This window comes from Platalea leucorodia, assembly GCF_965183815.1.
Source record: "Platalea leucorodia genome assembly, chromosome: 2".
NCBI classification, from domain to species: domain Eukaryota; kingdom Metazoa; phylum Chordata; class Aves; order Pelecaniformes; family Threskiornithidae; genus Platalea; species Platalea leucorodia.
The window spans coordinates 96903283-96964230 of NC_138824.1; the positions used below are offsets into that span (position 1 = coordinate 96903283).

The window sequence follows — 60948 nt, forward strand, 5'->3', positions numbered from 1 at the left end:
AAGTGCTTCCTACTGGCAGGTCCATGGGCAGCCTGGACTGCGCAGGGTTGTTCTAGATAGATGCAAGATGTGTCATTCAGCTACCCCAAAGCATCCGACTGGCCCCAGCATCCAATTTTTAGGTATGCCAAGGCCTAAGGTGGGTAGCTAAAGTGGGTGGTGGGAAGAAAGCCCCTGGTGCCTATGCAGGGGCTGAACACTCAAATATTAAGCAAGCGCGCCTGGCCCTGGGTCATGTCAGTTTGATCACCAAGGAGAAGTTCTGGTTTAAGACGATGGCAGGTGGCCCAGTTTCACCAGTAGTTGATATATGACCCTTGCACGTCTTTTGTGCCTTACCGTGAAGAAATCACAGAGAGTGATGTGTGGAAAAATCTCATGGGCTCTGTTTTTCCCGCACTGGCGCTTGCTCTCCTTCCAAAACTCTTGCAGGTAGTTATGCAAACGGCCGGTGGGACACAAGTAAAGAGCATACTCCTGAGGGATTGGGTCATCCAAAGAGGGATCATTGCAGTGGGAGTGCAACCTGAAATCAAGACATATCACAGAGAGTAAGTGCGTGCACCGCTTACTCTTGTTTCCTGCGGTTGAAGGCATCCATAGTAGAGACGAGATAAAGGAAATACAAGGTTGTTATTTGCTTACCAATGAAAAGCTAAAATAAAAGCTCCTTACAAATTTTTAGTACTAACTAATAGAGAATAGGGTTTTTCCTGCTTATTTTTTTGTGTACTTTACATTTTATTATGTGCCTTCGCTTCTTTCAATGTCTGAAAATGAAAGACAAAAAGATTTTTTAGGGTTTTTTGGGTTATTTTTCCCCTTTTTTCATGACTGGAAACAGAGGACTGGAGGATAAAAAAGAAGCAATGGGTACAAAATGTTGAAGAATGACAAAATGAAAACTAACTGAAGATTAAAAAAAATACTCAAAAAGAGTTAACCTTTTTATTCAGCCCTAATAAAAGCAAACAAGACAAATCAGAAAATGCACAGGCAAAGATCAGAAACTCGCATCCCATGTGATGACATCCTTCACCTTGTTCTTCACATGCCGTATGTTTGGCTTTGCAGCTGTTGGATTGGGAGTGATTGATTGTTGGAAAGAGTGATAGCATCCCTGACAAAAAATTATTTGGGAAGAACATGCCGTTCTCAAATGTCTCCTCTGGCTTTTCACAGAAAAAAAAAGAAAAAGGCAATCAAACCAAGCAAAAAAAAAAAAAAAAAGCCACAACAAAAACCAGAATAAAGTGCAAGAAAAGACTGGATTTAATTTGAAGGTGGATTAAAGCAAAAAAATCAATTATCAGCATATGAATTACATATGAATACTCTGTGAGAGTCTTGGTACAGAGGAAAAAGCTTTGTAGGGATCAAGGCTAACAAGTGATTTTGACTGTAATGATGATAACGACCTCCCTCTGACCATCAGCCTTTCAGCTTATTTTATAATGAGCTTTTCTCAAGGGAAGAAGGGGCTGTTTGCCTTCAGCCATGGCCATTTAACTCCATGCTGTTCCTGCATGCATTTGTAACTCCAGCCATGGGTTTACAGATATTTTCCCCTATTTCCTTCTTCCTTTCCTTCGGGATGGAGAGTCCAGGTTCCCGCCTCGGGCCCCGTGCCTGTTTCCCATGGGTGCACGCCACGAGGTGTGAGCGCTGTGCCGAGGCAGGAAGGACATTGACCCCGCGGGTGCCTCCGAGCGCCTTCCCAGACATGCACCAGTGCATGACCACAATCCTGGCTCGGAGCCCGGGAACGCCTTGCAGAGGCAGTGAGCAGACCTCGGCAGCCATGGCCATAAATAAGCAGGAGGCTTAAAACTGAGGAGAGAAGTGTCTGCCCAGAGCAGCCAGTCCCATGAATTCACTAACACCACTGTGGTAAAAGTAGCTGCTTCTGCCCAAGACTGCCCTTCCCTCCCCAGCTTTTTTGATTTACCTTGGACCTTCTGCAAATAACCTTGCTTCCCAGAATAAGTAGAAATACAATTATTTCTTTCTCTATGTGAACAAAAATTAAAAAAAAAAAGAACTTAGATGCAGGGGTTTTTATGACAGCTAACTTCAAATTCAGTGACAGAATCAGCACACGAACAAGGATTTTTAGCCAGGTTTAATGTGAAAGCACTCCTTAGAAATCACAGGTACTTACCATTTTGCAGCATCTTCTATTGTCTTTTGTCCAGTAGCAGCCAAGGCTTTTAGCCTAGAAAAAATACAAAATGGATTCATCAGAATAACAGAAACAAAACTCCTAGAAAGTAAAGAATGGACATGCTATGGTCACCAAGTTTGTTTTCCAGCACACACAGGACCTTTAACAACTAGGTTATTCCTGGCAAATATTAACATTCTTGAAGCCCTCCAGATAGTTTTTTCCATTGCAGGTCTTTAATTCCTTGAAGACTGGTAACCTGTCCTCCCCACAGGGTGTCGTCCTTTGTGTTCTGGAGGTGGTTCCTTAGCAGCCCTACTGACTATATGGATTTCCTTAGGGTTGGGTAAACCATCCATCCATGCACTGTAAGAGCAAGGTTTGCTCAGTTCATAGGATAATGTTCTGGTTCAAGATGCCAGGCCCAAGCCCATACATATAAACAAAGCAAAACACACTTATATAGGGGTTTGAAAATAGGGACTGAGGATCTTCCATAGGCCAGTGGAGAGCCAGATCTAAGCCACCCGTTCAGTCCAAGATGAGGGACAATATCTCACGTTTCTCTCTGTTAATGCAACTGACATTCTCTGGGATCGGATTTGGTTCACATTTCCTTTTCTCACTAGAGTTTTCAAAATGCCAACTATGTGCTTCACATGAACAAGTCTTTGTGATTAAACACTAGGTGACAGGTGTTCCAGTGTTTAAGCAGCACCTGCAGCCATGAATCCCATTTCCAACCCTGTAACCCACCTACAAACTTCTTGGAAGAGACATGAAGGGGAAATGGAGACAGAGGACATGGAGGAAAACCTGCTAAATAACTTGGCACCTGCTCGTCTCTTTCCTTCTCTCTTGAGGCCATCCTTTCTGGCCACTGGGTCCTGAGGGCATTGATTCATTTAGTCTCGTCACATTTTTATCCTCCATCCATCCCGGTGACACCTGAGCACGCATCAGCAGTGCAATGAGTGCATTAAGCAGCAGGACTCAGGTTTGTCCTTGGTGCTTCCTCCTAGCCTTCTGTCTTCTCTCTAGTGCAAAAACTACACATGGGCTTGTTAAAAACATTTAAATGTACTTATGTGTATGTGCGACCATGCCTGGCTCTTTAGGGAGGACTTAACATGGATGAGGGCTAACCTGAGTCTTTCCACTCAAGCTTTACCTTTTACCTTTCTTCTCCATAAAGTAAATCAACTACCAGGGCAAAATCAATGCAAAGCAATGAGCTACCTAGTCTAAAACTAGCCTGTGTCCTCTGTGACTGAATAGTGCACATTTTCTTTCCACACCTTTGCTGGCTTCCCCTTCTGCATCACATCAAACACGAACAACCTGTGTTTTTGTCGTTCTCCCCATGCAGCCCTTCCTGCCATATCGAGTTGAAATGTCAGTGCCTGCCACTGCTTGGCGAATGATGCCAGACTTTGTCAACCACTTGTTACCGCTCAGAGTGTTTTACCGCTTCATGCCATGCTGCTCCTCCCTCTTGGAGACAAGCCCTGTGCAAACAGCCCTGAAGCCAAATGGAGCTTGACTTCAGCTTTTCTTTACCATAGGGCCTGCGAAATCGTAAATGTAGCAAGACAAGCGAGACCTGAGACCATGGACTCTCATGCTGCTCAGGGCTATCTCCTTGCTCCCTTGTGCTCCTCTCTGTGCCTGTTCCCACCTTTTGTCTCATCATATATGTTGGTTGTAGGATGCTTTCCAGCAGGGTCTGTAGAGCCCTTAGCATCAGGAGAGCATTAGGCTGTTGCTAGACATCCTATGCTTCAAAGATGAGCAGTGAAGATTGAAAGATAATGCATAGAATAAATTCTGTATATACCAGTTTCTCACAGATAGAGAGCAGGAATAAACCATTGAAAATCTGTTTTAAAAATAGTGTCTTTACAGTGAGAATAAACAGCTCTTCCCTAAAGCAGAAACTGCTGACACAGTTCGGTTCTGTGTAAGCACCAGAGGAGGCCCATTTTGTTGATCTGATGCTAGGCTTGGTCCCCACATATTTGGTTTTTGTTCTTTAAGGAAATGTTGCTGTGGCATGCTGGTTCTATGTTATGAATGATTTTGTAATATTTCCATCCAGCCTCGTTTTTCTCTGGCCAGGACATTTCAAAAACACAACTTTTCAGTACTTTCATTTATGGTTCAATCCAGGAACTACAGAGACAGCTAAAAGGTTTTATAAAAATGCAATCAAAATTTTGAAGGTCTTAAAGTTAATTAAAGCAAATAAATTAAAAAATAAAGTGCTTTTGGACATTTTGTCATTTTATGTCAATTTGCACAGTTCCTCTGCCACTGCTTCTTCGTTTTGACCTGGGAAGCACAAAGCCATCTCAGTAACAGCAGAAAGTGTTTCGAAGAGAATTTGAAGAACTTCACATACAGGACAAAAAATTCCAAAACTAGCCATTACTTTGGGGTGACCAAACTTATAGTATTACTAGAGAAATGATGAGCCAGGTTTTCAGCTGCACAGCTAAAATTCCACTGCGCATAACTGGGAACATGGGACCCACAGTTTCCTTGTAAGCAGTGCCCATAATGTCTAAAGTTGATCTGCTAAACACAACTCTTCCTAAAAAAGCAACACAGCACTTACAAATGGAGCCTTTTCAACTTGTTTAATTTTCAGTCAAAAGGGAGAGATATTGCTCTCCTTTCTAAAATATTTTTATGAGTTCTTTGACATTTAAATAAAAAGATTTATTTTTTGAACATTTGAACCGAAGTGTCCATATTTGCCCTTCAGAAGTTGGAAAATCCTCCCCAAAACTTCCCTGTCCAACCAGAGTGATGTTTGGGGGAGGAGTGACCACCACGTTTCTTTTTTATTAGCTTGGTTAGATGCCACCAGTTAATCTCTTATCCATTGGGGTTGCCAAGAATAGTGCCTCATTCTTTACTATTACATTTTCCAGGTAGGACATGCTTTTGGAACATGATCTTGATTCAAGACAGGAAGAAAAATTGACAGACTTATGTGGCATCTTGTTAAGGAAAGCTTACTCTTTTAAAACTGTTTCCAGTCACAAAATCCAGCAGATCTTTGCCAGGCCTGAAACAACTTTGGGTAGACGTTACATCCACGTTTAACTTCCTTATAGTAAAAGTGATAAGCAGAAAAAATGAAAGAGGATATATCCCAAGGGCAAACTATGGACATCAACTTCTTAACTCATTGTGAAGCCTCTCAACCTGAAGATGTGGAAGGGCGCATGTCTTCAGATATACACAGTATTTATAAAAATGGATACAGAGAAGGTTGTTTTTGCAATATGAGCAATACGCACTGCTCTACAAGAAATTCAAAGCAAGATGGGTCTGGCCCCTGTATAGGGACATCACCCCCAGGCAGCAGCATGCTCGCTTGATCCTGCCTGCTGTCAGGTTCTTATGAGAAATACCTCTTATATCTTAAATACCTCTTATTGTGCAAAGGCAGCTGAACACATTACTCACGCGATATGAGCCGTGAATCCTTTGGCGAGGAGAGACTCAAGGAGTACAGAGGTGCTTTTGCTCCTGTGCTTGTTGGACACCTTTGCGTACAGCTGTGTCTCAGCCACCGCCATCTCCTCTAATCTTCCCCTGGCCATGTGCTGAGTGCTGACAGAAACTGGGAGGTGGGAGGAGGGTGCATGGGAGGGAGGGAGTAAGAAAATGAGAGAGAGAAAGAGGCAGCTAAAATAAAAAAAACCTCAAACCTCTTGTGATCTTTTCTGACAAAAGCTGACATCCTGTTTTCGTAGCATCTGCATCTCTGAATTTTTGTTTTAGGGTGGCTAAAAAAGCAAAAGCTATCTGCAGGCTTTTCCCATCCACCCCAGCAGAACAAGACTAGTAGTCCAAAGGTGAACACCACAGTCAGGGTGGACTTGCTGAAGGGTCTGGGATGGGATCTTTTAGCCTTTCATTTTAAATTGTCTTCTGAAAGCCAAGAAATCCACCTGAGCTGCTGCTGCAGCGTGGGGGAGGCAAGCGGGGATGTCTTGCAGCATGTAAGAAGTTAGTCTGTAGACCAAATTCTTTCCTTTTGGGCTTGATTTTCATGTCCTCCCATCCCTATCGTACATGGCTCCTGCTTTGGTCTTCTCAGCCAAAGGCGATGAGCTGGCCAATTGTGCAAGGTCAAACCCAATGTCCCACCTAGACATCATGCCCCGACGCTGGGATTGGAGCAGCTCAGGGTGGCAGCAGGGACAAGCCTGTCCTTTCTGGTGGTGCTAGTCCCACCATGGGCACCTTTGTAGAGCTGCACTGGCTGATCCCCAGGGTTTTCAGCATGATGAAATGGTTGGAGACAATTTTCTCTGGCCTGGGCTGTTCTCATTGAAGGTACCACCGCTCCCTGGAGAGGACAGGACATCTCACCCTGTGGACTGAAAGGGTCACCTGAACTGCTGGTCTCCTGAAATGAGCCCTCACTTTCTCCCCCTTGGCTGAAGTTCCCCTTGGGGCAGCTGGCCAGCTTGGGCTGCTTCTCCAACCGTTTGTCTCTGAAGCCCAGTGGCGAGAGCATCAGAGCACTGTGAGCAACTCAAGAAGTGCAGCTTGCTTTATACATCCTTGTCTGTTTTCTTTTTTCTTTTTTCTTTTTTCTTTGTCTTCCCCTGTATTTCCCATTTACAGGGAAGGCTGCTGAAAGAGTGGCATAAGAGATGATGAAGAACTCTTGATGTCATGGCCTAGATGTGAACAGTTAACAGGATCGTGACATGGTGTCCTCTCCTTTGGATGTGCCTGTTTCCATCGTGCACGGCAAAGGGACTGAACAGCTTCCCTCATTGCAGCCGTGTTCCAGGGACATGGGTTTTGTAATGGAAAACATTCATTTCTTCCCTGGCCTCTCAGAAGCCTTGTTTCACTTACACTACTGTGGCTTTTTGCTTCATCTCTCCTCCTCCTTCTTCCCTCCACCCTCCCTTCTGTCATCAGTCTCTCTTCTTAGTTAAAAAAAAAAAAACAAGCTGAATTATTACTGCTCTTGAGCATTTTATGAAGCTGAGCATACATTTTCATTTTCTAAATCCCAGAGTACAGATGAGTTGATACTTCAGAAACATGAGATGTTTGCAAAGTACTTGAAAAGTACTTTGCAAAGATGCTTGTAAAGTACTTCCAAAATATTGTGCAATATGTAATTATAAAAGTTAGCCATAACTAAAGCATGGGTTTTTTTCAAAAACCCTCTTTAAGTGTGCTCTTTGCTGCAAGCACACAGCAAAGGCTAAACCAAGTGAAGGAAGAGCAAGGTGAGCCTATAGGCCTTGTGTGCTGAAGAGACGAAGCACCTGGGGCTTCTGCCGTCTGCCGCCCACAGCTATCAGCAGGCTCCTCTTCTCAGCTGCATGAGTTTTGATAGAAGATGAGCAAGTGTGAGCCTGTGCAGTTCGTGGTGCTCCTTTGCTGAGGGGTTACAGAAAGGTTTGCAAATACTGCAATATTACCTGACGCTCTTTGGCTAATTAAAAAGCATGCTGAATTTTTATCTTCCTTTTTCCGTAGCCATGCCATCGGGGGCTACCCGATACCCCTCAGCAGGTTGAATTACACAGGCTGCTGCCATAATGCCGTATGCAACAGATGACTGAATGGGCAGCTCAGTGAAAACCTTTCCAGAGCAGACTGGCTTAGCAACCTCAGAATTTCCTTTTGGTTTCTTTTGATAATGAAGAAAGAAAACAATTTTGCTTTTAACTATGACTTCTCAGGAAGAGGTGAGTGAAGCTTTGGGAGCATGTGCTATCCTGTAAACAAACGGCACATCCGTGTTGAGCTTTCGTGTCGTGTACTTCACAATGCTGTTTTGTTTCCTGATGGACAACTTATGCACCGGTTAGAAGGCTTTTTTTTTAATATTTAAAAATCATGCACAGTAAGCTGTTCTATTCTCTGCCTTAAAGCTAGGAGATTCTATGCAAAAATAATTTATGTTTGTTGAAATGTACATGAAATTTTATCAAATGAAAGAGTGGAAACCTTATTGCAGTTGTTTGCTGAAAGGTTAAAAGATATTCCAGGTGACTTAAAGATACAGTGTCACAGAAAAAACACGTATTCTTTGCCTAAAATGTGTCATTGTGAACATTTTCTGGGACTGACTGCAAACATTTATGCTGCTTTTACAGCTTACCAGCTCCACTGTCTTTAACAAACCTGGACCTATTTCACACTACTGTGAGTTCAAAAACATGATTCCTGACAATGTGCAGAACTGGAGTCAGAAATTAGCATTTCAAATCTATTTACCCTGAATTCTAGTGTAGCCTCTTTTAATTGTTTTTCACTGTGTAGAAAGTGATCAAAGGTTTTATGGAATAAAATTCAGTGGGCCCCTGCATGAGGATCCTGTCAGGTGCTGTGCAGGTGTCATACGCTTTTTAGTGTTTCTCTTGTTTCCTATTGCAATTAAAGAGCAGGGGAGTGATTCACACCCCCAGTGTGAGTTAATGAAAAGTAGCTACAGTGCTTAAACAAATTTGAACAAGAATTAACTTCAGTAGTTTGCTGGTAAATTAATTACAAGAGCTCCTCTCATGAACATTAAGAATATAACTTAATGTACTGTGTCGGAAAGACAGGGACCTGTTGGAGCAGGTCCAGAGGAGGGCCATGAAGATGATCAGAGGGATGGAGCACCTCTCTTATGAGGAAAGGCTGACAGAGCTGGGGTTGTTCAGCCTGGAGAAGAGAAGGCTGTGGGGAGACCTTATAGCAGCCTTCCAGTACTTAAAGGGGGCTTATATAAAAGAGAGGGAGAGACTTTTTAGCAGGGCCTGTTGCGATAGGACAAGGGGTAATGGTTTTAAACTAAAAGAGGGTAGATTCAGACTGGATATAACGAAGAAATTTTTTACGATGAGGGTGGTGAAACACTGGATCAGGTTGCCCAGAGAGGTGGCAGATGCCCCATCCCTGGAAACATTCAAGGTCAGGCTGGATGGGGCTCTGAGCAACCTGATCTAGTTGAGAATGTCCCTGCTTATTGCAGGGGGGTTGGACTAGATGACCTTTAAAGATCCCTTCCATCCTAAAATATTCTATGATTCGATGATGATATTTTACAAGGTGGCTATCTTCTTTTTTCGTTCTTTTTGTCTCCTGTTGAGTCAGGTACAAGAGACAAATCCCACTACTGGAAGTCTTGAAATCATCTCTGTTACAGAAGATGAACCACCAGTACCAGAAATTCAGTTTTCCTTCAAGAGATTTTTCTTCATACCACAAGCAAAAGTGGACCCCAGTGCAGATGGATCTGGTAGGGATACTGCACAGCTTTTTGACCTTTGTAATCTAAATAGCTAATGTAGGTCTTTAACCCCGCAAAACTATGCTTGCCCACTCAGTCAGAGAAAGAAATTTGTTAGAGGAAGAAGAAACACAACCTCACTCCCCCAGCCCTGAGGTTTGCCAGCATATTAACAGGTGATGACACCCTGCATTGGCTTGCATATGCAAGCATTTTGCACAGCCAGATTATTCACACTCTTCAGCCGCATAGCAAATATTTGCCCACACTTTTCAGACACATTTTTGAGTGGCTTATTTGAAATTTTACCAACCTGGAAATTGGTCCATTAAAAAACTGAATACACGATACAGCAGCCTCGGAGGAATAGCATGCATGTTTGCTGCTTCCCATAGATTTCATGGCAAAAATAACCATTAACTTCAACAGAGGCAGGCTGAGCATCAAGGATGAAGATAGAGCAATTTAATTTTCTAGTCCATTAGCTACTGCAGCTGCCTAAGATTTTTGACATACCAGACACCAACTTGATTGCCAAAACCAGTTACTCAGCTGCTGCTGAGAGAGACTGTGTAGGCTGGGATTTACTTGTGAGTCTGTAGGCACTGGGAGACACTCCTCATCCTTGACTGATTGTAAGTGTCTGCCAGTCTCAAAGTCAAAGCTTGAAGAATGAGGAGGTGAAGAGCTGCATGAATTAGAATTGAAGACAAGGTTCTGCCAATTCCTCTGTGTACCCATGATCGAGCTGTGTATGCTATTTTCCCGTAGTTTGCCCTTTGTATATCAGAATACATTTGAAACAAGTGAACCATTCATTATTTTCAGTGGAATCTGTTTTCATCTTCCAGATTGACAATACCACTAAGTTGAGGTTAGCTATGGAGGTGGTTGGTGAGCAGGACTGGTCTAGCTCATGAAATGCATTAAACAATTACTACTGATGTATATTCTAACTTTAGATGCATCTTTTTTCCTTGAAAACTCAAAACTCAGCCTTGAGCCATTGCTCAGTTCTCTCCTTGTCTTTATAGCAAAACTTTGAACAGACCACCTTTTCCTACATTTTTCAAGACTAGTTTGGGGGCCCTGCTTTTTTGCAAATTTAGGTTTCTATCATTTTCAGTTAACCTTGCTTCCAAGTCCAAAAGGACCAGTGACTTTCCTCCTTCTTGCCTTGAACACCTATTTACTAGCTAGTCCTGTCTTTTCCTAATATCCCAGCTCCTGTTCAAATCTTTAGGCTCCTCTTACTTGCTTCCGTGCCTCTGTTACCCCAGCTCTGGAGGAATGCATCGCACATGGGAGTTAGCTCCCCGGTGCACAAGGCGGAGCTATGTGGCCCCCAGCCTCATCCCAGGATTTCCATTGTCCCAGACACAGTGCTCAGAGCAGCGTCCAGCTGGGGCTACGGCTGGAGGGACCGCGGGCTTGGTACCAACAAGAGTCAGGAGGCATCACAGACAGGAATGGTTGTAAGGAGCAGACTCAAGCTAGTTTGTTCTTTGCTACTGCCACTGAAAAAATTTATTAGTCCACTTGAGCTTTCTGAAGTCTTCAGAGAGTATACCTGTATCCTGCACACAGGTTTGATTACACAAATAAAATAGGTCTGAATTTCATTTTTATTCTGGGACTCACATTTTCAGGAGAGGTGCTTGTATACTTCTAAAGCTCACAGTGTGATGTAGCCCATGAAAATAAAAATTTAGTGCTCACATTCTCGATTGCATTGAAGACACGCCAGGTGCGCTGTAAGGGCACGATTCAGACCCCTTGTGAGGCAAATGCTGAAGGGGTGTCTGAGAGCACTTGGAGCCTTCTCAGCCCCTGAGCCGGGGGATCTGAACCCCTCCAGGGCAGGTCAGCTCACAAAGTGTATGCAGGGGTTACTACTGCCATCTAGTACAATGTTAGATAAATCTTTTTCATTGCCAACCAAAGCTGGTTTAACTTCACAGAAGCTGTTCTCTCTGTTTGGTTTCTAGGAGATATCGAACCACCTTCAATGTGCCATGTTTTTATCTCCCTAAAATACTTCCCATATATCTGTGGTTTATTCTTTACAGTAATCCTAGCAGTTGCCATTGGCCTGGGTGGTGAGTACGATTAGTTATTCATTAAGTTCTCGCTTAACCATTCAAATGCTTAATTTTTCATGAGCCTTTTACTTAGAATGGAATTAAACTGTTACTGCGGCTTGTTTGCTGAAGTAAAAAATCTTGTTGATGTGATGGCTTTAAATTTTATTTACATGTAGGGACAAAATAGATCTGGCACTCATGAGAGGATTGGTGTAATATTTACATCACTGGGGAACCCACAGCTCCAGGAAACCTTTCTCTAGTAAAACTTCACCAGTTCCTCTCAGGTGGTGAGCTAAGAGTTTAGAAACTGGGGAAGGCTTCAGGTAGCACACACCATATTTTTGTCCTGTAATTCAATTCTCTAAGTTTGTTTTCAAAGAATTAAAGAACTTTCCCCTATCACAAACAACTTCTACAAAGGAAAAGAGAATGCAGAATGAGTTCAGTTGTGACTGGAAAGTGTGACCTGCCAAGGTCTAGGTGCCAAATATGTTGATGGTAGAGCAGTGCCTTCACACCTGCAACAGGGATAAGCCTGCGGGAGGTTGAGGCATCCCATCAGGAAGGGAGTGCACTGGCCATATTTTGCAAGGGTCTCCTTGCTTTGCTGCTGAGGGGCTGAGGCACCAGGCAGAAACTCACCCTGGAGTGAAACATAAACTGGGTAGAGGGAGTTGGGAAGGAGTCGGCACAGACAGCAAGGCCGACTCATCCTACGAGTCATTACTAATGGATGAGTTTAGCAGCACCATGTAGCAACATCCAGGTTGTATTTCAAAAGTTCCTAGAGTACGGGAGTGGTCTTTTCCTCAGCAAGACAGGAATCTGGCCAGATAATGGAAGTCAGAAGTGTTAAATTTATATCTAAGTGTGTTTTCATCACCCTGTTTTCTTTCATTCTTGTTAGTCCAATACAACTGCATTGGGAAGTTTCGCTGCCGATCATCCTTTAAATGTATCCAGAAAACAGCCAGGTGCAATGGTGTCTTCAACTGTAAAGAAGGGGAGGATGAGTACGGATGTGGTAATTTAAACTTGATTATAAATCCCTCCTACCTCCTCCTGTAGCATCTGGCATGTTATCAAGAAATGCATGTTGTAAAGAGTTTGGGTGAGACAAGAAAGATAGAGACCGATGGATTATCTAAATCACCACTTCAGAGGAACAATCTCTCTGAGGTATTGATTTACAGTTTATGAGAAGTCAAACTGCTCCTAAGATAAATGTGATGATTACTGAGTATTGCCACTGCCATACTGGGCATGTTTTTCCATTAGAAGTCTAGATGCTTTTTGACTGCTAGCATTTCCTCTGCCTGCAAGGTATACCATCACTGCATTATGGTGTGTATACACAACGCTTTCTGTATTCACTGGCACACAGTTGCACTGTGTCAGTTTTGAAGATTGCAAAAGCCTATTATTATCTTAAGGGACATGGGAATGGGAGAGATCAGCACTGCCTTTTGTGCATTGAGTACTGTGGAGTTTGCTTCTTCGTGTGTGAAATGTATGCCACCATGTCTGAGTTTCTCTCTGTAATGGTTTTGGACATCACAGGGCCATTTTAAACAGTCCCTCCCTGTCTTGTGCTATTGAAGATAACTGTAGTGTTTGCAGCCACTGGAGGGAGAGGACTTTAATATTAGTAAACAGAATAACTGATTTTTAGATCAGTGGACTTGTAATTCTGACTCCTGCACCTACAGGTAATGAGGCAGCACAGCTTTCCATCTGTGCAATACGAGGAATGAAAAGAACCATGAGCTTTTGGCCCCAGCTAACTCCACACAATGCTTTCATCCTTTGGCGTGTTTTCCCCAGGGAGGCTTCAGACCTCTGTGGTGCCTGTGGGCAATACGTCTGCTTTTCTTGTCTGCCTTTGCAATGCTGGCCCATGGGCACCCGCAGGAAACCCCTGTCCAGCAGTGACCATGTGCATGGCCTCCCTTCTCCCTGGGAAGACCATGTAGACATGCCCTTTCCCAGGTCCAGGTGCCTCCTGCTCAGCCAGGGCTCTGCGCCCCAGCAGCAGCTGTGGTGCAGGGTGCAGGGGTGCGGAGGACATGGCAACATGCAGGACGAAGGGACCGTGGGTGGTGGCTCTGTACCTGGGCCTCCTGCAGTATTTCCCTGTCGGTCTCTTGGCCGGAGGCAGCACAGCTTGCAGCAGTGCTAGCTCCATGGGGTGGCTCAGCCCTGCGGAGCCAGTGAAGAGCCACCCATGGGGTAGGGCTGTGCTGAACAGAGCCGGGCTGGCGTGGGGAGGAAGTCCTTGGGAGCCAAGCTCCCAACTTGCACATCACTCCCCTCCACAGCCTCTGTGCGCTAATCAGCCCAGAGACACCAGTCCCATTTCAGTAGAGGGAAGCAGGTAGGAAGCTCCACGGGACCCCAGGGGTGGCTGGGTGCAAGTCCATCCACCTCTCTGACTGTGCTGTGCAGAGCAGGAGGTGCCAACCACCTTTTATCACTTATCTTGATCATAGGTTTCCTCGGTGCCAAGCATCTGCAGCTCCAACTCACTGCAATCAGCAAGACTTGCTTAGGCTCACTGGAGGGCAAGGCAGCCTTCTCCATCTGCGTTAGAGCTAGCATCCCTTATCTGTTCCCATGAGCATAGACTTTTTTCTCCTGGCTGCTCAAGCTCAGCATACCTTGGTTCTCTTCCTTAAGGGGGGAAAAAAAAATAGCACAGAAAAATTCTGTCAAAGGATCCAAGTGATGAAAAAGACAAGTAGTAAAAACTCAGTGAGTCAAGAAATGTGGATGCCACAGTGGTGCATTGACACTGTTGTGTACCTGTTGTGTACCTGGTGTTTCTTCTTCACAACTCACAGAGGATTTTCTTCTCTCGAATCTCAAAGTCAGGTTGAGTGGCAAGAAAGCAGTGCTGCAAGTGTTCACTTCTGGATCGTGGCGAACAGTCTGCTCTGATGACTGGAAAGCAGAATATGGAAATACTACCTGCAAACACCTGGGTTTCTCAAGGTATGAACACAAAATGGAAGAAACGTTGGCATTTTGAACAAACTCTGAGGTTTTCAATCTTTCTAATGAAACCTTGTATTCGTCTGTGCTTTAAAAGAAAAAAGGACTTAACAATCCACCTTTGTGAATTATATGGTTGAGGAGATTTGGGATGATGTGGGAAATAGTCCTGAATACTTGTGCACTGCAAATACCATTTATTCCTTCTATAAATCCTGGATGATGGCTAAATATAATGGTTTGGTTAAATCTTCCCTATGGGGTACAGGTGCCTGAATCCTACTTGTCTCTCTAGTAGCTTACAGCCTGTCAGAGAGGCACTAAAAAACATATGAGCAATCCATTTCTTTTACTTCCTCTGTAGAAAAATTGTATATACAATACATGTCATGACATCTGTTAGGAATTAAGGTCCACCTCACAGTTAGAGAAGAACCTGGCGAGGCGGTTCTTACTGGATTGATCCCATTCCTGAAAAAGCACCATTTCTTTCACAAACTTACACACCATTGAGAAAGTGTTTGAAGTTGTGACTTGCAATGATGCTCTGTTGTTTCTTATGATGGCGTCATTCTGATTTCTGCACATTATACTCAGCGGTATAAAGCTTCTTTAAATAAATTCTTGTTGCTTTTAGGATAAAATACATCTCAATTGTTCAACAAAAAAGATGAGAAAAAATTACAAATTATTCGTCCTCCCCGCTGCAAAACATAACTCTAGAAATAGGAGCCAATGAGCTTGTTAGTGCTTCAGGAAATGTGCCAGCCAGTTACAATAAAAGCTTTATTGCAATATTAGAATTAAAAATTACTTTCTCTGCCAGTTAAATGCCTCTCAGCATGTGTGACTTCCACACATGATTATGGCAAAAATACGTGCATGTTATAAGAAGCGTTTCTTGGAGAGGATAGGATTACTCTATCAAGTGTCAGAATCCGATTATTGTGGTTGCTACACTGCGTTTTCATTAGCAGAGCCGCTGAATTATTTAAATAGATTGCTGAAATGCTGTCTGAGGAAGCTGTGTTTATGGTTTATTTCAGTTACGTGAGTTCAGGTTACCTGCCCGTGGCTGCAGTCGAAGAACAGTTTCAAAGACATTTCGTATCCCTCAGCCACTGGTTATCAGCTGATCAAGTGACATCCCTGCACAATGCGACAAACCTCAGGTATGCCTCAGCTTGTTCATCCTGACAGAAAGAGAGCAATTAATAGAAGGAGAATTACTAATAGTTTGAGATTGTTGCCTATTTTTTCAGGCATGTAGTACTTCATAAGTGGTTGGTGGTGTTATGCATCATAGACCAAGGTTCAGTAGCAGTCTTGCTGGAATACCAGTTAAGAGCCTGATCCAAGGCCCATTAAAATCAACAAAGGCTTTAAAATAAGCTATTTGAAAAGCTTATTTGTCCCATGATCCCCTTTTTGCAAATGGATAGACACGAGGCACTTATATTTTCACCATCGTGAAGCAGTTTGTTTCAGTTTACAGATCCCTAGATATTTCCCAGTGGGCTCATGAACCCTTTATGGTCCATTTCTTCCTCCAGACAATAGCTTGTTTTTCTTAGTTACTTCTCTTTCACCGAGAAGCAAGCTATGGATCCAAGGAGACTACAGATCACATGTTGAAAATTGCTGATGAGCCTCCCCTGGGGGAAGAGTGAACCACTCTTCAGCAGGGCAGCATATGGTCTGCAGGCTCCCGATGGTGTCTAAGCTCCTAAATTAAGTATTTCAGCTAAATGCCTTAAGTAGATTGGATGAGTACATGACTTTGTACCTCTTTCAATATATGAGTTACTTATGTGCACATAGCTGTACAGGAAGATGACACAATATTGAAAAAAACCCCAATATTTGTGAATTGGAACTAATACTGCACTGTCTTTTCATCTTAGAGAGGAATGCACTTCTGGCAATGTGATCATCTTAAAATGTTTGGGTAAGAATGAGGAAAAGTGAAAATAAAATCAGAAACTGTCTTTTTTCATCCACTGCAGGGCGAGTTAGGAGGAATTGTGTACTCAAGGCATACTATACCATCAGTTTATCACACCAAAGAAAAATTATATTTCTTATGTAAAATTTAAAAGTGAGAATAGGCTGGGAGGGCAGATGGGGAGCATCTGGTAGCTGGAGCATTTCGGTGAGAATTGTGGTAGGAAGCAGACGTTTAAGGCTTGTGAGTTGAGTCCATGGACTGATACTGTAATTCCAACTCTTTGCCATCTTGGCAGGGAAAGGGAAATTCCATTTTAACTTTTGAACTTTCATCCCACACCTCTCCGTGTCAGCTAGTTTTTAGATCGGGATATGAAAAGTCAAAAAACAACAGCAAAATAATCGCCAGGGGAGAAGAGATGCTTCAGCCTGCCTATGCGGGCCCCTCGGACCCTGTGCATTTAAGGAGGGCAGAACAGAGTGTTTTACAGCTCAGCTGAGTACTGCCACTGCAGGGGTGAAGATTTGAGCCCCACAGCCCACATACTGGCTGCCAGGCACGATGCTGCAGGGATGGGAGGGAGGAGGAGAAACCTTTGGGGGCAGCCACAGCCAGACATGTGGGCCATGGGGATGGGGATGGCCCTGCTGCAGAGACCTCCCAGCCTCAGCAAGGCTGGGAGTAGAGGGGCTGAAGGTGACCAAAAACATGCCTGCGTTTCCTTTGTGGACCATAACCTTTGCTTTCTGGCAGCGTGTGGGACGCGGGCCAGCTACGGGCCACGGATCGTGGGGGGCAACGCATCCTCCCCCCGGCAGTGGCCCTGGCAGGTCAGCCTGCAGTTCCACGGGCACCACCTCTGCGGAGGGTCCGTCATCACCCCACGCTGGATCATCACGGCTGCCCACTGTGTCTATGAGTAAGTCCCTAAATTGTCTTGCTTGGGGTGCCCCACTGACCCCGCTTGCAGCAGGTCTGTGTGTGGGACCACTGCAGAGGAGGGCTAATGCACCGTGCTTTCTCCTAAAAATAAACTGCAGGAGAGATTGGGTTATCCTTATTTCATGGGCTTGCTCCGTAACATTTAAACCTTCCCTCTTCTTGCACTAGTGCAAGTCTGTTGGAAAAAAAAGTCTCCCCAAGAAGTGGTTCAAATCAGGGGCCCAGGTTTTCAGATATTCTGGGCACTCCCTGCTTCCTGGGAAATCAGCTTAAAGCAACATTTAAGTGCTAGATTTTAGGTATTCCGATCTGCAATTTCTGGACATTGCATGTGAGTTGGTCAGGAGGAATTTGTACTTGGCTGCTCTGGTACTCTGGATCTCCAAAATAAATTACACGATCCTTTTTAAGTTGACAGGGTCAATCAGTGGTAGTTAGTGAGTTGTACTGTGCTTAGTGCCTTTTACCACATACTAACTGCTCCTTTTTATGCTGTTTGAAGTAGTCTTTGAGTTGTAAATAGATGCTAAACAGTTATTTAGACTCCTCTTCTTTGTGTAATTATAAACATAGTCCTTTCTCTTGTTTATAATGAGTTGTCTGGCTTTGCAGCCTTGTTTGTTGCTAATACCGCAGGAGAGCTCTTCTTGCTCTTACAAACTCCAGACCGCTTGCACGGAAGACATTTAGACAGCTTAAATGGGATTTGTCTGACTACTTTTAGGCACCCACAACATGGATGCCTGCTTCTGAGCAAGTCCTGTAGGATGCTTTTATACCTAGTAAAGAGAAGAGATGGGACAGACAAATCCCACTCCTAGATCCTATTTAGAGCTCTGTGTTGCCATAAAAATAATTAGTTAGGAACTAAGCAATTTAGGACTTTTGTCCTTAGCTCTGTCTCCCAAAACCCAGCTGGCTGTGGTGTGTTCAAAGGCTGATGGGGATGGGAGCTGGCAACACAACCCACGTCCCCGGAGACTTTTCCTAGCACTGCCGCTAACCCACTGCTATCCCAGTGAGGTGAAGCCAAGAGAAGAGTACTTGTGCACGTGCGGGAGGTTGAAAGATGTGGCTGCTCATGAACTGGGGGCAGAAGCACCTTCCAGAAGGAAAGCTTTTCCCTTGAAAACACCTTGCCACAAGTGCTGCTGAGCTAGCCGGGTGGCTGAGCCTAGGTGTGCCAGGCAGCAGCATTGACTGCTGTGGGGTCACATAGGAGGACAGACAGGTAGGCCAAAGCAAAACTCCCATATTTATGTAGAAAGCTGCACAGATAATATACCAGTGACCCAGTGTGTTACTAAGATTAGTCACCTTTTCTATATTTTTTGAAATTAGATGCAAAACATAGCCAATATTAATAGATAGGTAAGCAAGCACAACAGACAGTAGCTATTTGCCTGTAGAGTTTTATGTGGTTTGTAAGCTCAGGAGACAATTAGAAAACCTGAGGGGTTTCTTGAAGGTTTTTCACTCTCGCACCTCTTTGTTCCAGCCTGTACTTGCCGAGCTCATGGAGTGTGCAGGTTGGTTTTGTGACTCAGCAAGACACCCAGGTTCACCCATATTCAGTGGAAAAAATTATATACCATCGAAATTATAAACCCAAGACAATGGGAAATGATATAGCACTGATGAAACTGGCAGCACCGCTTGCTCTCAATGGTAATTCTTTCTGTTAGCTTTCACTTGACTTTCTCACCTTTCTAGCTAAAAGCGAGAAGGGTCTTTCCTAGTACAGAGAGGGAAATTTCTGTTGGCACCCTATGCCTGTGACCCAGGACAGTTGAGTAAGCCCCCACTGCCTCTAAAAGCAATGAAATGTGTAGCGTGGATGTAGCCAGCCTGCTGCTGTGCTGGCAAGGCAGCGATCCCTGTTCAGACTACACCAGCAGAACCCCCCCTGGCCTCAGTATCAGGAACTCCTCTGTACTTGATATCCAGGCACCGAGAGCAACAATGTGGTCACTGGGCTCTGCAAAATGTTCCCAGTCCATCCTGGTATTGGCTCACTGAAGGCATTTAATAATAGGCAAACATTAACTTTATTCTTTCCAAATATTTTTGCTATCTAAAATAAACGCCCCACCTCATTTTACTTTGAGGTCACAGAGATTTTTATCATGTCCTTTCCGTGAGTATAGGGAGATCCAGCAGTGTCCAAAGCTGAAAATCAAGCTTAAATTTCAAAGAGAAGAAAAGGCAATTCAAACATAATGATGCTTTTAAATTAAAACTACTTTTATTTTCTCAGCAGGATGCTACCTACAGCTGACGCAGTGAGTGAATTGAAATAATGTATAGTAATATTGTATGAATTTAAATGATCACCTGCCAGTACCTCCTAATCACTGTGAGCTCTCTGCAAAGGGGAGCTGGCTGTCTCTGAGGTGTCTAGATTGTCAGTTCCTAAATCAATTCTCTTGAAATACTTTAAACTTCCACTTTGAATGAAAATTAAGCTTGATTTTGTTCTGGTTTGTTCAGCTAGTGCTGTTTTCTTTTGCTCAGGAATAAGTTTGCGAGGCTGTCAAGAACAGTAATGGCTTTGCACCTGAGCGAGATCCCCGCTGTGCCCTGCAGGGTGGGGGCAGCCCGGGGGCTTGGAGGCTCCATGCTGGGGGCTTGATGCTTTCAGCTGGGATCATTGCACTGTGGAGAACTGAACCACCAGGAACCGCCCAGTAATACCTTGTATCTTCCCTCCCTCTGCTCAGTGCCAGCTCATCCTGACACATCACAGTTTGTCCCTGCATGCACCAAACACTGATTATATTGCATGGCATTCAGTGCCCCAGAGCGCAGAGGCACTGAAACTCTATGAGCCGATGGGTGGGAAGCGAAGAGCAGCCCAGACGTCTTGTTGCCATTTCAGGAGAGCGCAGAGATGTGCACACAAGGCTCTTTGTACACGCTGCTGCAGAAAACCTGTTAGGAGGTGCCACGCAGCCATGCCATGGTTAGCCAAGGCCATTTCTCTGCCTGAGCAGGGTGCTGTGGGGTCTCTGATCTGCCTGCCAGCTGCGTATGTGATGCATTTCTTGTTTGCTCATTCTTCAGTTTATTGACCTGCCAACACCTCCTTCTGTTGCTTCATACTTGAAACGAATTAGGCCTGGTGTAGGTATTGTTTCAAACTTATGGTATTGGCCATTAGACAAAAGACCTGCAGAACTGCCAGGCTATTTATGAGGGGAGTGGGTGGTGTTCATAACAAGTTTCCCACAAGCTAAATCCTCAAGTTTTACTGAGGCATACAATTTTTTGTAAATTTTAAAAACAATTCTCTCTTCTCTCTCTCTCTTTCTCTCCCTCTTTTTTTTTTTTTTTTTTAAATAGGTCACATAGAGCCAATTTGTCTGCCTAATTTTGGTGAACAGTTCCCAGAAGGGAAAATGTGTTGGGTATCAGGATGGGGAGCAACTGTGGAAGGAGGTATTTTCAAATGGTCTGCTGTTGATTACCCTACATGAAAACATCTCACATACAGTAAATACAAGATTTGGTTGGAGCATTGTTCAACATTAAATTTTCTGGAATATCTGTTGGGGGAAAAGAATACATCTTCTTAAATGTTATGCTCACCCTGAACTGCAAAAGTGCTGTACAAACCCTTATCACATGGAATGGATAGGTACACTCTGTGAAAAGGTTGAAAATGTAGATAGCAACACTGTCCACAATGTTGTACTCAGTCTCAGTCAAACAGACTGTGTCCTTTGTAATTTCAAGCATAGAAAGCACAGCATGAATGCAATAATCGACCATCCATTTTTTCAGAGAAAGCATGTATGCATTTTCAGGCAGGTTGGATGATGTAGAAATTGGATCTGTGAATAATGTCACAAAGAAAATGGAATTTTTTTTTTCCCATGACTCACAGGTCATGTTAATCAACAATATATATATGGAATCACTTTCATGTGAAAATGCTTGAATTCTCACTTCATTGTTTTTTATCATCCTTCATTCATCTCATTTGATGTGTTGCCATTGTTCAGAGAACAAGAACAGTACATTACCTGACCTACAGATAATAGCGATAGGTGGGAAAAAAATGAAAGCAAGGTTTAGCACATAAAACCTCAGCTATAAATTGACAATAGGCAGCGTGCAAATACTCCCATTTATAGAAATGATCCATTCGTACTCTGAATAAAATAAAATAAATATTTATAAAATAAATTGGATGTTTGCAGATGATTTGTTGACTAACAGAACAGGTGATAAATTCAAAACAAATTCTGGCACTAGTCTTGAAGACAGCATCCAACTAGCTTTTAAGTTCATTACTGTCATTGATTGTCTAGTTTGAAGTAGAAACATAAAATGTACAGCTTTATATTATATACTGTGATAATCCACAGCTCTACAGAATCGCTAGTTACTGGGTTCTGTAAGTGATGAGACACTTACTTAGTTGCCTTACTTGTATGTTGTAATTTTAACTGTATTATTTCTTTCACCCTTGCTTGCCAGTTCTTCATATATTGAAACATTTTCTGTTTATAATTTGAGATTAGTTTCAAGGATAGAGAGTTTTTTTCTTTGGCTTTTTTTTTGTTTGTTTTTTAACAGGTGATACATCTGACACCATGAATTATGCAGGTGTTCCTCTGATTTCTAATGCAATTTGCAATCACAGGGATGTCTATGGTGGGATCATAACTCCTTCAATGCTTTGTGCCGGTTTCCTAAAGGGAGGGGTAGACACCTGCCAGGTATGAAAGTTTCCAAACTGCAACTGTGCTCATTAACAGCAGCAATGGAAAAACATGAGTGATAAGTTATCAGAAGGCACTCCCAGGCTTTTCTTGGGCAAACATTTGATTTTGTGCCATTTACTCTGTTTACTATGAATATCGATCAGTGATTGTGCATACATTCCTATGCTAAAATTCCCTTCTTATATTTCTTCTGTGGACCATATCTGCCACTTCTGAAGCCAAATTTACTTAAGATATTTTTTAATTTCTTGCAATGTGCTACAGCATGGTGCCATCCTTTCTTGGCCCTGCCTGTGGCCTCTGTACTGCACTGAATTGCGCTGCGCTGCACTGTGAGCAGCTCTGGAGACCTGCAAGGTGTAGAAACCCCGTGGTGAAAAGCAGCCAAAGCATATATCATTAGAGAAGCAGAAGTGTTTGATTTTGGAAAGAGCAGATTGAGGCAGGGGAAGGAAGAAGGGGATAGGTATTTGAGTAACTCGGAGGACTGGTAATGACTCTGGGGGAGAGGTGTTCATAGCAGCGATGGATCAGAGGATCCTTCACAACACAGGGTGGTGATGAGTCAAAAATCACTGTCAGAGTCATAACGGTGCCCACCTTGTGCCAGGTCTCATCCCGATACATGCTAATGTGGACTCACCTAACTAGTCATGGATGAAGAGCAAGGGCTGGGGAGGAACTTCATGTTTCCAGATTTGTTCAGTCCCAATTACGCACGGGACAAGACAAAGCAAAAGCATTAGGTGCATAGATCTTCATTTAAGCGCCTGTTTGCACAAACCCCCCAGCAAGGTACCTGGCACCAGCACGTCACTAAGCCAGGGAGAGCTGCTCAAAGGGACAAAATGAGCCCTGCTCACCAAAGGGAGAGGCTTGTTCCAAATTCCCTTTTTTTCTGTTGTTGTGCTGGCTCTGATGCTCATAGGGCAGGAAACTGCCCAGCAAAATAAATTGGGAGTTTTCAGTACTTAGATGTGAGTCCATTGAACTGAATCTGCTTAGCAAAGTGCCTGGGAAGGGCCAGAAAACAGTGTGCGAGACAGCAGGAGCAGGCAGGGAAGGAGGTGGGGAGCAAGCTTGTTGCAGCTCTGGGCTCAGCTCAGCTCAATAGCTAGGAGCTTTTTGAGAGAAGCAGCGGTGAGAGACCAAGATCATGGCATGGAAACTGCAGATTAGTGATGCCCTGCCTGCAGGACAGGCACGCTCCCCAGCACCTAAGTGTTGTTTAAAAGCAGGCTTCAACGTTGCTTCTGTTGTACTGTACCGTTAACTGGGGAAAGAAAAGTATGATCTAATACATGTCTCTAAGAGGTCTCCACCTTCTGTTCTAAAATATGCTTTTCCTAGGACCCAGAACAGAGCAAAACCAGGAAACTTTGAATTACTGGACCATGCCTCTCCCCCTACCCCCCCAAAGAGGTGTTTCTCTCCTTTTCTGGGGCACTGACATTTGTTTTAATTCTTTGTCCTCCAGGGAGATAGTGGGGGCCCTTTAGCATGTGAAGATACGAGTATCTGGAAATTGGTGGGGACCACCAGCTTTGGAGTGGGCTGTGCAGAAAAGAACAAGCCGGGCGTCTACAGCCGAACCACCTCCTTCCTGGACTGGATACACGAACAGATGGAGGTCTGGTTTTGCCCTGTCTCTCCATCTCCGGTTTTTGCTTTGCTCCACCAGTGCCACACAGGGTTTAGCTCATATTTGTCGCAGCTGAGTTGTGTCGTAGGGACACATGCAACTCGAGGGTGCGTTTGGGGATCGGGGCAGGTCCACGCGTAGAGTGGGCAGAGCAGGGTGCGGGGGTCTTAGCAATATGTGGGGAGCACTGGGGCAGGCATAGAGAGGGGAGAGGAGCATGGGAGTGACTGGGGAGGGGGCCTGGAGGTGCAGAGCAGGGAGCAGGAAGGTGTGAAAGGGCTGAGTAAGGAATTGGGGGCAAGGGAAGAAATGCTAGGGGACTTTACCTGAAGCCATGAGGCCGTTGCAAAAAAGCCTGGGGAGTGGAAGCTGAGTTGGTCAAAGAGACTGGGGAGCGGGACAGATGGTGTTGGCTGGAAGGAGAGAAGAGCAGAGGCAAGGAAGCAGGGGGACGCTGCAGCCACCTTCACCTGACCTCAGGGTGGCCCACTCTCTGGAGACTAGGTCCTCTGCTGTCAGCACCCCTCCAGCGCTGCCAGAGAGATGCTGGGTTCAGTCAGCTGAACAGGAAGAGTCGTTGTGCTTCACATAGACTCCCAGACAGGGATCTGTTGCCTAAGCAGAGGCATCTAGAGCCATTTTAGAGACCCCAGGCTGTCCTGCCTGGCTCACAGGTGTCCCTGTAGAAGGGCAGGATCTGCAGCTAGCCCTGGATTGTATCCATAATCCCTGTGGGGATGTCTCAGATACCCTGCAACAGCTCAGGTAGATATGATAGAGGATCTATGGGAGATCTGAGATCTTCCAGACCAGTTGCTGGAGGTCAAGCAAAGTGCACTAAGACACCTCAAGCGGCACTAGACAGTGCATGTGCAAGGCAAGAGAACTGTCCTCCACTGCCCTGGTAGGAGCCTAGACACATAGCTCACAAGCAGACACCTATGCACGGGCTCTTAATTGTCATTTTCTTAGCTTCATGGCAAAGCCATCCTAAGCACCTGAGTGTATATCCCATCCTGCTCTAGCCTGGTCCTCACAGACGGTGGTGCCAGTGCTGCTATTCCAGCACCCAGTTCACTGGAATGAATGAATGGATGAATGAATGAATGAATAAATAGCAATGATGCTGTTCCAGCACCAGCAATGCAGCCCCCAGCCCTGACAGCTGCCTGTGCCGCCGTGATGGCACGTGATGAAACCACTCCTGCCCCCTTTGCGTTTGTGAAATATGTGAGACTTCTTCCTCAAACCTAGAGTGCCAATAACAAGCATTCACAGGCAAGGAAATGCCCAAAATAAGGTTATGTGTGCATTTTCAGTTCAGCCCCCATCTGTATACTGTATGACACACGCTGTTTTCACAACCTATATTACACATGAAGATTTATGCTGTCACATGCCTATCTGTCACTCAACAAAGCTAAAGAAGGCAGGATAACATTTCTAAATCTTTAAGACTTCTAATATTACTTTTCTTTCTTCCTCCCAAATATATACATCATTGTGATTCATTTGCAGATACAGAAGCCCAGACATTTCAGATGAACAGTTCGTATCAAATGAAAGCACAGATCTTCATTATAAAGAAGTGATCAAGGGGAAAAAAGTACAGCTAAATCTTTGTTTAGCTAAATGCTAGCATGTTATAATTTTTCACAGGGACATCCTTCTGATGTAAACGTTAGTTCATCAATTTATCCTCTTAGAAAGGATTTTCAACTGCAGCACAGAAACATGGACACTTTTTAATAGACTCTGAAACATAGCAAAAGAAAGTAGAACTAGTGTGCCTTTGAAAATGGGACCAAGGGAATGGCTTGCACCTGGCAGATTTGTATTGTGGCATAATGGTCCTGATCTGCTCTTACCTGCTATTGCCCACTGCGGACTGGGGTTCATTTGGTCTCTCCAGAAGTTTCTGTGCTTTCTTCAAACAAAATTAGCTCTCCTAGCTAAGGCTTAGCAAAGGAGTTAGGAAAGAGATCCATTCTAAGAGATGCAAAACTGCAAGATAAGGACTTTGGCCATCAGCATGCCCTTAAAAGCTTTCTTTCTGGAAATTAGCTTTATAACAGCTCACCCATCAGGGCCAATCACCTAATACAAGGCATGATCAAAGAGGAGGCATCTGTGTTTTCTGATCTTCCATTTCCAGTTTTGAAACCTGAATAAAGCACTTCTGCCTCTCAGACTTTCAGGAGGATACAAATGTTTTGCTAAAGGCTCTCTCTTGTGAGTGCAAAGAAAAGTTTTTTATTGCTTTCCACTAAGTGGTGAAAATTAGTTGATGTCATTTAGCAAGATGTTTCTCCAACATTGTGAACAGAATTTCTGCCACCTCCATTTTGAACAGCTCTCCCACTAGGGAGGAAGCAAAAAGTTTATAGCACTAAGGGGAGTGCCAGTGACCTATATACATTACTGTCTGAGAAATATTATGCTTCAACTATTAAACCTGAATAGACACGAAAGGTTCTCACCCCAGCAAAAAAAAAAAAAAAAGAAACCATCAATGGAACAACTAAGAGGAAACAAAATAAACCCCTTTAAAGCCTACTTAGCTCCCTCTATGCATGTGTCCCATGCATACGCTATCTACCACTACTACTACTATATTCCTCCATCCCCCCCTTAACGATATTTCTTTATGAGCCTTATGTTTCTTGCTCATGCAAGGCTGAGAACCAGTGAGCTAAAGCGGTTAGAGAAGCTGATGGCATTTTCTCAGGTTCACAGTGCATGCCGAGGGAATTGGACCACACATATTTGTCAAGGTGGTGTGTTTTTCTGAAGAACTTCAGCTGGCAGAAGTGGCTCCAGCAGCCCCACGGTTCCTTTGGTGACCCTAGTATGGGGTGGGGGGGGGGAAAAGTCATTCCCTTTCAGAGTTCAACAGGCAGCAACATGAGCATTTGAATAGATGCATAACTGGTTTTACTTCCCAGAGAGAAGAACTGCAGACCTGAGGAGAGTGGCGGTGTGCTGGGCTTCTGAAAACCCACATCACACTCCAGCCCCACAGAAGGACCCACCACACTCTTCTGGACACCTGCTCTGAGCTTTGTACCTTCACAGACTACTTTTTACCATCTCTTTTTGGTACCAGTAACTACTTAATGAAAACTGTTGCACATTCAGCCTCTTTTGGACGGAAGAGGCATTTGGATGCTCGATGATGGGCATGCGTATTTACTGTCAGCTACGAATTTCACATGTAGAAAAAGTGCTAAGACTGAAAACCCAGGATGCTATCACAATAAAGTTTTGCAGGCACCGTGAGTAAAAGACTAGAGCAACTTCAGATCAGTTTGTTAGCTCTTATTTTAGTACTTACCTTCCAAGAACCAGATTACAAAAAGACCTTTTTCCTGAAAGTATCCATATGTAAGGTCCATGGTCTGTTGCACAGGCAGCAGCAGCTTTCTTTGAAGCCATAAAGCAAGCAGAAAGCAAGCAGTTGACAATTTTGGCAAGCATTTGGCAAGTTTGTTCAACTCCTGTTAGAAAAAATCTCCGGATTCAAATCTTTTATCATGTGGTTGTGAACAAAGTCCCTAAACATTGAATTCTTAGGTGTTTTCTTGTGGTAAACAGCTCTGAAAGGAGCAACACACAGGTTGTAACTTCACTGAAAAATTTTGAGATTACTGAAGAGTCTTAAAGGGGAGAGGAGCTTCTTTACTGCCTTTCAATAGGCTAGAGAGCCAAAATCATTGCTCTGTCCATGATGCACCATGAGGTGCAATAGCCATTGAATACTCCCAAGCTCACATCATGTAGTAGAGTTCACCAAGGCACTCACGCTCAGTTGCCTTCCCTGTTTTCCCTCCCTTTCTCTGCAGACAGGACAATATAGATTCCACACTCTTTGAACCTGTTAGTGACGTGAGTGGTGCGGATGAACTGATGTCAGCCAGGCAAGGGCCAACTATCCGAAGTGCTGCCGTGGTTTCCTGTTTTACAAGCCATTTTAATATAACAGCCTCGTGTCGTTAGGTTGGAAAACGCCTGATCACTTTGCACTTGCCGTTTGTAAAAATCCAGGGATGAAAGCTGTCAATTTTAGAATTGATTGCTAGGGACTAGGTAGGGTGAACAACGGATAATATTTTCAGAGCTTTTCAATATCAGCTAAAATTGATCTTATCATCTGATCAAGTGCTGCTGATCTGCTTGAAATGTGGTTTTGGTTGCAGTCTCTACGCTTCTAAATCAGTGTCTGCATCCCACTGTCATCCACCACTGCTGGAAGAAAGCGCTGGCAGAATTGGAACTGCATTGTCACTGCAACGCATCGGGTCAGAATCGAGAGAGAACAGCAAACCCGCATGAACTGTCAACCTCCACGTTGTCCTGTGGATGCAAACTTTGATCTCAGAGGACACTGCATCAATACCTTTCACCCTGGCTAAAGAAACTGCAGTGCAATGGAAACAGTACTTCCAGAAATGACATGGTGTTAAATAGAAGAGGGAATCGTTACTGCAAAGCTGACACAAAAATTGGAATGAAATGGGAAATTTCAACTTGACAGATCCAGAGTTTTAATGTTCACTGTTTGTTATCATAACATTTTCACAGCTCCAACTTGGCTCGTGTTTTAGTCTTATCAGCAGTCTGGAGATGAGGGCATTGCTCCCTGAGCTCATGGAGCTGTTATTTCATGGTTCTGAAAACACTCCTGAAAATTCCTTTTGAACTCCTTCTATTTCCATAAAAAGACTGTACAATAAGTACCCATTGTGGTCTGCCTTTATATTAAAGAGAAATCCAATGTAAAATATAGAAAGCTAGTGAACTCTTCCCAACAAGAAGCCACATTGACCCCCAGATCAATGACAGTCACTTATGGGTAGACCTAGCCCAGGCTCATTGAGCCGCAAATTTTTCTTCTGATTTCTGTCATGCCCCTTGCTGTGGTGTCTTAGGTATAGGCAGAATACAAAAGAGTCATTCTGTAAAGCTGGATTTTCCTCCCCCAACTTATGCCATTAACATGCATGCCAGAGGTTTAAAAATAATCACAATATTAGCATATTTCTTTGTGTTAACCCAGGTGAAGATATATGGGGTTATAGGACATTTGCCGTAGGAAGGGTTTTGTACAGAGATGAGCATTGTGTTTTATTCAAAGGAAGGTAGGATCGATGAGCTCGGCTCTACGGGTAGTCAGTATTACAGCTGGAATGAACCGGCAGACAGTAAAGTAACTTTTCAAAGAGGTGATATGACAAGTTACTGAGCCTTTTCTTTTCCTTGGATTGTCTTCTCTCTGGTCAATGAAAATAATTAGCTACACTGCATGTGCATGTACAAAGGCCTGCCAAACCAGGTGGGGCTGAAGGCAGGTCTAGTTTAACTAATCCTGATTAGGAATTTTGTGGCAAACACCTTGAAAGTATTTACGATCTTTATACTAGAGGAGTGTATATCTGCTAAATTATTAAAAAGGCTGATGAAACAACTTCCAGCTTGTGAACTCAGATTACTAGTTAAAATCATTGCTTTAACACAGGATTACGTTACAGCCATAGTACCCCTTAGAAACACAACCTGCTTGTATGCATAGCCTGCAGAGCAAACTTGCATCAACATGTAATAGACTCTCAGAAAATGAATCCAATGTATAACCTCACAAGAAATGTCCAGTATGTGAAGAAAAATTCCTTTACCATTCATCTTCTATGCCTGTCACCATGACATTTAATTCCAGAGATAAGTTTGGATGAACCAGATGTGACTTTTATTCAATATGCAGTTTTCCCAGACACTCTGGAAAACATCACACGGTTAAACTCTCCTTTGGCCAATCTGAAATTAATTTTTTTCACTTGAGATGTACAAATAAAAAGGCAATTTCTGTAAAGATATAGAGATAAGCATAAAACCAGATGCCTAAGTTTGGTATCTGAGAAAGCAAAAGCGTGTTCTGAGAGGTGATATGCTTTTACATGCCAACACATCCCTCACCAGCAAGCAATCGCTGTGCAGAGGCGGGGATGCTGCACAGCCCTGCTCATAGGGGCTCTCTCACTGGCAAGATTCATATAAGTCTGTAAATGCAAATTCAAGAATGTACATTAAACTTAAAAAAAATAGATTTGGCTCATCCAATTTTTTGACTGTCTTCAACGTCCAAACAAAGCAGGTTGAAATCTTATATTCTAAGTGCTACACTGTAAATCTTGCTGGTTTTGGTGACAAACCTGGTTTGATCCCTGAAAAATACACACTCTCCAGTATCTCTGTGAGTGTAGTACCATTTTAAGATGTGCAGATCAAATGTCTTGTCTTCACCAAATAACCCTGTGAGAAGCAGTATCACACTTGTGGGCAGCAGGAGCCTGAGATTACATAAAGCACAGTAAGAAGTGAGCTTGCTTCGGCTGTTTAACTTTAGGGAAGGAAGGTACAGGGAAATGTTTCTCATCTAAACTGAAAGAGCACACTCGATCATTGCCTTTAATCTCTGTTTTTACATATTTTACAAGAGCAGTGGCTTCTGAGTTTGTTTTGTTGCTTTTGTCACACGTTTTCTTGCTGGTGGAGCTCCTGCCCCAGTAGAGGACAGCAGGTTGTGTCCCCAGCATCGACACCGGTTAGACAGGCAGGATTTTGAACAGTTTGCTTCAAGATTTGGCAGAGAAGAGGTAAAAATGCAGTCTTGTGGATGGCACAAAACAGCCAGACCAATTTTTCCTGATTAAAAGAAAACTGACTCCATAACTGATTCATCTTCCTCAAGAGCACTTTGGTAGCTGCCAGTCTGAGCAATACGAATGTAAAATGCGTTGGGCAAGAGGAAAAAAATTAATGATCCCTCATCTCCTAACGCTGGAGTGTGTTTTCACAAGATAAATGCAGGCACATGATGGGCAGCTGAGCGGGGAGCCTGGCCTCGCCTCGGGCACCCAGCTCTGCTCTGAGGCTGCCAGCATGCATCTGTGTGTCCCCGTAGGCAGGGCTGGGTACAGCCGCACTGTGAAAACAAGCTTGGCAAAATGCAACCTTAGAAGATAAGGCCAAAGCAACTGTTTTAATCCTTTAGCAGAGGACTGAATAAATGGGAATCAGCTGCAGCAAATGTGATGCTACCCTGTGCAACCATTTTTCAAGGACTGTCCCCTGCTGAGCCTCGTGCAAGGCAGGCTGGTGGAGCTCCGGTGGCTGGGTGACCACCTGTGGCTTTCCTGAGAAAGGGTTTGCTTAATTCTTGCGGAATTAAATTAAAGTGGCTCCCAATGGCAATAGTGGGAATGAGGCCTTCTTCTCTGAGGTGTGGTCTTAAAATAAATACGGTCCTCCTGAAGCTTTCGGGTGAGAGAGGGAAGGCAGTGAGGGAATGAAAAATGAGAAGGGAAGAGTAAAGAACAAGACTGTCTTGAAACACCACAGCATAAAGCACTTAGGTGAAATAATTTGCATTTAAAAATAAAATCACCAGTAAATCGTAATTCCTTCCTACAGATTTCCCACTTTTTGATGTGCATTTTGCATAGTGGGTCAAGTGGAAGGCAGTTTTAGATCCTTTTTATGCAACGAGGGTAACTGCCTTCTATCATTTATTTGGGCGCCCTTACCCTCACCAGCATTACCTCTATCAGAAACAAATTTGAAACGCTTATGATAATATTAAACCCACAGCAGATGGCAGCATACATCAAAATTTTGCCTACATCCTCTGTTTAAAAAAAAAAAAAAATTAATACTGAATAGTTCATGCCTCAGCCACCAGAAGTGGGGAATGCAAATACAGTTATGGTCCCCATCGCACTCTTGGCTATTTGAGGAGAGGTTACTGGGGACATGCAGCTCCCCCAGTAAAGGAAGGGACTCTCAGGCACCCAGGAGCATGGGTCAGAGCATCCACAAGCCTCCCCAGGTCTCCGCTGGTGGGTGCTGGCCCCAGCTCCCCAAACTGCATGGCTGTGCTGTGTGTTAGTACTGCCGGCTCCTCACGCTACAGGATGCCATGGAAATCACAGCCTCAGGCTTTCTCATGCTTTGATATATTTAAAAGTGATATATTTAATATTTTTAAAATATTAAAGAATTACAGCAGAATAGCAGTAATATGCCACTGCAGAGCTGGTTTTGATCCAGAGAGATCTGTTGAGCAGTATATTGTCCACATCTCCAACTACCTGGCTAGACGATTTCCATCTGAGACTGAAGCTATAATTGGACAATAACAGTGAAAAAGAGCCTTTTCCCTGCAGTTTATTTTGTGTCATTCACCAATGGCAGAAAGAAAAAAGTTTATGTAGAGATTTAGCAACCTTCCTTTTTACTAGCACTTTTACTAGGACTAGGATGATATCACAACTTACAGACCTCAGGCCAAAAATGTAACTGTCACATACAAATATTTCTGTACAGGTACCCAGTGCCAGACGCTTATGGCCACGTGCAGATACCCATTAGATAGCTTGATTTTAAGAAACCCTTAAAGCTGGTAGGAAAATGAAAGCCAGAAACAAATTACTTCATTGCACCATGGCTGCAGCGAGAGTGAAGGGAAAGATGGTCACCTATTCAAGGTTTCTTTTACCTCCTCCTCCTGCTTATCCCTGTGGGAGGAGTACGGCAGGGCCGTGCCAGAGGGAGACTGTGGTCAGGCTCTGTGTCCCTGCCTCTCTGTGACTCTGCGTCCCCAAATCCACCCACCCCACGATAATCCCTGCTTTTTATAGTGCCTCCTCTGCAATACCCCTAGATCCTCTCCACCTCTCAAGACCTCTTTCTTGCCTCACAAGCTCTTTGCTTTCTCCATGCCTCTGTATCCCTAAATACCCATCTTCCCCCCCCCGGCTGCCCCTCATGTCCCCTGCCCAAGGCATTTGGCTGGGCAGGAGGCAGGACAAGCACCATCCAGCCGGTCAGCCCAGCGGCCGATCTGCTGATGCCAAACCAAAGCCTGAAACCTCCCTGCTTTTCCTTCAGTGGAAAGTCATTCAGATCTCTTTCTTCCTCCCAGCTGCAAATGTGTGCAAAACTTGTCAGAAGTTTGTATGACTGGTTCAATAGTTTCTCCCCCAGTTTCTCCCTCAAATTTTTTAAAATGTCCAACAGGCTCGGGAGCCATAAGGGGACTGGGAAGCCAGGCAGGAGGAGGGCAGATGTGCAGCCTGCTTGCCAAAACCAGGCAAACCCCCCCCAAATATCCCTAAGGCATGGGATAGCTTCAAGCCCTCATTCACTTCCAAAAGTAGCAGCCTCTCCTCCTCCTCAACTCCTCATGTCCCTGGGGTGAAGCCTCTTGTCACGCTGCCCCGGTCTGTCCTCAAGCATCCTTGTGCTTTTGCTGCTGTCCCCACGCAGGTGCCACGCAGGGCAGAACCCTGTCCCCTGCTCCAGGGAGAGGGGCCACACGCAGCCCCCCGCGGTGGCCGTGATGTCTGGGCACCAACCACCCCTCCTTCCAAGGGCAACCACAGCCCCGCTGGCCGCCTCATCGTTCAGCCGTGGGGAGCTGAGCCTCCAGGGTGTTTGTCTTCTTGGGTGAAGCGGGGAAAACAGCAAAGCCTCAAAAAAGCAAATAGGCTTGAAAATAAACATAAGCCAGCAAACCAACAAAGCAAAAAAGGCCTTGGAAAAGTTAAGGAGGTTTATGGTTGCAGTTCATTTCCAGCATCCCTCCAGGACCTTGCTGCTTCCCCCATTTCACAGCTGCCCGCAGCCCAGGAGCACCCCGAAAGGCTGTGTTTGGTGGAGACTGGACTCCACAGAGAGAATCAAGCCCAGGTCAGTGGCTACAGAGGCAGAGCACATCTCACTGCCTCGGGCAGCTGCAAGGACCCCCGTGGCAGCACCCCTGCCTCTGTCAGAGGGACTCAGAGCTGTTGCCCTCCCTGCCAGCAGCAGGCAGAGCAAACTGGGAGCATCTCAGTTTACATATTGCCAATGCAAGGTCTTTTTCGCTGGCAGCCCTGCCTGCTGTGTAAAGCCAGATATACTGCATGTGTGCTACACTGGGATCAGCGTTTCCCACCTTTCTGAATCTGAAGGCCGCAAAATCATTTTAAACAAAGCTAGGGACCATGTTGCACCATGCAGCCAAAATGATTTTTTATTTACAAGTAGAGATGCTTCTTTATTTATGCTAGTTTCCTTTTTCTGTTCATCCACCTGTACTTGTGGGCGTGTTCATATTTATAAAGATTTTTTTCCTTTTTTTTTGGCAGCTGCTGTGCAGATCCCCCTGTGGTCACTAAGACACTGGGACTGGAGACTCAGAAATGCCACTCCAGATGATGAATTAATTCCCCTTCACGTTGCAGTCAGACAGTAAGCAAATGCTGACCACTGACTCCTGTGGGACTTGAAGCTCCTCATCCCTGCCTGAGACATGGGTGAGCTGGAGGGTAGAGCAGTGACTGCTGTTCCCGGCCAGCATCCCTTTGAGAGACACCAGGGACGTCACTGTGAGACTCCTCCTTACGGATACCTGCATGTCATGGGGGATTTGTCGCTCGCTAGAACTACATAAATCACACACTGAAGACTGCGGCAGAGCAGGGACAGATCCGGGGCCATCCCAGGGGAAGGCCAGCGCCCACCTGGAGCTCAGGGAGAGCCCCCAGCCTGCACCGCAGGCTTCTCCCCAGGAAGGGCTCCTGCAGCCCTGCAAGGGCTGCCTGCACCCGAGGGCTGCCTGCACCTGAGGGCTGCCTGCACCAGGCTTGCGCCTGCCTGCACCTGAGGGCTGCCTGCACCAGGCTTGCGCCTGCCCAGCGTAACCCCTCCACCTACACTGCGCAGCGCAGCAGGCAGCAGTGTCACCCCTTTTACCACACCGACGTCCCCAGCTCTGCAATGTTGACTGAGCCTTTATCAGTCCTTATGGATAGCATCTGCAACTGCGATGAGCGTAATATTTTAAAGGCCTTTCTTTAGGCCCTGTTGAAGTTCCTGGGAAGCAACAGAAACCACAGACGTATGTGGGAACCTGAATTCTTCCAGACTGTTTTGCTGATGATGTTTTTGCAGCATGAAGGGGAGAAGCGCAGCTCCACCTGACCCATAGCCCCAGTTTTCCCCAGTGCTACAGACAAGTGTGTATGCTATCCAGCAATGCAGTAAGAGCTGGGAGTGTAGGGGCTGCACGACTGCTCCTCCGCCATTTACCTAGGAGTACATATCTACCAGACACTGTTAAAAGAAAGGAGGGGTAATAACAAGCCCCTCTGCAAATCCATTCACATTTGGCTCTATGCTTATGTGTCTTACTAGAGAAGAAACCCCATTTCTTCCTTTTTTTCCCAGCACTTGCAACCCCTATTCATTTTGTCCCTGGACTGAGCATTATTTGAAGGCTCCGCATCACTTGCATAATTTAAGAAGTAAATAGAAAATATTGCTGTACGCACACATAAAAGCATTGACTTGGTGATTCACCACGCTGAAAATAACTTCTTTAGCAACTGGCAGCACACCCAGTGATAAACGAGAGCTGGGCTAGCACTGGTGAGAATGACCAATTTGATGGTCGAACCCTGCTGCCACACAGACCTGACACTGAACTGGGTATCTTTGCCAGCCTTTGCCCAGAATCAGCTGCCTGCCTGTTTACGGGACACCAAATACACTAACAACACGTTAAGAGTGACTAAAAAATATAAAACAGCCAAAAAGCTCCTCCTCAGGCAAATGTAAATCGGAGTATTTGGACAAACACAACCAATATAAAATAGCCTCAAAAGTGACTTTTTTTTCTGTGGACACACATCCTGCCTAAAGGCTGCAGATGGAGGACAGCCATGCCGAAGATGTTGTTCTGGCTCCTCACCACCTCAGAGGCTGTGGGGCTCAGCAGCCCCTCAGAGAGTGAGCTTAGGAGTTTGTATATCAGCATCCAGCAGTTGTACTGGGTGTAAAATCAGGCCATCTGAAATTAGCCTGTGCTGCTAAATAACATTTTTCATGGGGAGCTTGCTTCATTATCAAGAAATACTAAACATTAAGTGAATATTATGCTCATAGGTGTAAAGCTATGTGCAGAGGTAAAACATAACTCAGTACAGGATCATGAAAGACATGATGGACACAGCAAACTGAGACACTTTCAGTGTTGTTTCTGTCAGAAGGAGGGAGGGGAGAGATTGAGGTGCCAATGATTTATGTTTCTCTTAGCTGTGGTAGCATAGTCACATGCAGATCTGCTTTTCCAGCAGCACTGCTTTTTGAGCAGCTCAAAACTAACATTCTTCTGAATCTGATCAGGAACTACTGCAGATTTTTTTTTCTTTCTTGAGTTGGTGAAAAGCAGGTTTAATCTTGGATTTAAACCATTCAGCAGCTCAAAGGGAGCACCCCCATTCTACTAGCAGAGAATCAGGGACTGAAGCTATGTAGCTGCTTTCAAATTTTGTATGGGTGCCTCTCACTCTGTTGTGTATGTGGCATCAGGAAAAATAAAGTGGCGTTGAGAACATCCCTAAAGGATTACATTACAGAAGATCTAATCAATTTTCATTCTCCAAGTTAAATGAACTCAAAAAATAAGCAATATTCAGAAGTAAAGGAGATTTTCTAAATATTTAGTTAATCTAGTGTTCATAATGTAAGTAAGATTCATTTAAATAACTTTCTACAGCATCATTCTGTATAATCCTTGCTGTACAAAGCTCAGAAATGTTCCTTATGTAGCTGCCTTCAGCTCCCCAGCAAAGGAGGAATTTAAGAGCCACAGGGTCAGTCAGAGAGTCTCTCAGGTGTTTGAAGCATGACGTGTATGGGCAGTACTCTACAAAATATGAAAAAAAGGTTCCTGCTAAGGGTATTGGTGCCCAGGCAGGGTGCAACAAGCGACTCAGACCTTCTGGCTCATCCTCTGGTCCCTGGGGCATCCTCAGTGAGGTGGCTGTAGCAGAGCATTTCCAGAGGATGGAGGGGAAAACGCCTGGCTTTGCCTCAGAGCAGGCTGAAGGCAGGCACCCCTCTGACCAAGCCCATCGTCGCCGCCGCATGGGAGCTGAGATTTTTTGCATGACCCCCCCTTTGCTTTTCACATGGACCATCCCCGACATATTGCCCACAGTTTCAGTGGCATCACTCTCATATTACAGCTAAGACATACCCTGCTTCATGTTTACACCTAACCAACTTTTAATATCTGATGTTTACAACTCGCCACCACTATCAGCAGTCTGTTTCCACAGGGAAGCAGAGTAGTGCAGTGTCAGCCCCTCAGAGGTTCCTTGCGACGACGTTTAGAGGCACACCCCTCTGCACAGCAACGTTACGGCTGTATGCACAGATAGGTGCGAGGGACTAACATGAAGAGAGAGAAACCATTAAACTGTGAAGATTAGCAGGCCAAGACCATAACCTACTTCACTAAGTAGCCCTTTGCTTAGAGGATTGACCTGTGTTGGGCCTATTTATAGTGGAAGGCAATACACCCCTGAGTTCACAGCTATTTTTGATATTTGACTGGGCAGATCAAATGTCAAATGCAACCCTGGAGTGCCTGCATCAATTAGTTAGGAAAAAAATATTTATGTATCTCTATGCTTTTATATATTTTTATATAAATGTATGTATGTACGTGTATGCATATGTTTGTGTGGCATATAGATACATATACATGTTGTTTACCTTATCCTTTGCTTTAGATAGACTGTAGCTAATGTGATGTGCACTCAAAAGCCAGGGAAAACCGTGGGTTTCTAGGTATCACAGAGTCATCACAATGCTTACAACAGATGTGTTGCTTTGACCCAGCTGCCCCAGATGTGCCCTGGTGCTTCAGACCTGTCTCCAGGCAGTCAGCATCCACCAGAAGGACTGCCAGTTCTCCTCAGTTTTTAATGGCAGGCTTTTCTGTCTGTGGCTTTCTCCTGGACCTGTGCTATGCCCAGGGCTCAGCACTGGTGCACCTGCACTTTAAGATCCATGCTGGACCTTGCAGAATGCATCCCAGGGTCAACTAAACATCACACCACCTGCAGCTCTGTTGCTCTCTGGTTGATAGCACAAAGCCACGGGTTGAAGGAAAGCAGTATGTGGTATAGGGAGATGCACTGGAACAGGCTGCCCAGGGAAGTGGCTGAGTGCCCATCCCTGGAGGTACTTAAAAGATGTGTAGATGTGGTGCTTAGGGACATGGTTTGGTGGTGCACTTGGCAGTGTTAGGTTTACAGTTGGACTCGATGATCTTAAGGGTCTTTTCCAACCCAAATGATTCTATGATCCTATGATACAGATATATGGCTGGCTACCTGCCAACGTGCACAGCAGCAAGGGCAGATGTGGCCCTGATGTGAACGGGGGGCCAAGGAGAGGCTGCTCCTTCCCCTCCCCTTTGCTGACGCCAGGGCCCTGCGACGTGCAACCCTCAGGTTCTGCCAAGGAGACAGCCTGTGGTGTGGCGCAACCCCGGTGCCTGACCTACCAGGGCTGCAGTGTGGGAGGAGGTGCTTGGAAATACTGGGGAGGCAAATGCCACTGTGTGCTGATAGCAGAGATCTCCTCCTCCAAGCGACCGCAACTGGGGAGCAAGAACAAGTATTAGGAGGAACTCAGGGTTATCCGTGTATTGGCCCAAGCCAAAGGGAAAAAATTCTATCATCTTGAGGCCATTAAGTACACAAACTAACTAGAAACAATTGATTTCTTTCTCTTGCATCAAGCTGGAGCGCTGTGGGGCGAGTCAGGCACGGGTGTGCTCAGCTGGTGGTGGAGGGAGGGAGGGGAAGGGGGTAACAGGAGGATGACCCTTCAGGACCCCTGGTGCCCGGATTACGGGAATCATTTAAACAGGCAGGACTGGGTCACTTGTGCGCAGGGGCCATGACAAGGAAGAGAGGCTGAGGGCTGGATTGGGTCACTCACACCTGAGTTTTGGGTGCCCTATAGCAAGCCCCCCAGGTCCTGTGTGATACCGGCCAGCACCCAGGAGTGTCACAGATGCCATGGGGTAGTGCAGCTGGCACTAGGGGCGCAGACAACCAAATTGAGCCCTGATGCAAAGCTCGCAGGGACCGTGGCATGCCCAAATCCACAAGCCAGAACCATCAGGGTCATTTCCCCAGCATAGTGCAGAGTGGGGTTTCTGCTTAAGGAGACCCTCCCACCAGGGTCTGTACTTAGGCAGCTGGGGCAGGAGGCTCCTGTGGTTTCCCTTGCAGAGAGGAGCCAAAGGCCCTCCAGGCAGGTAAGGATGGCTGGGGAGAGCTGGGTTGGCAGCAGTGAGGCCAAGAGGGGCTCAGGACAGGCAGGGTACCCCATTGCCAGCACCTGCAAGCAGCTAGCAGACCTTCTGCAGGGCACCACCACCACCCTCCCTCCTCTTCCTCCCCCTGCACACCGGGTCCCTATGCCAGAAGAGGGAGTGCAAAGCCCACTCATGAAGCAGGACAGAGTGCTTTGGAAGATCAGCACTTCCTAGATTAAAACATGCTCAATTTAAAAAGAAAAAAGACAGACCCCTATCTCTGGTAATTAGTCCCTTCATATTTCCTGTCCCAATATTGCTGAAGAAGAAAAAGGTGGAGGAAAATATGGGGTTTCCAATTATCAGCCCTTCCTCTGCAACTCTGAGGGCTGGCAGGGCAAGAGCATCTCTCTGGGGCTGCAGCAGCTCTCCAGGGTCAGGGATAGCCCCAGGTCCAGGGCTGCAGGCAGGCAGGGACAGGCAGGGAGGGTCCAGCCATGACTTCAGCCCTTCCTGTGGCTCAGTTAAAGTTGGACTTCTGCTGCTTGACCCATGAACACTTGTGTTTTCATGGGATTTGGGGAAAAAAGGCTCAGACAGCACAAGGAGCAAATGGATCTGCTGCCAGCCCCAGAGGCTGGGAGCCTGTAGTCCTGGCTCTGCTCTCTTGCAGGCAGCAAGGTGTTGGTACAGGCAAAGGCTGGGGCAGCAGAGCTCTGTGCTGGCTGCAGGGTTAAACCTGCCGAATAAAACCACAGTGACTCTGTCTCTTTCCATCTCCTGCAAGGATCTTATATTTCAGAGGGGGTTTGCTCCTATGATTTCAACTCTGGATAATTAGCCCTACCCTAGAGCCTGTGGAAGAGGATTTCAAAAACTGTTTTGCTAACTTTTAAGCCCATGAGACTTTGTATAGAGGACCAGAGAGGAAAGAAATCTTCTAAGTTTAACCGCATGAGAAGGCAGTGGGGTAAAGGACCTGCTGAAACCTGCTTTCCTCCTACTCCTTTCTTGCAGAGGGGGTTTGCTGCCTATGTCCTCTGAGCACACTGGGCTAGGCAAGACCTCAGGGGGAAAGGCTGGCACTCGAAGTTCAGGGCAGAGGGTTGATCCAGCAAGTGTGACCTTGTTTCTTCAGGAGTGAACACTGACCCAGCATGAACAGAGGGGCTTGAGACACCCCTGCTGCCTTCTGGTTGGTGAAGGCAGGAGAAAAGGTGACTGGCCATCTAAGTCTGGGGCTGCTGCCACATTTCCCTGGACACTAGTCCAGGGTGCATCAGATTAAAAGCCATCAGCCCAAGCGGGAACAAACCAGCAACACTAGCGTAAGCCAGGGCTGGGCTGTTTTCCCTGGTGGCAAGGTGCAGTCACATCAAGCCCTATGAAGCCATTGCTAGCCCACACTGAGCTTCAGGTGACATGTAGTCGGAGGGTACCCTATAGTGCAACCAGGAATCTGAAGCTGTTAAAGCAAGTATTTGCTATGGCATGTATATTTTTTATTTTAAAGTGTCTATAAAGGTAAAAGGATACTAAGAGAAAATTATTTCCTTCTCCTAAATCTCATCCTCCCTCCAGCTGTGTCATTGGAGAGTAATGAGTTCAAGACAGGAACGGCCCAAATGTTAGTGTAACAAAGCACAGGATTTAAAGCACATCTGCTGTGTAGAGGTCTATATGCCCAGAGCCACTTTGATTTAACCAACTAAGAAGAGAAAGAAAGAAAACAAAGGAGAGAGAAATAAACAATATTTAAGGGTTTCTTTTCTCCCCATCAGTCATACAGATAGACAACTCACATTTCTATATCATAGAGTAACATAAAGACAACAGATGGAGCATATTGAGCCATTTGTCCTCATCCACCCGTTTTGCTACAACCACAGCACAGGAATTGGTCTCTTCAAGAACACACGTAAACTTGTTTTCTTTCTTTCCGTTAAAAGGTAAAGTGAATGAGGTCAGGCCAGTACCAGAAAGTCCTGTTGGCACTAGGATGACCCACCTAATGTGAATGGGAACCAAACATTCGTGCTGAGCTGAAGCCCTGACTGTGGGGCCATTATAGCCAGCTAAGCTCACCTTCCCAGCTCTCTCTGTGGCCAGACAGGCTCTTTCAGAAAGGGAGCAAGCCTCATTGCCAAGGTTACCCTCTACAGGACCTCGCAGCTGTCCTAATGGCATCTCCCACTTGAAGTCTATTTGAATGCTACTTTTTCAGGAGCATTTTAGTTGAGAGTATCTCATCAGGATCGCTACTCTGCACCATCTGCAGGTCTGCATTTCCCAAGAGCCAACAACAGGGATCGTTTGTTTTGAACATTGAACATCTCTGAGACTAATGTAACATCAAAAAATTCACCAAATTGTCCCTTAAAATAGCAATCATTTTGTTACATCACACAGTTACAGTGGTCAAGTTTAGCTACAGCATGTGAAAAAAACCTCCGACTGAAAATTTCTGACCAGCATGTTGGCTGGGCAGGAAATGATTTAATCAAAGTTTGTATAAAGCTACCCTTAGGAATGGCAAACAAAGCATTTACTAAATAATAGTTATTCTGAATGGATCCCAACACAAATATCAGGGGCTGTATAGATAGCAACAAATAATTTTAACTAAATTATTAGCAGAACTTTTTCTTACTACTAATGTAATTTCACTAAGTAAAAGTATTTTAAAGGGGCAAAGGGACTGAGTCAGGGATTTACCTGCAGTCCAGGCTAGAGGAGAAAATGAGGGGAAAAACACCAACCCCAAAACCTTCAGGTGAGGGCACGTGGCTGGGGCTCCCAACTTCTGAGGCTTCGTTCTGACTCACATAGTTCCTCTCTCAGTTTCTCCCCTGGCAGGTGGCCCTCCTTAATGCAAACAATTAAATGCACATTAGGTGAGAGTGGCTGATCCTATTGCCTAATGAGAAGGACATTTAGCAGGAAGGTAAGGGGGCCCACCTTGTTGTTCAGCAATCAGGCCCCTTCTTAAAGGGGCCTCATGTTTTCCATGTTTCTAAAGCTCTCCTTTGTTATCAAGGAGATGAATAAAGAGGTTTTGAACCTCTCCAAACAAAGTCCAGCCAACCTGAGACTAAACCACCGAAACAGCATTTGTAGAACAAAGTAAAGAGTAGGTTCCAGTGAACAGAAACTCATCATCCAGTTTATATGTAATTAAACCTTTCTGGCCCTCCCATCAGCAACGGGTGCTGCCATTGCAATGCCCTCGGCTGCAAAGTGCTGTGTGCCCATGCTTTGCACTGGCAACCAGCTCAAGATGCAACACAGCGGGTCTCTAGGGGTATGGGAGGGGGGCATTTGCCACCAAGGAAGTGTTTTCAGTGGGGCAGGACTGGTGAGAGGGCTGGCCTGCTTTCCATTGCTTCCCTGATGTGAATGTGCCTGTAACGGCTGGGCAAGAGCCTGTTCCTGCTTTGGGAAAACTGCTTTCACTCTGGGAAAAAAGCAGTCTTCCATCTCCAGCTGGTGAAATGAGAAATGCCATAGACTCAGCCTGAAGTCTGCCAGGTTTGCATGAAGTTCACCAATGGCAAAACCTGCCCTCTGCACATGTGTTTTTGCAGACGTTGTTGCTGAAAAAGGCCATCCAGAAGCCTTGATGGCCGTTACAACAGGCCACTGAATCTCACCAATGCTTCTTGTCTAGCCTGGATGTGGTTAATGTGCCTTCATCTATGAACAAAGTGCAGTGGAGGGCTGTAATGCAGATGCCACAGCTCCTGGGGACCAACAGGAGAAAGAATGCACACAGCCGATACCAGCAGCGTTGTCCTCCTTCAGCCCAGGGTGCAGGTCACCGCCGGCATCCCTCATGTGTGGGGTAGCCGCAGGGAAGCAGCAGCCCCTGAACTCCCAAAAAGCCTCCTACAGAGCTATAGCTGAGCCCGGCTGTGGTGTATACTGTCAGGGAGCTGTGGGTGACTGCCAGGGTGGCCAAGTGTCACTGGAGGTAACAGAGCGTCCAGGATGGTCTGGTGCTGTGGTTCAGTATTTGTCTTCACCCTTCAGGAGGGATCTGCTGGGGGAGGAGTGGCTGGAGAGCTGCCTGGCGGAAAAGGACCTGGGGGTGTTGGCTGACAGCCGCCTGAACGTGAGTCAGCAGTGTGCCCAGGTGGGCAAGAGGGCCAATGGCATCCTGGCCTGTATCAAGAATAGTGTGGCCAGCAGGACCAGGAAGGTGATAGTGCCCCTGTACTCAGCATTCGTGAGGCCGCACCTCGAGTACTGTGTTCAGTTTTGGGCCCCTCACTACAAGAAGGACATCGAGGTGCTGGAGCGTGTCCAAAGAAGGGCAACGAAGTTGGTGAAGGGTCTGGAGCACAAGTCCTGTAAGGAGCGGCTGAGGGAGCTGGGGTTGCTTAGCCTGGAGAAAAGGAGGCTGAGGGGAGACCTTATTGCTCTCTACAACTACCTGAAAGGAGGTTGTAGCGAGGTGGGGGTCGGTCTCTTCTCCCTAGTAACGAGTGATAGGATGAGAGGAAACGGCCTCAAGCTGCGCCAGGGGAGGTTTAGGTTGGATATTAGGAAAAACTTCTTCACCAAAAGGGTGGTCAAGCATTGGAACAGGCTGCCCAGGGAAGTGGTTGAGTCTCCATCCCTGGAGGTATTTAAAGAACGGATAGATGTGGTGCTCGAGGACATGGTATAGATGGACTTGGCAGTGTTAGGTTAACGGTGGGACTCGATGATCTTATGGGTCTTTTCCAACCTTGACGATTCTATGATTCTATGATTCTGTGATCTGTGGTGTTACCGGACAGTGATGCCTGGTGGGATGGTTTGCTGCCCTTTTGGTTAACCAAAACCACAGATGCAGTGCCTTCCTTGAGAAAAGGTAAAAGCCCACAGGACATCTCTGGTTCTCTCATCAAAACCTCTCCCGGAGCGGCATTTGTTAGCGCTGACACCAGCATACCCCCAGCCCTCTCCCTTCCTTGGCCTCCCCGCACACCAGCATCCAGCTGCCTGAAATGGTGCCCAGCGTACTGCCTATTTCTTTTTTCTCTCTCTATTCTTATTTGTAGTCCCTTCATCATTGGTTCCCACAGGACTATCAATAGCATATTTGTCTGACAGAGACAGTTTCACTGCTATAAATTCTCCACAGCCCATTGAATAGAGACTTTTTAATTAGTTTTCAGAATTTTTCCATTAGCAGAGAGACATTGAGAATTCAGGTCTCGCTTCTGAAAAGCAAAATATGATAGAGGGAAGCTGCTTGATTTACTGCAATATTGACATTTTCCTCCCTGTATTTATGGGCATGAATCAACTGCTGTTTTGCTACTGTGGACAGAAATGTGTTTGACGATTTACTTTGTTGTGCTACAAATGAGAGATTTAATCCAGTGAGCCAATGTGAGAGCCTTCCTGGGCTACTGTATTGTCTGTGTGACATATACAGAAAATGTGTACAATATCTTCTATCATTAAAATTTGATTGCTTTCCTATTTGCACCCAAAAGGACGTATGTTCTCACTATTAAAGGGTTTTTCTGGCTTTAGCTCTCACTTTGCCTCACAGATCTGAGATAGGGCCTTATATGAAAGGGGAAAAGATTGAGCAGGTGCCACCTCCTTGACAAGTGTGAAAGAGCAAAGCTGTGCTGCCTTGGGCCCTCGACACCAGCCTCCACGGTCACAGCAAGAGGGGAAGCATTCATTTCTTGTGCACTCCCAGCTGATGGGTATTCCTGCCTCAGGGGATTCATGAACCAACTATGATATTTTGGGGTTTTTAAAAGCTGGGATGGATTTTTCCTTCCAGGAACTGTTGCAAATAGCTTTTTGTTGAGCTGACAGAGAGCTCTCTTGCTTGCTGTCTGTCACATCCCAAAACACCTTCAGATCGGGAAGAACTGTCACAGCGGTGTTTTGCCAATGCAATCCTTGCAGGCATCAAGTGTCTATTTCAATCTACTCGTCCTGACAAAACTTTATGTTGAAAAAAATCCCAGCCAGCTCTAACAAGCAACGTTTTAATCCTGCTGGGTACATTTGATCTAGTTCTCGCACCTCAGCTACAGTCCAGTGTGTTGCATCATCTTTTGTCAGGCTACACCAGGTAAGCAGGACGCAGCAAGGGCAGCCTCAGGTGCCATTTCATCTGCTGTGGCATCCTTCATCCCAGCTGGAGACGGCCGACGTGCTCGTCTGGGCTGGAGCTAAAGAGCTTTGTGGCTTCTGCAATGCTCTCACCTGCAGTAAGATATTATAAAAAACATAGTAAAGAAAAATTTTTTTATTAAGGTTTTATAGTTTTGAGAGGAGGAAAATATTTTTTTTCCTTTTCAGATTCTTGCCAAAACTTTACAGTTCACTTCATACGCTTACTCTCTTTAAAATCTTTAAAAGGAAGCTTTTGAAGGAATTTTATAGCTAGCCTTCTCTTTTCTTTTGAAATTTCTAGTTTTTTCCTTCTACTTCCTACTTTTTTCTTTCATTATTTTGTTAACTCCTTTGAAGAATTTAACTATATAGAGAGATGGTTTCTCCCTGAAGTAGCTCTCCCATTAATCCTCATATACTCTTGCTAACATTAGAGCTTAATATTTCTCCCTCTATTTTTAACCACATTTAATTGGTACAGAAGAAACACTTCCCGGCGAGTATTTCCTCCACTCACTATCATCAATGAAGAGAGCAATAACCGAAACTTGCTAAAAGCAGCAATTGTCTTGACTCCACTCTGCCACCATGGTAGGTAATTTTTGCTAGCAGCTCAGCTGAGCCAGTCCAGGTCACTTTCTGCCCTCTAATTTTTATACAGACCCTGCCACACTGTACCTCCCTCTCAGCCTTCTCCAGTCCTCACTGTTATTTGGAGACAGCAGTTTGGGCAGTATCGTTTCACTACCTGCTTTTGAAATGGAAAATGACCTTTTCCTCCCACATGATGTCTTAGGCTCACATTATTTCCTAGGTTTCCTGCTTCTCCTATTTCAAGAATTTCTCATTTGTATTTATCTCTTTAGCTATTTATGCCAGAAATAACCTTAGAGCCCTTTGCCTGCATCACCTGGTTTTCAAAGTTTTGATCACCCACTGTTCCCATAGTAGCAAATGAGAACTATGGATTTTTTTTTTTTCTCATATGTCCTGAATAATGTTCAGTCCTTCACATGTAAGGTGAAAACCACAGTTCACAATCTGGTCTAAGAAGCTGCAAGAAAACTAAAAGGGGAACATTGACCTTTAGCTTGCAGGATTAATGGCTACTAACCCCTGCGTGCTCCTACTTATGTTACCACCTGCTCTGATATTAATGAATGAATTAAGCTAAAATGATACAATACAGGCAATATTTATCAGCTGCTCCATGCCATTGCCCTCAGCACATCAGTTTTTGGAGCTGCCAACCGGTCTCAGTGCCTTCCCGTCCCCTGTCTCAGGTGCAGGTGAGAGGTGTTGGCCTGCTCGTACCCCTTGCCGGCTCTACCACGGGCAATGCATTTCCCCCCACCTGCGAGCATCCCTCCCGCCAGTCACCGTGGGAGGGAACTGACCCAGAAACCCTCCCCTCTTCACAAGCGGTGCTAGATTTGAGTCTGTCTTCCAGTAATTGCAACTGATCCACGGGGCGTGGGTTTGCTTTGGGTTTTGGTGAGTTTCAGAAGCATCTGTGAAACTCCACCCATCACAGCATTTTCCATTCTCCAAACTGGGACATTTTTACCAGATTCAGAATTAAAAACAAACTAGATTTTCTTGATTTTGAGCTCAAAACTTTCACCAGATGATTAAACTCATCAATTTGGGAGAGTTTGAAAAGATGCTCCTAAAAAATGATGAAAATCAAAAGATGCAAAGATAAAGTCATAGAATTTGCCAGACTAAGCCAGGCTAAGTCCATCCCCAGCCCAGTTCCCCATGCTATGCATGGCCAGTCACAGTTGCTTACAGGAAAACTTCAAGAAGGAGTACAGAGAATACAGTCATACACTATATTCTCATTTACAATCCCTGCCTCGTCATTTCATTGAATGTCTTCTGGTTGTTGTATTCTGAGAAATGATGAGTAACATTAGCTAATGTCCAGCCAGCCAGTGTCCTGTCCTCAAGAGCAGCAAGAATAGTCATACAGGCAGTGATACTTTCCCAGAATACCCCTCCAACTTCCAGTGATTTGCAGCTTAGACATTTCCTGAGATAGACATATAGTTTAGGGATTTACTAGCCCCAAACAATTTTTCTTCAATGAGTTCATCCAATTGCTTTTCAGACCTGTGTGAAGTTTTAGCATCCACAATGTCCTGCAGAAGGGAGCTCCACAGCTGAACTGCATCGTACCTACGTGCTCGGTGAAGAACCATCTTCCTTCATGTGCTTCTAACCTGCCACTCAGATTTTTATATTAGATGAGACAGTGAGTTCTGTCTCCTGTGACCTGTGTAGACCTCACAGCCTGGAGAGACCTAGTGTACGTGGTCATTCCTGGTGTGGATGCTGTCCCACACTGCCATCCTTGTCACAGGACCTTCTACAGGCAGGAGATTGAGAACACGGCATGAAAAAAGTGGATGTACTGTGGGTTTATAAGATGGTATAACAGTGTGAATCTGTGTGATTCTCTATCCCTTCCCTAATAATTGATAACCTGCCATTTGTTTTTCTCATGGTTGCTAAGCACTGAGCTGGTGTTTTCATAAAACTGTCTGTTATCCTCCATATGCTCATGTCATACTTACATTGCACTTGCACGTACTCGAGTGATCACAATCAACTCAGGGCCCATAATTTTATTTGAAAAGGTAGGATTGCTCCTTTCCCAGCTGTACATCACTTCATATTTACGGACATTAAGCATCACCTGCCATCTTATTCTGCAGTCATTCAATTTTGCACAATCCATCTGAGCAATTGGCTCATATCTTTGCCACCACAGAAATAGTGTTGTCAACAAATTTCACCCTCTTGTCTCCTCTTCCAGATGGTTTATGAGTTTGTTAAGCTGCAAAGGCCCCAGCGTAGCTCTCTGCAGGAGCCTTCTCATGACCTCTCCCCACAGAGAAAACCGTTCACTGGCTCCCGCTCTCTGCTTGTTAGCTCGTTATTTATCCGGGAGAAAACTTCCCTGTCTGTCCTATGACACCTTAGTTTCTAAAAGATCTTTACACTCTTCAAAATCTTTTTTTCATAGCTCATTGAGCCAGAGGGCTTTTCTCAGCCTCTCTTCTAATTACTCTTTCTCTTTCTTAACTTGGGGCAACCAGAACATCACAAAGTGAAGCAGGCATGGGAGCAGCAGGGATTGCGGCAGTACCAAAATTATGTTTGCCACTTTGTACTCAGTCCCTCTCCTAATAACTGCTATAACTCAATTTGCCTTTCTGACACTTTGAATATTCAATTGGCATATTCACAGTGATGCAAAGCTCTCTGAGTGACAATAGCTAATTTGCAGCCCATCTTTGTGTTTATATAATTAGGTTACTCTTCCTCCATGCACTTTACTTTGCACTTACTTACCCACTCTGCCTTTCATTTGCCATTTATCACCCAGTCACTCAGTCTTGTAAGACATTTCTTCAACTGTTTAGTTACCTGCACTTTTGAAAAATATGAAAAATATTCTGAATCATCAGCATATTCATCATCTCATTATTCACCAACCTTTCCTGATCATTTATGAGTATGTTGAACAACAAAAATCCTCTTCTCTCCCTGGTGATAGCTGACCTTTGTCTCCTATCTTAAAAGAAATTATTTGTTTATCTCTTTATGATTTTACTTTCCTGCGGTCAGGTTTTTTTTTCCGTTTTTTTTAATTTGGCTTTGAAAAAAAGTCTTTTTTATTCTAGTAGCTTCCTTTACTCTGCTGTTCACTTATTCTGGGCCTATATGTGTGCCTGAGGACAGCATTTTCATATTTTTTGTTTGGTGGGAACAGCAGGAAGATATGCCAGGGGAGGTTTAGGTTGAACATTAGGAAAAGGTTCTTCACCCAGAGGGTGGTGGAGCACTGGAGCAGGCTCCCCCGGGAGGTAGTCATGGCGCCAAGCCTGACAACATTCAAGAACCATTTGGAGAACGCCCTCAGACATATGGGGTGAATTTTGGGGTTGTCCTATGCAGGGACAGGAGTTGGACTCGCTGATCCTTGTGGGTCCCTTCCAACTCAGGACAGTCTGTGATTCTATGATTTACTCTGAGTCTTTCATATTGTGTCTTTAAACAGCACCCTGCTGTCTGCAAGCATTTCACCCATTTTACTCTTCCTTTAAGTTCCATTTAATAAGTTTCTCTGGTTTATACATTTCCCTTTTTAGAAGGTAATAGATCAGGATTTTGGCTTTTTTCCTGCTTGGGGCATGGTAAACTGGAATATATCATGACCACTATCATAAAGAGGCCTTTCAATGGCCATGTCTCGAACCAGATCTTCTGCATTTCTCAGGCTGAATTCAAGTGTTTCTTCCCCTCTCTGGGTCACTGCAAAGACTGATGGGGTCTAGAAAAGAGATTAAGGCTACATCTTAACATTCATTACAGCCACTGTGCCCTTTTCTCCACAGCCTGGTCCCCACCTCATCTCAGGAGCCATAAGCATTTTCTGGTGTTGCTTTGGTGCTCACAAAAAAAGGCGAATGCTGTCAATGCAGGTATCACATGCTGCTTGGAGAACCAAGAAGCATTAGGAAAAATAACAGGCTCAGTTCTGTATTTCTAAATCAGCACTGAGCTTTGCAGTTGCAACCAAAATTTTTGCAATCATGTATTGCATGTTGAAATTCAGGCTTTTAGGTCTGACTCAGCTCTAAGTTATACATTTTATCAACGTCAGGTAATTATTTTTTTCATTCTACCTTGTGCAAGGATGCTGGCCACAGAAATGTGACAAAAGACTGCCTCCAGCACTGCCTCTGGTTTATAGAAACGACATATCCTTTTACAAAATTCCCCTGAAGGAGTCACCAGGTTAAAGTTGGTTTTGACACCTGCGTTAGTATATCTATCTCAGGTAGGTATGTTTGTTTATCAAAGTGATGGATCTCAATGGTTACTTTGAATTGTCCTTCCCAGCATTAAGATGTAGGGTTTTCTCTATTTTTTGAACCCATAGTGTTATTTGGTAGATAGGCAGATAACATCCTGAATTGAGGGCTTTTGTGTGATAACTCATCTAGTTAAAATATGTGGGAAGCTAACGGACCCCTCCCTCATTTACACCAGAAATGCCAGGGTTTTCCTACTGCTCCCAACACATGGATCAACACACCTTACACAGCAGGTCATCAGAGACTGTACAGGACCTCTTATTCCTACTACTTTCTTTTTCTTTTTTTTTTTTTTTTCCCCCTTTACAGCTCAAGGCTTCTTTCCCTTTCTGCAGTTCCTTCCCCAGACCTGTTCAGGTTTTAATCCCACAGAGGGTGAGTTTAGCAGCTTGGGGAGACAAGTGCGGTGGGACACTGCCTGCTGCAGTAACCTACATCCAAACTTAGGTGTACGTGAGGGTCACAGAGTTCCTCTCTATATCCAGTTTCTCCTGACTCAGTGCTTCCCCTGTTTTCCCTAGTGACACATATCTGCCCCTGCTCTGATGGCTGATGGTTTTATGCAACAGGTTTCTCTGTAGCATGGCTTGCAAAAGCAAGCCAGGTAGCAACCATGCAACTGGAACATTGTAAAACCTTTGACTGGACTCCAGGGGCTTACATATATAAATGAATGTTTAAATTTTTCCAAAAATGTCACCTGTCCCATATTTCAACCTGTGTTTAACAACATGCACAGGTTCAAGCGTTAGAGTCTATAGTTTAGAGCACTATAGTTAGGTCCAGCTGTGTTTTCCCAGATGCGGTATTTTTAAGCTTCCCTGTGAAGCATTGCTTGGCTGATTGCTTGTGAAATGGGGGCCACCCTGAAAGAAAAAAGGAAAGCCAGCCTATGCCCAACAAGGGTGACCCTAGCAAGGAGCACAGGTTGTATTGCTCTGCCCAGACACCTCCAAGCTGCAGCACAGCTACTGCCTGCTTTGTGGGAAACAAAATCTTTGAGCATGTTTTACAACAGACCTATATCTAAAAATAACATGGTTAGACACCTCCCACACACACTCAAAATATTGATCTTTAAGCTTCAAAAACACAGAGATTTCCTGTGTGGGCTAGAGAATAACCTCTGCTAGGGAAGCCCAATACAGATTTGAGACCATGAATCTTGTTACAGGCATGGAGCTGTGAATCTTACTGGGAAACTCTTCCTGGTATTTTTGCTTCTGTTCAAATGCATGCTCCTGCACAATCCCAACAACCTTGCTGGCATCTTGAAAATCCCATTCCCAGATGTGTTTGGCACAGAAATAAATAAGTAGAGGCTCAGAAGAGGAAGGAACATTAGAAATTGACTGCAACATCGCTTAAAGTTTCCATTACAAGTTTTTCAACCTCCAGGTAACTCTAATTTGCACCAGGGATTGGGGAGGACTGGAATGATTTCTGCCAGGATGCCTGCTACATGCAGAAACCTGCAGCTCCAAATCCAGTCCTCTACTTTATTTATCTTTCTTTAATTTTCTCTAGGTTTTAACAAGAGCAGCAAGGAAGCTCATCGCTGTACCATGCCTTGCAAGGATAAGTGGCACGTGGGAATGTGTCTATTGAAAACACAAGGGTCTGCAGGACAGTAGCTGGAAGAGGCCCATGTCCCTAATTCCACAGCATCTTGTCCAGAGATGCACGCTGAGATGAACATCCCCACGTTGGGAGGCCAGACCCTGCCCACAGATGCAGGAGCACCTGTGAGGGCACCCTGTGTGTACGCACACGTAGGCGGTTTGTGTCGGTGCCTGCTCTGTGCGTGGTTTGCCCGCTCACCATCTCACCCACTCACCTGGGCACCGTTGCCACAAGCTGCGCGGGCAGATTGCCTCTCCTCCTTATTGCAAAAATAAACGCCAGGTCCCAGTCGCACACCTGCTGTGTGAGCCAGTGGCTGGGACCTCCAAGCACAGGGAGGGACGAGCCTGGAGCGCAAGCATAGCACAAAGCCTGCAGCCAGGACTGCAGGTCCCTGTGTGCAATTCCCAGGAGGGACAGGGACCCCTGGGAGCCCCAGCCCCTTGCTGTCCCTGCCCTCGCTGGTGTCCCTGCCACCCCCTTTGCACTAGGACAGGGCCAAGTGCTGGCAGGCACTCGGGGATGCCCGTCAGCCTTTGCAGGGGGTCATCCAGACCCCACGGGGCTGTCGCAGGCAGAGTCATAGCAGGTCCTAGCCCTGCTCTCCACCTCAATAGGGTCATCGCAGGGACTCCATGTCGAGATATGTCCCTCTGTCTCCAGCAGTTGAATGACAAAATCTCCATATGCAAACCATCCATATAACTCATCAGGGTAGAGCAGACCCACAGCACAGCCTTATGGACCCCAGGGAAAGTACACCCTGAAAAATACAACCTTTAAACGTTGTGGTCCTACAGGCCATGCACCGTGGGGGGGGATCAGGCGCCTGCGCTGCCTTTTCCCCACACAAAGGCCCATGTACCTGCAAATGGGATGGAGGAAGGGAGACATAGCAGGGCACCAGTGGCCATTGGAGAGAGTGCTGCTCATTGCTATGGTTTCTAGAAACACTCTCATAAAAACCACTATTGCAGTGAATGAGTGGCACGTAGCGACGTTCACCTAAGTGGCGTTGTCAGACTATCCCTGCTCCAAGTCTCTCCTTCTGCTGAGTGCCCCTTGCACAGCTGGAAGGAACAAAATTGATGAAGACTTCCCCCTCCTTTGTCTCTGACTTTCTTCTCTTTTATGATGATTTATTTTAGGGAACACTCAAAACTTGGGGTTTACTTTGTTGGTCTCACATGCAGTGGTGTTGGCACAATGACAGATTTCTCAGGTCAGCACTCATACTAACAGTTACCCCAAAAGGAAATTCCCTTTAGGACAAAAAACTCCCTTTATGATGAAAAATTAATTTGTGCTGTTGGTTGCTGGTTCTTTGTTTTTAAGTGAAGAGGAAAAGAAAAAAATACCCACATCCTTTAAAAGTTCTGCAATATCAGAATACAAATTTGCAGCCTGTTATTCACCCACAGCAAGAAGGTCCGTACCAGCCATGGTGATTTCTTGTTTCCTTACTGGGAAGGAAGTGAGAGCCCCACAGTTCAGCTAAAAGCCCCGTGGGACCAGAGGAGGGTGGTGAGGGAGGACACAGAGGCTGGAGAGGAGGAAGGAGCCCTCCAAGCCCTTTCTGGCCCTGGGCACTTGCTGAGCCTGAGCGCCCTGCGCCGAGTTATCAAAAGGTCTAGCTAGATGCCAGCCTCAGGGAAGGAAACACATTTACAGGAAAGCCCCAGATAATTTTCAAGGCTTTGCTATATAAACATATTAAAGATATTAAAGTAATCCGCTGGCAGAAAGCAAGAAGCTTATTTCTTTCGATGTGTTTGTTTTAAGATGCCAATCAAACGCTCTTTCCGCAGCAAAAACTCAGTGGTACATTTGCCTTTGTGCACGCAGTTGGGATTAGGCCCAAGAGATGACAGCTGACAGATAAGGACTTAATTAATGTCCAGTAAGAGGCAGGAGGGACAAATGTTATCAGAAGTTTCACCCGACTCATGCGATGGGCCAATCATCTACTGAGAACTGCTATGGAGGTCTGAAAGCAGCATGGTCCCCCCCTCGGGATGATGGCTTTCCTTTTGTAGATGGGCAACGTTTCAGCCAATCTCACCCCCTGCACCGTGAGAAGAAAGCTTATGGAAAAATTGCTAATGACTTCACTGGACCAGGCATCACGATGGACATTTGGGAGCACCATCGATGTTGCACATGAGGAGAAAACTGGATTTTTAAGTTTTAAATCTGACGTTTTCTCCCAGTGATGGACGTAAAAGGCATGATCAAACTCCTGAGCGCTGGAACACAGTCCTCTTCTGCCTGCAGCTTGGTATCTTGTGAAATGAAGTATACGCAAAATGTTTGGTTTACGAGTCATGACTTTCAATGAGAAGTGCCATCAATATATTAAATAGGGATGGGCATAAATAAAGTATTAAAAAAGTTAAACAGCAGGAAAATGAGCTCTATTATTCTTCCCTTGTAGGGCAAATTCCTTCCTACAGAGTTCAAAATACTTTTCCACAAGTAAATTACCTTCAAAACACAACCATAAAAGTTAAAAGTTCTTGCTCTGAACTTTGCCAAGGAAAGGGGCACAAAACAAACTCATATATAAAAATCAAAGGCATGAAGACTTAATTCTGTCAAAGACCCAAAAAAATGCATTGAATCCCTTTTCTGGTGAGGGACGGGAAGAATTCCCTGGTGGTTTTCCCATGGGACAAGGGATGCTGCAGAGCACCATGGGCCTGCGGCCAGCCCTGCCTGCTCTGTGGGTGCCTCCTTTGGGGAGGGTGCGGAGCTGGTCCCACCATCCCGCTGCTCGTCTCCCCCTCCCTGGCACTGCTCTGCTTGTGTTCAAGCATTGGAAAGTTGTTAGAAGTTAAGAAATGTTACAGTAAATGGTAGAAAAAGGTCCAAAAGGGAGCTTAAAGCCTGACTGGGCAGTCCAAGTCCCAAGGCCTGTTGTCCTGACACAGCCCAAAGGCTGCATTAAAAGTCACCTTTGAAACCAGGAGAAAAGCAATTGGGACATTAATAGGTCAAATATGGTGCTTCAGAAGTTTGGTTTTGTCAAATCATGTTCCTGTGGTGTGGGATGTGTTGCAAAGCAATACTCTGCTCTGGGGACCGGGCAGAGGGGACGGGGGCAGCCCTCCCTGCGGCCCCCCGGGGCAGGACCCGCAAGCCGGGAAGGGGGGCTGCTCCAGGAGCCTGACCTTCCTCCTCGCGCAGGACCTTGAGTCCAAAATATCGGCTGGGGTCTGACTCCTAGATGAGTACAGTGCCTGTGGGTCAGGCTAAGATCATGCAGAAACTCTCCTTTCCTCTCTCAAGTCTCTTTATGCTGTTGCCTCTCGTTTGATCATACCTTCTTTTCCTATTATAAACTGGTGTAAATTGCCTTATTTGTGGAAACAAACAATGGCCTCAGCCGGGCTCGGTATTTCACAGTCACACCTTCCACTTTCTCTGTTTACATATTTCTTCAGGACTGTAGCAGCAGTTCTCGGTTCCCCAGCATGGTTCGCCCTGTGGTCTCCTGAAGCTCGGAGGTGTCACACCTCCAGCCCTCCTGCCTTACCCATTTCAGAGCAAGCATAACGAGGGAAAAATTCAGGCAGAAAAGATACACTTGGATAGGAAATATATGTATAAGTTTTTCAGCAGTGGCAAACATTTAGAGCTGCCCAGAAGTCTGAAATACTCTATTGGCAATGAAATCAGCTGGGGCTGCCAGAGGCACCCAGCAGCATCCAATTAATAGATTATAGGCTCACGTAATAGATACGTATCTATAGGTATGTAATAGATACATAATCAGCAGATCATGGGAGCCTAAGAAGTTTATCTCAGGGATATTAAAATATGCATGGCAACACTTCCTAATTAAACAAAAGAAAGCCCAGCCTCTGGGAGAAGCACCGGATGGAACAATGTTATCAGACCTTGCTGGGCAAACACGAGGAGTGCATAAAACGAGCTGCTCCAAGGGAGAGTGGCACCTCTCATCCACCCGCCTTCCAAGAGCAATGGATCTCAAAGTGATCTGTGTGCTCTCCGTCATCCTCATTGTAGCCCTCAGCACCTTGGCAGAGGGAAGGACACCACCAAGTAAGTACATTCATCTGCTGTTGCCTTCACAGGTATGTATGTGGCCCTGATCCTACTGACTGTAACTGCAGCAAGACCATGTCTCCAGTTTACGTATCAGACAGCGAATGTCTTGCTCTGGTACTGTTACCGAAGTTGGAGTCTACTTTTTAACTTTTTCAGAGAAATCTATGGCAAAATAAAAAAGACTGCAGGTGAGCTCTTGTGTTGGTGGAATAACCAGGAACCTGCTACAAAGGTAGAGGGACAGACATGTCCAGGAGCTCGCTAGAACAGGACCAGGACAGGAACAGGAGCTAGCTTTGTCTAAATAGTCTTCTGACATTTATTTTATGCTACTTTGCCACGTGAATACAATTTCAAAGAAGTCCATCTGCCTCCTCAATAGCAGACAAGTCATTTTGACAACTTAAGAACTGGAAAGCAAGTAGCTCAATGGCAGACACCTAGGGACATCTCCAGAATTTCCTGGTGGCGGGTGACTGTGCAGTAGACTTAAAATGTTAAAAGTATAGATGCAACTGTTTGCATGTAATCCTATGTTTTTATAGTCACCTGACGATAATGCAAAGATTTTGTATTTTTACACCTGTTCGAATATCCACTGGACCCTTAACTCTTTCTTTCTTCACATGGGAGAGGCAAAGCAACAAACATTTACTTAGCATGACATTTAAAGTTATGGGTTTTTACCATTTGATGTGGTCTATTTGAAGTCCAGAGACCCCACTGTGCTGGGCTGGCTGGGCCGCAAGTGAGACCACAGATTCTCAAAGGGTGGAGTACAACCCTTACTGAAATTGGTGGGAGTTTAAAAGCAGCTTTTAAACCACACAAGTTCTGGTCTTAGCAAGTGACAGAAAAGGTACTCTTACGAAGACAGACAGAGTCGAGGGAAAGATCATTGTTCCCAGTGGACACCTGATAAATGCACCTCTGGTAACAAGCGTGCAAACTGGCACCCAGTAACTTGTTACTTCTCTCCTGAACAGCAAGATGCCAGTGTAAAGTGGCCCTTAGGGAGCGGAGGAACTGCGGCTACCCGGGAATCTCAGCAGCGGAGTGCAGGAAAGCTGGGTGCTGCTTCAACGCTGCACTCCCCGGTGTTCCCTGGTGCTTTGCTCCTAAAGCAAAGAAAGGTAATATCTCTGCCAGAAACACTGATTTACCTGATGTGTGATTATGCAGAAATGTGTAAAATGGGGAGCAGCTCTACTTCTCTTCTTAGGCCAATGAAGTGAGCACAAACCTCTCTATTAGAAGACCAGTGGTAGTAAAATGCAAAGTCAAACCTTGCTTACCCATCAGTCTTCTATCTCATCCTTTTCACACAAGATATTTCCTCTTCCTTCAGGCTTCTAGTTGTCAAATAACCCGTGCTGGTTATCTAAAAACTTTTCACTGCCGGTTGTGGTCTTGTTCATCAGTGGAGCAAGGGATCCTCAGCACTTATTTAAATGGGTTTTGTATGTGGCTCAGGAGGACTTTAGCACTGCACGTCAAAGATATCAGAAAGTCCTGAGTAGATGAGTCCATCTGTAGTTGTTTGTCACCTGCACAAAAGATAACAGACATGCCGTAACTTCTAGGCTTTTTGCTCTTTTCTCCAGCCTGTTTTGACAATTGCTACTTCCTTCCTGTTGCCCAGCATAACTCCACTTGGTGATTCTTATTTTCTCTCCTGTTTTTGCTCCCAGTCTTCGTTCAATGAAATCTCCAAAATATCCCAGGGGAAATCCTTTTCTCCATTAGATTCTTCCTTCTAAAGCTTCTAAACTCCTGCCTCCTTTTTTTGCCTGTGTTTTCTCAGAGAGGCTAAGAGCTGCTCTCCCAGTCCCTCAAGGACAAGGTCTGTATGGTACATAGCTGCTGAATGTAAGCTACATTTGCTGGGCTGACTGCGCGGCTCCTTCGTAGGAGAACTTCAGGGCAGTCTCAGCAGTTGCACAGGTGAAATGGAAGGAAGTGAGGGCGCAAAGGCAACGTTACCCAATAAAAGATCTTGATATGAATCAAGATTGATCAACAGGGCTCAGAGTTGTCAGAGGAAAAACCATAATTTTGCTTTTAAACAGTTTGCATTTCATTAAAATCTTGAAAAACAAATGGCAGCAGCTTACAGCGTCATTTTCAAAGAATTGTTTTTCTGAGCAGAACTGTTTCAGGACAGGAAAACTGAATTAGTCAGGCAAGGTGGTATAACCTCTTTATCTGTGATTTTACTTTTAATTGCCTGGATGAGCTGTGATTTCCTCCTAAATGACCTATCTGCTTTCCATAACTGAAGTTGGCATGCAGAGGAGGCTGGGTTTTCCTCTCCTCGCATTAGCCAGGCTGCTCTGGGGTTAGCATTGGGTCAGGTCATGAATATACCCTGGTCTGAGCCTAGTGTCTGCGGTACCATTATGGGAGACATTCGTCTCTTGACCCCATTGCTGGATCTAGGAAAGGTAAAGCTGGGTTCCTGCCTGACAGGCACTTCTAAGGGTGAATTTTGCTCCCTCTGACTTCTGGGGCACAGCAGCAATTCCTCACCCCTTGGTATTTAGTTTTGCCTAACAGGCATGGTAAGGGTTTGGGTGAACCTGCTGCCTGAAATCGGTGTGGAAAAGGTCATCATGGCTGTCACTTCTGCTCACTGACCTCACCTTTGTGCCCTGCCTTTTATTTGTGAATTATGCCGCCAGGTAAACAGAGCATAAAGTAACACAGCCTCCTTCCTTCCTTTGTTTTTGCTTTACGCAGTTAGGAAAGTATGTCCCAACGATCCTCACGCCAGGATAAACTGCGGCTTCCCCGGCATCACGGCTAAGGAGTGTGAGAAGAAGGGGTGCTGCTTCAGGGCACAGCCCGCTGGTGTCCCCTGGTGCTTTTACCACCGCGTGGTGGAGGCAGGTAATGTCCTGACCGAGACACTGTCCCTTGCGTCCCCGTGGATGGCCCACGGCTCCTGGCGGGGTCCATGCTGCGCCCGTGCTTGGCGCGCTGTGCCAGCCCGGCGTGGCAAGGGGCCGTGCCTGAGGGAATGAGCAGGACGGGGTCTCCGTGCCTTCCCGTTGTGGGTGCAGAGCTCAGCCCTCACCCAGGGCATGAGCGGAGAAGAGGTGGCTAAACCCTAAAAAGACCAGCTTCTTGCACAGGGGGTGGGTGTTGCCGATGCATCTAAGCCAGGGACTTGTGGGCAATGGGGCTGCACAGGTAGTCTGGGCTCAGGTGTGAGCTCAAGCCCTCAGCTAATGCACTGGTAGAGATGCAGCTACTAAACTCACATCTACTTTATCACAAGAGAGAAAAGACTTTGCTTTAGAAATGCAGAATGAAACTTACAGAAATTTCTGATCCCCTCCTTCTGTTTTTTTTAATTAGGATTGACCTTTCAGTATATGTAAAGTAGATAACCAATAGCCTCAGCCAATTCCAACTCACCCCACAGCATATTTTGTACTGGAAACAATTCACCATAATTTGGTTTTACTGATCTGAATCATAGTTAGGAAATACAAGGGAGGGGAAAGCAATTGCTAAAAAATTGCCTTTTTGATGTCCTGCATCTAGGCAAAACATTTCCTAGCATCCTGTGTAATTCGTGGAGAAAACACACCCCTTAATCCGCTTCTCCTTTTTCCCTCCCCTCCCCAGCTTGTTAAAGGAGAAACTTCCATCAAGAACCTCACGATCTTTGGACCTATTCCAACGCCAAACAATAGCCAGAGGTCCCAACTCAGTCTTTATAGTTTGTAACAGCTATGATTTCTAATTTTTATCTTGGATTGACTTCTTTCTGATGAAAAGTTGCGGCTTTCATTCTTTCAGTAGGCTAGAACTGTGCAGGTTTTCACTGCAATAAAAGAACTAAGAAACAATTTGTGAGTTCCCTGCTATCTTTATTTTAAAGCTGTGTATTTCCCTGTTTCCCAGGAAATTGGGCATCTTAGCAACCCGCCGATGAGAGACTAGTCACTAACACTTCTGAAAGGGACATGGCACTCAGCTTTTTGTGTTAGCTACACTTCACACTCACAAGTGACCGCTCACATTTGTTCACATGGGCTTCACATGGGCCACTTGCTCTTCTAAATACTGAAAATATTCAGCGTTTCCCTTTATTTAACTACAGCTGTGGGTTTGGGCTTTTTTTTTTTCCCCCTCGAGACATAGGGAAGGGCACCTTTCTTAGCTGACCACCGAGCTGGTCTGACTCAGAGACCTCCTGCTCTCTGCACCATCTCTGGTGCTGCCAATCCCTCGATGCCGCTATCAGCGGGGCATGGAGTAGCTCGGGAAGGCAGGTACCCACCTGGTACCCTACCTAACCCGACACGGGCCCCGGCTGCTGATGCAACGCGTGGCTGAAACAGCGGGCACTCTCACTGTTAACCAGCGTCCCCACAGGCAGGTACCCTGGGTCAGGCTCAGGAAAAGTCTCTGCAACGCTAAAAGCAAGAAACAGGTCCCCCTGGCCCTGACCTATACCTGAAATAGAGCCTGCTGCGCCTCGCCAGACACAGGAGAAGCTCCTGGTCCCCAGGCGAGTATGACTGCTTTCTCCTGGGTGTCTTTAACGCTCAGCACTGCAGCTCAGATGCTCCCCTGCTTCAGCTGAGTGAGAGCACAGTAAAGAGCCTCTAAGAGCACCCTTAGGAACAAAATGGGTAACGCGAGACTGCCACGGCAGCAAGCCGTGCTCGGGGCTTAGCAAGAAAGACGAGTTGTGCAGGGTTGTGCTGCAAGGAGAGAGAAAATGGTGGAGAGACATGCCTCCTTAGAGATTTCCCCAAGGACACTTTTGTGATGAGTAGGTTTATCCAAGCAGGTAAAAATTAGTCATTCATAAAAACTTCATTATCTCGCACTTACAATAGGCTCAATAATATGATTTGAATATGGTAGGATATTGGTTGTTATATGAGCAATAAACTGACAAGTGTACCGAAGGTCTTTGAAGGTCTTTGCTAAGGAAGGTTTGGCGTTGTGGCCCAGGTGAATTTGGAAGGCCTGAGCACAGTGTAAGCACGAACTGCACTGCAAAACCTGGTGCAACAACTAGGTGCATTCACCTGGTAACGGGGCCTTCATAGGAGTCTCGCTGGGAGAAAGAATGAAAATGCAGCCACACTGAAAAGGATAACCCTAATTAGTGCTGCTGGAAATCATCTGCAGAGACTGAAATTAGGCTGCCAGAGTCAGTGCTCTTCCAGGGCAGAGCTCTCACAGAGCCATACAAATTCATCAAAAGGCTGTTCCTTCTGCAGAGACACATGCTGCCATGCGCAACACAGAGTGTAAGGGGGCATGCCGGTATTTCAGAGGAACA

At 45.4% G+C, this 60948-nt stretch overlaps 3 protein-coding genes across 3 annotated transcripts in view; 2 read left to right on the forward strand and 1 right to left on the reverse strand.

Annotated features, from left to right (window-relative positions):
- UBASH3A (ubiquitin associated and SH3 domain containing A) overlaps positions 1–5767 on the reverse strand; it is a 23612-nt gene extending 17845 nt beyond the window's left edge. Inside the window, exons 1-3 of the mRNA XM_082303952.1 lie at positions 5642–5767; positions 2162–2215; positions 340–526 (exon numbers count right to left, since the gene is read on the reverse strand). Coding sequence (XP_082160078.1) covers positions 340–526; positions 2162–2215; positions 5642–5754 — 354 coding nt within the window. The 5' untranslated portion in view covers positions 5755–5767. The remainder of the gene's footprint in view (positions 1–339; positions 527–2161; positions 2216–5641) is intronic.
- Positions 5768–7881: 2114 nt separating this feature from the next.
- Positions 7882–48037, forward strand: TMPRSS3 (transmembrane serine protease 3; the record flags this gene model as incomplete). Its single annotated transcript, XM_082336372.1, has 13 exons — positions 7882–7899; positions 9296–9440; positions 11420–11530; positions 12426–12542; positions 14386–14509; positions 15556–15681; positions 16414–16457; positions 17211–17376; positions 18898–19067; positions 20742–20837; positions 21981–22123; positions 23607–23759; positions 47879–48037. The coding sequence occupies 13 exons, from the start codon at positions 7882–7884 to the stop codon at positions 48035–48037; spliced, it is 1572 nt and encodes a 523-aa protein (XP_082192498.1).
- A 7515-nt stretch (positions 48038–55552) lies between these two features.
- Positions 55553–59569, forward strand: LOC309602643 (trefoil factor 1-like; the record flags this gene model as incomplete). The annotated part of the gene is made up of 4 exons (XM_082336386.1): positions 55553–55634; positions 56627–56773; positions 58380–58529; positions 59553–59569. 4 exons carry the CDS (start codon positions 55553–55555, stop codon positions 59567–59569), a joined length of 396 nt encoding a protein of 131 aa, XP_082192512.1.
- Between the last annotated feature and the right edge of the window lie 1379 nt (positions 59570–60948).